The sequence below is a fragment of the Cervus elaphus genome, chromosome 33, assembly GCF_910594005.1.
Source record: "Cervus elaphus chromosome 33, mCerEla1.1, whole genome shotgun sequence".
NCBI lineage: Eukaryota > Metazoa > Chordata > Mammalia > Artiodactyla > Cervidae > Cervus > Cervus elaphus.
The window spans coordinates 38,121,981-38,194,069 of NC_057847.1; the positions used below are offsets into that span (position 1 = coordinate 38,121,981).

Sequence of the window (72,089 nt, forward strand, 5' to 3'; positions counted from 1 at the left end):
CTGTATAAATAAACCATTTAGATTCTCACAGATCTGAAGGGGAAAGAGGGCACCATTCCCAGAAGTGCTTTCTTTCTACTTGCTAAACCATAGTTCACACCTTTGGAGAACCAAATACTCATTTAAAGCCAAATACCATAGCCTGTGTTATCCTTTCTTGTCTTTACAGACATACATAGTTTTGGTATACTATTAACCATGGACATGGTTCATATGATTTTTTATTTTACTATGTTACTGACGCTCAGTGTTTTGTTTTTCTTCCAAGGGGAGGGTTGGGTTGGTGGGCACAATCAATATATAACAGCCGTTGCAAAATATATACGTGTTTTCAGATGACTGACTGAAGTTCCTAACACAAATTATGGCTGAGTGAACAAAAGAAAAATTTGTGATTTATTTACTGTGTTTAGTACCCAAACACAAAGCTAAGTACAATCAGTCATCTATAGCACTCACGGCTTTAATATTAATTGCACTTGGAAAAGCAGCAGAAAGGCAACCTCAGGGTGGAATAGAGAAGCTGGGAGGCTTATTTTCAGAACACAAAGCCACTGGTTACCCTTGGTGCTTATAGAGATGGATTTGAGAAACAGCAACTCATCCCAGGAAAAGAATGCACTCCACTCACCAGCCAAGGTTACAAAGCCAGGAGTCCTCCTAGAAGAGGCTACCTCTGGGGCAATTTGGTTTAACAAACTGTTATTTCCTCATGCAAAGTACATTGTCTTCCTGCCAAACCTCATGAGCATGTAAAGAAAAATAACCACTTGCACAGTTACTTTGGGCACCAATGTTATTGTGGGCAGTGAATGATGGGTTGCAGTGGAGTCCTGTGGCATCCCCCCACCTCCACCCCAGGGTAATAGAATGCAAAGATCTGTATTCTACTAAATTCCATCAAAACTAGTGTGCGTCTTCAACTCAGTGGCCAGCTTCCCCATTGAGGGGAGACTTACAGAGAAGGGATCAAATATTTCTACTTGATGTAGAACTGACGGTTGGAAGTTTTGACATTAAATCTTATTGTCACAATTAATTCCTCTTTACTCTGTGTTCCTGTAGCACAGTAATCTGTTTTTAGTGGAACATGCCCTCCATCCAGCCTGAATTGAGAGTCCCTGGGGGCTGGAGACCATCCTGGTTCATCTTTATATTCTCTGTGGGGGCTGGAGACCATCCTGGTTCATCTGAATATTCTCTGTGTTCTTGATAAGTGCAGAGTGAACATCTGTTCAGTTGAAGGGAGAGAGAATTAAGTTATTTTCACAGACTTTACAGTCCCCCTGCTGATCATGCATTTTCTGTTTAATTAATGGGGACTTTCATGAATGTCTACCCTGGCCACCTCTAGTAGCCCTGAGCCTCCTGGGTCTTGGTCTCTTTCTGTAGGGAATAATCACACCTTCTCTAGTTAACAGGAATTTTTTGGTAACATCAAGTATGAGAACATGTAGAATTCTGAAGATTTGGGGAAGGACTTTGAGCATCTGTACGTAGTCTTAAGTTTCCCGCAAGCAGAAAGTCCCTTACATCACTTTTATCTAGTAGTCAATGGGCTTCTCCTGTGGGGCTGCTAGTGATCCCAGTGGCCAAGATGTTCCAAAGCCATAAAGTTAGGTCTGCAAAAAATATGACTTTTTTTTGCTTGTTTCTCATTGATTGAACAGGAGTGTTTCTCTTAAGTGACCGTTCTATTTCGTGAAAGAAAAGTTAACCTAGTTAATTCCAGGGTCTTAGTCATTCCAGGTTTTAAACTCACCATTTCAGACAAATTCACCTCTCTGGTGGCAAACTTTAATGCTATAGTATTAAGGCATCTTGGAAATGTCTGTTTCTGGAGGATGTACTGTGTTGGTGTCCACTGCAATATGCAACCCTGCCTGTTTTCTTGGCACAGCCTCTTTTCACATGTACCCACCACAATATCCGAGTCCCCTTAATCTCAGGTCATCAACCTGGACCAGCAGTTCTCAAACTTTTTGGTCTCAAAAGTCATTTGCACTTAAAAATTATTGCAACTGCCAATAATTTTGTTTTTGTGAGTTATATCTATCAATATTTATATTGGTGATTAAAACAGAAAATTTGGAGGTGTTTGTTTTTTTCATTTAAAAACTAAAAGCCATTCCACATGAACCTAAATAACATGTTGTTTATGAAAATAACCACATTTTGCAAAATAAAAAAATAGTGATAAAAGTAGCTTTAAAAACATTTCTGTAAATCTTAATATCTGACTCCATAGAAAAAAGCTGGATTTTCATCTCTTACTGCATTCAATCTGTTGTGATATGCTATTTTGGTTGAATCACGTAAAGACAATCTGGCCTTATGCAGACATGTGGTTGGCAAAGAGAGGAATATCTAATAGCTCTTTCGGATAACTGTACATATTCTTCTTTAGTACTATACCAAAAGTCAACCGGTGGTCATTTCTCAAAGGTTAGTTGCAATGTGGAATCTGAAACCATAGTAAAAAGCTTTTCATATTTTGTCACATTGAAATCCTCTGTTCTATCTTGCACTCTGAATCTTCTACCTGTGCAGGATTTTATAACATCATGCATTGGTCATTTGGAAAACTGATCCACTGAGTTAATCGAATCTTCTAAATGTTGATACATTTTAACATACAACAGCAAAAAAGATTCATTGACAGCCTGTCTTATTTAATAAGAAAACTCTAATTCATAGGAAGCTGTCAAGATCACAGAGGTAGATACAAGTTTTCCAAAATTCTATTTTGTTTTCTTGAAAGCTTGAATTGTATGAGGGGCAGTACAGTCTGCTCATTTTTTGTTTTGAAGTTCAGGTTCATTTGGTTCATTTCCTAGCAAATACTCAGACCTGTTAAATGCTCAAGTTCGAGTAGTCATAATTTATCTTTCAGTCCTTCAAGGAAATAAAAGTGGTGTTCCATGAAAAGGGCATCTAGTTCAGTTGGCAACTCAATTGTACCTTGGCCGTTCCTGACACAACCACTGTGCTTTAAAATGCAGCAGCGGGGCTTTATGCATACTTTCCATTTCATTACATGGGATATTAAAATGCTTATACTCAAACGACTGGATTTCATAAGATTAACAACTTGTGCTGTCTCATCAAGGACATTCTTAAGTGCAATTGGCATTAAAATGTATAAGTGTGCAGCGATGAAGAATATAAAGACAGCTAGTACAGTTTGCTGCTACCGACTTAACTCGTGTTAAGGCACCAGCAGTTTAACTAACTAATGCTTTTACATTTTTAGTCCTAATACCAAAACAATTAAAATGGCAAACAATATCTTAGTACTATGAAAATAGATTTAACTCACGGATGCCCTGAAAGGGTCTCAGTGATCTCCGGGAATCTGTGGACTACTGACCTAGATACAGAGTTCTTTTTATTCTAACTGGGGCTCTCATAGGTTTTCCAGCCTCTCTGAGCTGTGGGGGAAGGTGTTGGTTTGTGCCTAAGGTTTGGATGGGGATAGTAGGAATCTGGAAGGCTGTCTTGGGCCCCTCCTGGTTCAATCTCTGTCCCCTTGTTGCTGTTCTAGTGCAGGGACTCTGTGAAGATAGGTCATCAAAAGGCAGGCCTATCCACTCTCACATCTCCAGGTTGTGTATGAGTGTGTTTGGTTTTATCAGTTTCAGAACTTGGTGGACATCACACCTTCTCAGGGACACTCATCCACGTTCTAATACTGAGCCCAAATCTACTACTATATTCACACATGGGTATCAATCCTATCTTTTGGATTTACAAAGAACAATCCTGTTCTCTTTTTCTATAGGACAGTCCTTTTGATTTTTTTCAAAAAGTGTATCAAAACCTGTTACTTCTATTCTTCAAAAAATAATAGGATAGGAAAGAGACAGACTTGAGGATAAGTGCTTGCATTGCCACTTACATAGTGTGACCTTGGGCAAGTCACTTCATTTCTTTGATTTCAGGTCCATCATCTGTAAAATAAAGATAATAATTCTAACCTTGGGCTTTCTCAATGGCTCAGTGGTAAAGAAAGTGCTGCAATGCAGGAGACACAGGAAACTTGGGTTTGATCCCTGGGTCAGGAAGATCCCCTGGAGAGAGAAATGACAACCTGCTCCATTATTCTTGCCTGGAGAATCCCATGGACAGAGGAGCCTGGCAGGCTACAGTCCAGAGGGTCGCAAAGAGTGAGTGACTGAGCACACATGCACAAAATCTTACCTTATAAAGTATTTGGGGGATTTAATGACATATGTTTAAGGAATCAAATTAAGTACATAGTGGGCATACAGGAAGTGTTATCTCTTTCCCCTTTTTGGAAAATGTCACAATTGCTCATAATTTCTCCTAGACCATAAATGTGTTATGAAAATGTGATCATAATAAGGTATTATTAGTCATAATGGCACCATGACATCAGTAATTTTATTAAGAATCATTGCTGGACTTCCACCTTGGTTTTTAAAGTCTATAAACTTGATCCTAAACAATTTGTAGCTGTGGAACACGGCACTGTGGTGATATCTGTAACAATAACTGCCAGTTCAGGGCTTTTTTTTTTCTCCTTGGAAGAGAGAGTAAGGGCTTGTAGAAATAAATGTTCCAGAGCCTGAGATGGAAAATTTGACAACTACTCGTATAGTAGAAATTTCTATAAGCAAAGGCAGGAAGGATGCCTCATATTTCAAGAAGAAATCAAAGTTAAGGGGCAGATGTGGAAGGAAAAACTCTTTATAATATCACTAAAAAGAATAAAATGGATCCAGTGGCTTTCTATTTTTCTAAAAAACAGTGGACCAGTGACATGAAAGCTAGGATTGCAAGAATACAGAACAATGATCTAGTTACTAACCTCTTGTCAACTTAAAGTTCATAAGACAAAACTGAGAGATGAAGAAGTGTATCTCTAAAGGATATCATGGAGTCTTAGGAGATGCAAAGATCATTCATCTCTTCCAAGGCCAGTCTTGCTTGTAATAGGGTAGTGATTGGCAAAGGCCTCTTATAGCTTTATGAATTTCAGGACACTCCATTTATCTGGAATTATGTTTCACAGGAATAAGCTGTTTCACAGAAATAAAAATTTTCAAATAATTAAATTATACCTCACCTGGAAGTCAGACTATTTTTTACTTAAAGTAGTTGTTTGTAACCCAGGGTTCATGAATCAGTTCTAGGGAGTTTTTGAACTACCTCAAATTATATGGAAGATTCTGTAAGTTTTTTCCTCACATGCATTTTTCTGAAGAGAGAATCCATAATTTTTACAAGTCCTTCAAAATGGACCATAATAAAAAAAAAAAAAACAAAAAAACAAAAACACTACTGTTTTAAGCAATTCTTGAAGTAAATGTTTAGAAATTGATCTAACTTTCCCATTTCATTTTTCCTATTGGTGAAGTGACACTTTTAGAGATATTGTTTTCCTATTAATTTATTCTTGGCTTGTACTCGTATTTCTGTCTCCTTCTCTGATGCATCAGTTACCTTTTCCTTGTTACCAGAAAGTTGGCTTCCTGTAATTTCTCCCTGCCCACTGCAAAGTGGCTGAGAAATTAGATAACAGAGTTTGTTAGAATAACACTAAAAAGGCTTTCAGTGAGTCTCTCCTATGAATAAAGTGTGCAGATGTTAGCACATAGGCTATGGGGCATCTTTTTTGGTAAGTCAAGGACCCAGCTTTGCATTTTTGCCATTCTTCACTCACGATCTAGGTGACCAAATTGACTAGTTACATGATTATCTGATACTTGAGGGGTAGGTAAATATACTGTTTATACGGTATAGAGTCCATGAGGATATTATTAGACTTTGTATTAGTCAACTGTTGTCACAACAATGCTTATAACAAACCATCCCACAACTAAATGACATACAACAATAAGCATTTGTGTGTTTTTGTTTGTGTGTTTGCAGGTCAGCTGGAGGTGTGCTAATCCAGGTGGGTTATTTGGGCTTAGCTCAATACTCTAGATTGGATACAGGATTGCCCTAAGATGTGTTCTTGGTCCTGGAGCTATTTGAACTCAAAGATAAGGAGACAAGAGGGATGAACATAGACTCAGGATGCCTCTTAAGGCTTAGGCTTGGACCTCAGATATTCTTACTTCCACCCACCTTCCATGGCTATAGCAAATCACATGGTCAAGGTCAACAACAAGGAAGGGAAGTAAATATATCTATCCTCCCAAAGAAAGCAAGTACTTGCTTAATGATTATTTACTTGACCCCAATTAAGTAAGCTGCCCCTTCTTTATAAGTGAATTAATATTTTTTTTAAAAAAGAAAAATAGCTACAGAGCACCTTGGTATGTTTTTAAAAAGCAGATTAAGCATTCTAGTAAGATTCTAAAACTTCCAGAAGGAAGAATTCTATGTTGATGTTCATCCTGAGTGTAGATAGTAGACCAAAAAAATACCCCAAACCAAACCAAACAACCACAAAAACAAAACAAAAAGTAAAACAAAAGAAAAAAACCTCAGTTTAATAACTGAAGGAAAAAATATTGCCAATATTCCCTCAGCCGTGAAACTTCAAATCCAATTCTGAATCACAGTTTATGGCTATTGTTGTCTAACAGCTTTCATGAGCTTCCATGATGCTACAATCCCACAAGGGGCAGTTTGTTTGTCATCCCAGATCTCGCCATCTGCTCTTAGCAAAGTCAATCTGAAGTCCTCTTCTTTCTCACCATGACAGCATCTTTGTGTAAGTGGAGAAAGTTCACCTTCATAACTTATTCACAGCTGGGATAAGGATACAACCTTGGTGAGAAATCACTGCAGAGCAGCATTACCAGTCCTTTTCTCTTCCTTAGAGACAGCTGTCGTTCATTCTTCCCAAGGCTCAGTGAGAGTAGCTTTCCTTAATTTAGAACATCTGATTAGATTTAGTGAAGAAATGCTGACATTTGTATGTACTTTTTGGCTTTTGATTCTTTCTTGATGTACTTTTCTCTTTTAAAATGAGGACAACATGGCCTGTGTCTTTAAGATTTAATGAACAACAAGCCAAGGGCAGGATGTGGAGCAATCTTGATGAGAAAGCACACAGAGCTTGGGCTAAGTTGGCCAAAGTTTGAATTCAGATGCCAATAGCTAGCTGTGTGTCCTTGGAAAAGCAACACCACTTCTCTGAGCCAAACTGCTAAACAGAATATACTATTACCTCTCCCACGGCATTGTCATTAGTTTCACACAGATTAGTTCTCAGGTACCTGCAAAATGGAGGGTATTCATTAGTTTACATAAGTAGGAGAAACAAAAAGAACTTTGACTCTAAAGAGTTTGAAATCTGTGGCAGAATCACCTGAATAAAATGAAGAGCATCCTTTGATTCTAATCTTGGATGACATCTGTACAAAATTAGAAGAGCGGAGAGGAGTGGATTTGCAAACACCCGGATATTATAGTAATTGTTCACAGTCATTGGATTTTCACCCTTAAGTCTTATAAGTTTCAAATAGGTTAATTCAGGCAACTTATTATCCCTTCTAGCGATATTAGATGGATGGGAGGGATGGGAGATGGGGAAATAAAGTAGCAAAGAAAGACAAATTTGCCACTCTTTTCAAGTTTCTAAATACTAGCTTTTAATGGAGAGACTGTTTATCCTTGTCATGGCAACTATTTCACTTCTGTACGACAATGAAGAGATAATCTGTAGACAAAACACTAGTTCTATTCTTCTTTGACATTTAAAATGATTTTTGTTTACAATGGATAATTCTGTAATAGTACTAGTAATGACTATTTTTAAGGCTTATCATGTAAGGAACTATTCAAAATGCTTCATGAATTATCTCTTAGACTTGCATGAGGATAAATATTAGATACTGATTTAAAATTGAAGCATTCAACACTAAGAGTATAGTGTTGAATACTCAAATACTCACCTTCTAAAAGCAAAATTGTTTACTTTGTGTAGTTGTCCTAGATAGGAAAAATACTATGAAACAGTCAAAATAAGTGGAAATGGAAATACATATACAACTCAATGGTGAAATAACAAGGAAAGAACTGTGGTCATCAGGATCTTAGCCTTAGTTCCATGAAAATATTTTTTATTGGCTTAGAAAAGAATAGATCTTGTGAGCATATTTAACAATCAGAGACATTTTGAATTATCAAAGAGAACTTTACAGAACACTGAACCATACCAAACATAGGCTGGAAGGAAGTTGAAAGGAAAGCAACATCTAACTGATGGTTAAATTACACAATGCTGTCACTTCCTCGGCAACTGAACCACGTTTCTCCTTTGCGTCAAGAAACCTGTGCAGTTTGCAACAACCAATTTGTTGGTTGAATGTGTAGCTGAAAACTTTCACTAGGGGGCAGCCTCTCACTGAAATGCGAGAGCCTACTTTCTGCATCATCTGATTTCAATAAGAAACTGGCCCAGGAAGGCGCACATTCTCGGCACAGCCTCTGAAGGGAAACTTATGCGTCTATAAAATGTTGAATCAGCACAGTCGGTGGCGAGTAAAGGAAGGCGGAAGTCTTGCATAACATTAAAAGCCCAGCATCAATAGATGCTTCGCCTTATGGATGGTGTGGACTTTGAACACAAAACCTTTGCTGCGTTGGCTGCTGTCAGGATTTTTAAGAGAGTCTGTTTAGTTTCTTTTATAGACACTCACACAGAGAATGGAAAGCCACCACGCAAGTCAACATTTTAAAGTTGGGAAGGAATAGAAACAAGTAGAGATTGATTATTTCTTCTCCTTTTAAACCCTAGGTTTAAACTGAGCAGAACGCTGTGTGGCCAGGCTGTTCCTCCACCACTTTGTGACTTTTATATGACCCTTTCTACCCACCTATTGTTTTTCCTCTTTGCCACTCTTTCTCTTTCGTTTTATATTCCTCAAGTGATCTCACCTAACAAAATCAACAGCTCCTGTCCCGAGGAGAGTCCTGACTATGTTTTTTCTTTTTTTTTTTTTAACGGGGCTCTGAATGGCTGCAACATTATGCAGAGGCAATACTTGAAATGTGATATTGCTCAGTTTCCTGCCAGCCAGTATGACTGCAGGTCCTATTGTATCTGTGATTGTAAAGGCATCTGAGAGCCCCAACACCCCTGAGCAGCTGGTGTAACCCTTGTGTGGTCTGGGAACCAGGGCAGAGCTGGGATGCTGGGAACACTGTCACCCAGGACTCTCAGGCAGCCTGCGCTGGCCATAGGGACATTTGTGGAACCTGGGCAGGGGCACTCCAGGAAGCCTTTGGTGGAAATTGGAGCTTTAAAATGATGAAAAGAAAAAAATCCATTAGACGAGAGGTGAAACCAAAGCTCATGGAATCAGTGATTGTTCAGTAAGCTGGAGGCTAGAACTTGTGGCGATGAGAAATCATGGCTGGGTGTGGACTCTGTAGCCAGATTTGAGCTTGAATCCTAGCTCTTTCTACTACTGTCTGGTTGACTTTGAGAAGCTGACTTTGTGACTCACGTTCTTTTCCTATAAAATGAGTGCTTAGAGTAGTGCCTGGCGTGTAATGTGTTCAATGAAAATTAGCTATTTTTATTATTGTTATTCTTATTATTGTCATTAGGATGCAGAGGTAAAGGAAGAGGACTTCATGAAAAGTCTCAGTTTCCTTATTTGTAAAATGGGGGTAATAGTGGAACTCACTTACAGAGTTGTAAGATTTAAATTAGCTACTATATATGTAGTGTTTAGAATACTACTTGGCAAATAGTAAGTGCTCAATAAATTATTGTTTTGTTATTGTTATTAGAGACCTAGATAGAAATAACACTACTTTCCACCCTAAAGAGCTAGAGAGTTGTGTGAGGAATGCGTGTGTGTTCACTGTATTATCATCACCCAGGTTGCTCAATAAATGTTTATTCATTTTATTACATAGCCTATTAATCCTGTTGCTTTGGTTGCTTAGTATCCATACATGTCAGAGGGAAAATTAATTTCAATAATGGGGACCTAGGGTTTACATATAATACCTCAGTCCTATAAAGCAGTGAGTCAACCATTTTAGTCCTGGAGCCTCTTTGATAATTTGGAGGTATTTATGGATTTTTACCCCAGAAAAAAGCACACAACTGCACACCATTTAGCATACACATTCAAAGGCTTTTAAGCCTGTCTTGAAGCCCATCCAAGGAAATTAGAAATCCATGAGCCGGCAGTGGAGTGGGGGGTGTGGGGAGGTGGTGGGTGCTAAGAATTCCTGTAATATACAGAAGAATGTAACTGTAAGGGAGGGATTCTTAAGATAAATTTCATCAATAAGAATAGAGTTAGGAAAATGCAAAAGAATCAGTACATACCCTTAATTAGTGGTCCTCAAATTGCTGGTGGTGAGGCATAACAATAACCTGGATACTTACTAAAGTTAAGATTCTTGGTCTGTTCCACCAGGTATTTTAGGTTAGAAAGTCTTAGGCTTGGTGCAGCTCAGAAAACTTAATTTTAACATTTATCCAGTTGATCTTGATGTAGGAGGTTCTTAAAGCACACTTTGAAAACTATTTCCTGGCTTTTCCTCATGAACATGTATCAGGTCTGAAAGACATTGAATCCTGAATAGAGTAGAATTATTTAAAAAAAAAAAGAAGAAATCATATTTATCTTAAAAGTTCAGTATACCATTTATCTAAAATAAGCCTTCCAGCCAACAAGAAGAGGAATAAAACTGCTGCTCTCTAGAGAGGCTTTGTAGGAGGGGTTTTGCTTGAGAGACACAACTTGTATCACCAAATAATTAGTTGACGGGCATTTTTGGTGATCTCAATCCTATTCTCATTAGTAATGTGGTTGCCTACCTTGATTCCAGTGAAGCCAGTATGTACTGTGTTATTTTGTGCTTTGGGGCATGAACTTGCTAATTTCCTTCAACCATGTTATCTGATTATGACTGCTTTTCTAAGACAAATGGCAAGTCTGATGTCAGGAACTATATTTGATTATTTATCTGTATTCCTCTACACAGATACCTGGTAGGGTGCTCGGTCAGTACAATCTCATAGGCTCACTAACTGCCAAATTAACTTACAATATAATATGGTTGAAAGGCAATAACATGGACTTCATGACTGTAATTAACATGCTTCTAGGCATGGCCATGGAGAGGGGCTTCATGGTAGACTGAACTCAAAATCATTTTGTTCATATGCTTCTGCTAGACATACAATACAGAGGATGAAAATGAACTCCTTTAGGCTGCATCTTTGGACATTCTAATAGTGTTGGGAAACATTCTATATGGACCTAGCTCTTGTGGGCTCACTTTGTCTGGATTATTTCTGACTTCTTAGGGGTTCCTAAGAGCTGGGGTGGTGCTTCTTACTTCTCTTTTGTTATGCTGCTGGCACTGTTAATGGTGAACTCAAGATAGAGCGAGGGTTGCGTAAGTGTTGTCTGCTGACCTTCTGAGGCAGGCGGGGCTCAACAGACTCCATGGTTGCTGCAGAAACCCAAAAAATACCTGCTGACTCAAACCATCAGCCTCCAAAAATCTGGCTTTTGCCAACCCAGAGCTGAGAACAGCTACTCACCACAATGACACCACTGTGTGTGGCTCTGATTACAATTGCTATTGTAGCGATAATCTATAGCTTAAATTATTTTTATTTTTAGAGTCACTGTCAAATGAGTCCCCACCCACCCTTTTTCACCCACATTCCTCCTTATCCAGTACATTCCTATGATGGATGCCTCTTTGTAGAAAAATTCTTGAGTTACCTGCAGCACCCACCACCATAGTCCCTACCTGGGCGGATGTCTCCTAGGCCAGCACCGTGATGCTGAGCTAAGGCTCCAAGCTCCTCCTTTGCTTTCTTTCTTTCTTCTTTTTTTTCTCTTTAAAGAAATTGACTTTATTTAAAACAAAAACACCAAAACCCAAAGCACTTCACCCATTTCTATTTAAACTATTTTAATACAATGAGAAGGACTTAAGGGCATCTATACAAAGAAATTCTTGAGCATGTAGTACTGGGCTATGTTTGAACTTCCTATAAATCTTGTTACTTTTGAACCTCAAATGAAATTCTTTGCTCCTACCTGAATGCAATGGCCTGAGGACTTGAAAAAAAAAATTTTTTTTTTAGATCTTTTTTTTGGTTGGTGACTATTTTTAAAATGGTCTTTAAAAAGTCTGGAGTCCTAAGAATTCTGCACAGAAATGTAGGCAAACAGAAAGGCAAAGTAACATAAGGCAGTGTTTCAGGCAAATTTATGATAACATAAGGATAGCTTAAAAATGAACATTGGTGCTACCTAGCAGTGCACATCCTGTGTTTTTTTAAACCTCAAACATCTGAAAAACAATTTTTTGGCACTTATTGCTTTTAACTCCCAGAAGACTCTGCCTTTCCAGAGAAAGGCTCTTAGAATTGTCACTTAGAAGTGACAGACAGCATCGTCCACAGGTTTGTAGGATCTGCTATGAGCATTCAGGATCTGGAAAGGGAAGGGTGAGATGATGCAAATAATCAAGCAACTCAAACCATTTTGAAAAATGTGCAGAGATCAGGTGAACTACTTTTACTGCCAAGAATTAAAGAATCTTTTTGAAAATATGGTTCTGTATCAATAATCTTCTCAAGGGAATCCAAAGTGTTTTTAAACAAGTAAAATCTGACACAGATAACACACAACACATGGCCAAACAAGCCTCCCTAGATATACACTCCCTTTTTTTTTAATGACACCACTGAACCATCAAAGATGTTTGAAACAGCCTTATTGAGTTGGACGGAAGTGAGCCACAGTGGCTCAGCTCTTTTCTGAGCAGGTCATTTGCAGGAGCAAGGAGAGGAGCAGCTTCAGACACTTGTTTCCGGTGAAGTCTAATCATCAACATACAAAACAATCTCCAGGAGGAAGCTTCTGTTGTTCCACTGGAGCTTATGATCTTTCTGAAATGGGCAAAAGTCAATGAATCAATGGATGGGCAAAACATAACTGAAAATTTCTATTGTTGCCCTTCTCAACCCTTACAATCTCCTTTCAATACTACAAGTTTTAGCAGAGGGGTCGTTCAGTGGAAGACACACTAGAGTAAGAAATGGAATCACCTAAGCAATATATCTTTTAATCACACAGTTTTTCAGTCGAGGGGAGGTGACTATTGTGTCAGTCAGACACAAGAAACAGAAGGCGCCATCAGCTGGGAACAGGATTATGAGTCTGAGGAGAGCCGCAGGCATGAAAGAGGGGCTGCCATGAAAGCAGCACTGCCAGAACCTTGCGTGCAGAGAGGGCAGGGGAGTAGACATCAGTCTTGCCCTGCCCTTTGACCTCAGCTGGTGACTCCTAACGGGTCAGAACCACCTGGAAGCCAGAGGGCCAGGCAGCTGATGATGCAGTCAATCCAAGTCAGCTTCCCAGGGCAGAGGGCAAGGCAGAGAATAGGGTAGAATTGTCGTGCATGGCTCAGTCATGTCCAGCTCTTTGCGACCCCATGAATGTAGCCCACCAGGCTCCTCTGTCCATGGGGATTCTCCAGGCAAGGATACTGGAGTGGGTTGTCATGCCCTCCTCTGGGGGATCTTCCCAACTCAGGGATCAAACCTGTGTCTCCCACATTGCAGGAGGATTCTTTGCCATCTGGGCCACCAGGAAGCCCAAGAATACTGGAGTGGGTAGCCTATCCCTTCTCCAGGGGATCTTCCTGACCCAGGATTTGAACTGGGGTCTCCTGTGTTGCAGGTGGATTCTTTACCAGCTGAGCTACCAGGGATGCCCGAGGGTAGAACAGGGATGAAGAAAAACCAACCAGCACAACTACACTTCAGAACAACAACTGTACTGGCTATGGAATTCTCCAGGCCAGAATACTGGAGTGGGGAGCCTTTCCCTTCTCCAGGGCATCTTCCCAACACAGGTATCAAACCCAGGTCTCCCAAATTGCAGGCGGATTCTTTACCAGCTGAGCCACAAGGGAAGCTCCAGAACAACAGAGCACAGTGTGTACGTGACATATATTTTAAACAAGTTAAATCGGGTATTTATTTCCTTTCTTCACTATAAATCCTCACAGTGCATCTTCACTAACAACCCTGCTGAAGAATCCTAAAGCATGCAGCATAATACTTATCTTTTCCAGTTGCTTTTTGTATTTTCTGCCACACATGAGTAGAGCATGACACAGAAGAACATATTTTCAGGCCTCTCTGTCTACCTGTTAGTCTCTGTTGATACGAATTCACAGCTAGAAAACAGTACAAAGCTGCACATTCTGGTCTTCGCTAGGAAATTAGCATATTCTCCATAATCACTGCTAATGATGTTAAAACTTACTCATTAGTTCTTTATGTTAATATCTCAGAAAGGCTGATAGTCTTGGACTTTGTGTAGGAAATTTTAGTTGACTCTAAGTTTCTATGATGACGGGACAGGTTAAAGTGACCCTTGAGTCATCACTAGTGGGAGCTATAAAATGGGGTCATAAAGTATTTCAGTGCAAGAATAGCATTTAAAAAATATAGCTCATTGGAAAAATATATAGCAATATTTTCCATATCTGGTAAAATCAGGCAACTCCATTTCTGAAGAATTTTAATTCCAATCTCAAGCCAGGGAGCTATTTATTGGGATATTTAAAACAATATGATCAAATCTGGGAGTTTAAGCAGCTTCCATAGTGATGAGCATGGACGTGACTGCCCCACACTGTCTCATTTCCTAACAATGATATCATAGATCAGGTACGAGTATATCACGATAAACCAGAATCCAGCTCATTCCAACAGACCCAGTTAGTCAAATATGTGGGACAGAGACTCTTTGTAACATTCCTCTAAGAATAAGTCTCAATAATGCTGCCTTAGGGAGACATGCTGCATGCGTGCTAAGTCGCTTCAGTCATGTCTGACTCCTTGAGACCCTGTGGACCATAGCCCATCAGTTTTCTCCATCCATGGGATTCTCTGGGCAAGAATACTGGAGTGGATTGCCATTTCCCCCTCCAGGGGATCTTTCCGACCCAGGGATTGAACCTATGTCTCTTCCATCTCTTGCATTGGCAGGTGGGTTCTTTACCACTAGTGCCATGTGGGAAGCTTAGGGAGACAATGAATATGTAGTTGGTATATCATGTTAGAATTTTTATCTGTTTATATGTGTTCTGTGAAAAGTTGCTGACCATGACTGGGAAGATGATCGATTTTGGTTAATTCTCAATCTATCATGAATGGATTTGAAAAATTGTGAGGTCTATAACATTTAGAAAACAAAATCTACATGAATACATTGTTTGATTTCATTTTAATCCTTAACTTTGTAAATAACACAGAGCAGTTATTTTCATCCCTGTTTTATAGATGAGGTAAAAGAATTCCATATGGCATAAGTGACTTGGCCAAATTGCACAAGTGAATGGTGCAGGAACTTGAACTTTGTTCTGACTCCAAGGCTCTCGTGTTCTTCCCCTTGTATACTATTGAATAAAGATGGAATTTCTGATCCACCAGAAAAAAGGTGTGACTGCTGAGCTGTTTCTCCAGAGGTTGTGTATGTGTCGGTATACAGTCCCACACTCTCCTGGGGCTCTTGGTAAACAATGGCCCACAAGGGTGAGGGCACTGACTAGGTTAGACTGTGGTCTGAAGTAAAGAGGGCTTCCCAGGTGGCACTAATGGTAAAGAACCCGCCTGCCAATGCAGGGGGTGTAAGAGACACGGGCTCGATCCCTGGGTCAGGAAGATCCCCTGGAGGAGAGCATGACAACCCACTCCAGTATTCTTACCTGGAGAATCCTATGGACAGAGGAGCCAGGCGGGCTACTGTCCATAGGGTCACAAAGAATCAGACACAACTGAAGCGACTTAGCATACACTTCAGTTTGAAATAAACGTTGAAGTAAAGAAACAGAAGAAGACTGGTGCTCAAACAAGGAAGCACATGAGCAAAAATCATGCTGGAGAAAGTTGTGATCCAGTTGAACAATTCAACACTTTGAGAGCATGTGCTCTGTGCTAGGACCACCGCCAGGAGCTATTTCTGGCACAATCTCTGCTCTTGAGAATCTCACAGTTTAGAAGGGAGATAATTAGAAAGTAGTGTGACAAATACAGTATGCAAAGGGTGTTGTGGAAGCCCATGATTAGAAATCCATACTCCAACTACAGTAAAGGAATAAGACTGGGGAAGGGAATTAGGAAATGCTTCCTGCAGAAGGTAAATCAAGGAGCAGAATCCAAGAGTTAGTCAAGCAAGAGAAAGTGAAAGAAAGGACATGTCATGTAAAAAGACAAGGAGGTGAGTGAGAGTGTGGAAGAGTCAAGTAATTAGTACGTCTCTGGTGAGACTGGGATGTGGAAGAAGATGAGCTTGGAGAGAGACAGGGCCAGATGATGAAAAGGAGTGAATGCCAGATTAAGTGAGGGGTTTGTGCTTTATTCTGCAGACAACACGAGAGAAAGCTGCTTCAGGTTTTGTTTGTTGTTCTTCTTGAGCTGTTTATTCAAAGAGGCTGTAAATATACACTTTTGTGTAAACACTGTGCTGTTGTTTAGTAGCTAAGTCGTGTCCAACTCTTTTGCTACCCCATGGACTGTAGCCCACCGGGATCCTCCATCCATGGGATTTCCAGGCAAGAATACTGGAGGGGGTTGCCATTTCCTACTCCAGGGGATCTCCCTGACCCAGGGATAAACTCGCATCTCCTGTGGCAGGTGGATTCTTTACCACTGAGCCACCAGGGAAGCCCCGGGTTTTCTTTTTAATTGAGACAAAATTCACACGACATAAAACAAACTATTTATTTATCTATTATAATGTGTCTTTTTCTTTCTTCTTTTTAAAATATTTGTTTATTTGTCTGTGTTGGATCTTAGCTGTGGCCTGTGGGATCTTCACTGATACATGTAGGTTCTGGAACACGTGGGTTCAGTAATTGTGGCACACAGGCTTAGTTGCCCTGTGGCATGTGGGACTTTAGTTTCCCAAATATCGATTGAACTCAGGTCCCCTGCATTGAAATGTGGATTCTTAACCACTGGACCATCACCACCAGGGAAGTACTAAAGCAAACCATTTTAAAGTTTTGTACATACAATTCAGTGGCGTTTAGTACATTTACAATGTTGCACACCATCATCACTATTTAATTCCAGAACTTATCATCATCCAAAAAAGAAACCCTGTACCCATGAAGCAATCACTGTCTACTCCACTTTCTCCCAAACCCCTGGCAACCAGTATTTTCTGTTTCTGTTGATTTACCTTTTCTGGATATTTCATTTAAATGAAATCATATATTATGTGACCTTATGTGTCCAGGTTCTTCCACTTAGTATAATGTCTTTGAGATCCATCCATGTTGTAGTATATATCAGTACCACTTTCCTTTGCATGAAAGTGAAAGTGAAGTCACTCAGTTATGTCTGACTCTTTGTGACTCTATGGGCTATAGCCCTGTAGTCCACCAGGCTCCTCTGTCCATGGGATTTTCCAGGCAAGAATACTGGAGTGGGTTGCCATTTTCTTCTCCAGTGTCTTCCCGAACCAGGGATTGAACTCAGGTCTTCCACATTTCAGGCAGACTCTTTACCCTTTGAACCACAGGGGAATCCCCACTTCACATGGATGGATACTATTCCACTGTACAGATATATCACAACATATTTATCTATTCAAGTCTTAATGGAAGTTTGGATTATTTCCATTTTTTTGCTATTGTGAATGGTGCTGCACTGAACATTTATGTACATATTTTTTTTTGAATACCTGTTTTCAATTCTCTGATTATATAATTAAGAGTGGAATTGCTGGGCCATACAGTATTTCTATTCTTAACTTTTTGAGGAACTGACCATTGTTTTCCACCATGATTGTACTAATTGACATTCCATTGGCAATGTAAGTAGGTTCCAATTTCTCCACAGCCACTCCAACACTTGTTATTTTCCATTTTAAAAAAATTATAACCATCCCACTGGGTGTGAAGTGATGTCTTATTATCGTTTTGATTTGTATTTCCCTTATCGCAGAAAGTGAAGAGGAACTAAAAAGCCTCTTGATGAACATGAAAGAGGAGAGTGAAAAAGTTGGCTTAAAGCTCAACATTCAGAAAACTAAGATCATGGCATCTGGTCCCATCACTTCATGGGAAATAGATGGGGAAACAGTGGAAACAGTGTCAGACTATTTTGGGGGGCTCCAAAATCACTGCAGATGTTGATTGCAGCCTTGAAATTAAAAGATGCTTACTCCTTGGAAGGAAAGTTATGATCAACCTAGATAGCATATTGAAAAGCAGAGACATTACTTTGCCAACAAAGGTCCATCTAGTCAAGGCTATGGTTTTTCCAGTGGTCATGTATGGGTGTGAGAGTTGGACTGTGAAGAAAGCTGAGTGCCAAAAAATTGATGCTTTTTTTTTTTTCCCATTTATTTTTACTATTTGGAGGCTAATTACTTTACAATATTGTAGTGGTTTTTGCCATACATTGACATGAATCAGCCATGGATTTACATGTGTTCCCCATCGCGATCCCCCCTCCCACCTCCCTCCCCATTCCATTCTTCTGGGTCTTTCCAGTGCACCAGCCCTGAGCATTTGTCTCATGGATCCAACCTCGGCTGGCAATCTGTTTCACCCTTGATAGTATACTGGTTTCAATGCTATTCTCTCAGAAAATTCCACACTCTCCTTCTCTCACAGTCCAAAAGTCTGTTCTGTACATCTGTGTCTCTTTTTCTGTTTTGCATATAGGGTTATCATTACCATCTTTCTAAATTCCATATATATGCGTTAGTATACTATATTGGTCTTTATCTTTCTGGCTTACTTCACTCTGTATAATGGGCTCCAGTTTCATCCATCTCATTAGAACTGATTCAAATGAATTCTTTTTAACGGCTGAGTAATATTCCATTGTGTATATGTAACATAGCTTCCCTATCCATTCATCTGCTGATGGGCATCTAGGTTGCTTCCATGTCCTGGCAATTATAAACAGTACTTCGATGAACACTGGGGTGCATGTGTCTCTTTCAGATCTTGTTTCCTCAGTGTGTATGCCCAGAAGTGGGATTGCTGGGTCATATGGCAGTTCTATTTCCAGTTTTTTAAGAAATGTCCACACTGTTCTCCATAGTGGCTGTACTAGTTTGCATTCCCACCAACAGTGTAAGAGGGTTCCCTTTTCTCAACACCCTTTCCAGCATTTCTTGCTTGTAGACTTTTGGATAGTGGCCATCTTGACACGTGTAATGGTACCTCACTGTGGTTTTGATTTGCATTTCTCTGATAATGAGTGATGTTGAACATCTTTTCATGTGTTTGTTAGCCATCTGTATGTCTTCTTTGGAGAAATGCCTGTTTAGTTCTTTGGCCCATTTTTTGATTGGGTCATTTATTTTTCTGGAATTGAGCTGCAGGGGTTGCTTGTATATTTTTGAGATTAATCCTTTGTCTGTTGCTTTGTTTGCTATTATTTTCTCCCAATCTGAGGGCTGTCTTTTCACCTTGCTTATAGTTTCCTTTGTTGTGCAAAAGCTTTTAAGTTTCATTAGGTCCCATTTGTTTAGTTTTGCTTTTATTTCCAATATTCTGAGAGGCGGGTCATAGAGGATCCTGCTGTGATTCATGTCGGAGAGTGTTTTGCCTATGTTCCCCTCTAGGAGTTTTATAGTTTCTGGTCTTACATTTAGATCTTTAATCCATTTTTAATTTATTTTTGTGTATGGTGTTAGAAAGTGTTCTAGTTTCATTCTTTTACAAGTGGTTGACCAGTTTTCCCAGCACCACTTGTTAAAGAGGTTGTCTTTTTTCCATTGTATATTCTTGCCTCCTTTGTCGAAGATAAGGTGTCCATAGGTTCATGGATTTATCTCTGGGCTTTCTATTCTGTTCCATTGATCTATATTTCTGTCTTTGTGCCAGTACCATACTGTCTTGATGACTGTGGCTTTGTAGTAGAGCCTGAAGTCAGGCAGGTTGATTCCTCCAGTTCCATTCTTCTTTCTCAAGATTGCTTTGGCTATTCGAGGTTTTTTGTATTTCCATACAAATTGTGAAATTATTTGTTCTAGTTCTGTGAAAAATACCATTGGTAGCTTGATAGGGATCACATTGAATCTATAAATTGCTTTGGGTAGTATAGTCATTTTCACAATATTGATTCTTCCAATCCATGAACATGGTATATTTCTCCATCTCTTTGTGTCCTCTTTGATTTCTTTCATCAGTGTTTTATAGTTTTCTATGTATAGGTCTTTTGTTTCTTTAGGTAGATATACTCCTAAGTATTTTATTCTTTTTGTTGCAATGGTGAATGGTATTGTTTCCTTAATTTCTCTTTCTGTTTTCTCATTGTGGGTGTATAGGAATACAAGGGATTTCTGTGTGTTAATATTATATCCTGCAACTTTACTATATTCATTGATTAGCTCTAGTAATTTTCTGGTAGAGTCTTTAGGGTTTTCTATGTAGAGGATCATGTCATCTGCAAACAGTGAGAGTTTTACTTCTTCTTTTCCTATCTGGATTCCTTTTATTTCTTTTTCTGCTCTGATTGCTGTGGCCAACACTTCCAAAACTATGTTGAATAGTAGTGGTGAGAGTGGACACCCTTGTCTTGTTCCTGACTTTAAGGGAAATGCTTTCAATTTTTCACCATTGAGGGTAATACTTGCTGTGGGTTTGTCATATATAGCTTTTATTATGTTGAGGTATGTTCCTTCTATTCCTGCTTTCTGGAGAGGTTTTTTTTTTTTTTTTATCATAAATGGATATTGAATTTTGTCAAAGGCTTTTTCTGCATCTATTGAGATAATCATATGATTTTTATCTTTCAATTTATTAATGTGGTGTATTACATTGATTGATTTGCAGGTATTAAAGAATCCTTGTATTTCTGGGATAAAGCCCACTTGGTCATGATGCATGATCTTTTTAATATGTTGTTGGATTCTGTTTGCTAGAATTTTGTTAAGGATTTTTGCATCTATGTTCATCAGTGATATTGGCCTGTAGTTTTCTTTTTTTGTGGCATCTTTGTCTGGTTTTGGAATTAGGGTGATGATGGCCTCATAGAATGAGTTTGGAAGTTTGCCTTCTTCTGCAATTTTCTGGAAGAGTTTGAGTAAGATAGGTGTTAGCTCTTCTCTAAATTTTTGGTAGAATTCAGCTGTGAAGCCATTTGGTCCTGGGCTTTTGTTTGCTGGAAGATTTCTGATTACAGTTTCGATTTCCTTGCTTGTGATGGGTCTGTTAAGATCTTCTATTTCTTCCTGGTTCAGTTTTGGATAGTTATACTTTTCTAAGAATTTGTCCATTTCTTCCAAGTTGTCCATTTTATTGGCATATAGCTGCTGGTAGTAGTCTCTTGTGATCCTTTGTATTTGAGAGTTGTCTGTTGTGATCTCTCTATTTTCATTTCTAATTTTGTTGATTTGGTTCTTCTCCCTTTGTTTCTTGATGAGTCTGGCTAATGGTTTATCAATTTTATTTACTTTTTCAAAAAACCAGCTTTTAGCTTTGTTGATTTTTGCTATGGTCTCTTTTGTTTCTTTTGCATTTATTTCTGCCCTAATTTTTAAGATTTCTTTCCTTCTACTAACCCTGGGGTTCTTCATTTCTTCCTTCTCTAGTTGCTTTAGGTGTAGAGTTAGGTTATTTATTTGACTTTTTTCTTGTTTCTTGAGGTAAGCTGTATTGCTATGAACCTTCCCCTAGCACTGCTTTTACAGTGTCCCATAGGTTTTGGGTTGTTGTGTTTTCATTTTCATTCGTTTCTATGCATATTTTGATTTTGTTTGTGATTTCTTCTATGATTTGTTGGTTACTCAGAAGCGTGTTATTTAGCCTCCATATGTTGGAATTTTTAATAGTTTTTTTCCCTGTAATTGAGATCTAATCTTACTGCATTGTGGTCAGAAAAGATGACTGGAATGATTTCAATTTTTTTGAATTTACCAAGGCTAGATTTATGGCCCAGGATGTGATCTATTCTGGAGAAGGTTCTGTGTGCACTTGAGAAAAAGGTGAAATTGATTGTTTTGGGGTGAAATGTCCTACAGATATCAATTAGGTCTAGCTGGACCATTGTGTTATTTAAAGTTTGTGTTTCCTTGTTAATTTTCTGTTTAGTTGATCTGTCCATAGGTGTGAGTATGTGGGGTATTAAAGTCTCCCACTATTATTGTATTATTATTAATTTCCCCCTTCATTCTTGTTAGCATTTGCCTTACATATTGTGGTGCTCCTATGTTGGGTGCATATATATTTATAATTGTTATATCTTCTTCTTGGATTGATCCTTTGATCATTATGTAGTGTCCTTGTTTGTCTCTTTTCACAGCCTTTATTTTGAAATCTATTTTATCTGATATAAGTATTGCGACTCCTGCTTTCTTTTGGTCTCCGTTTGTGTGAAATATTTTTTTCCAGCCCTTCACTTTCAGTCTGTATGTGTCCCTTGCTTTGAGGTGGGTCTCTGGTAGACAGCATATATAGGGGCCTTGTTTTTGTATCCATTCAGCCAGTCTTTGTCTTTTGGTTGGGGAATTCAACCCATTTACATTTAAGTTAATTATTGATAAGAATGGTCCCGTTGCCATTTGGTTTGTTGTTTTGGGTTCACGTTCATACAACCTTTCTGTGTTTCCTGTCTAGAGAAGATCCTTTAGCATTTGTTGAAGAGCTGGTTTGGTGGTGCTGAATTCTCTCAGCTTTTGCTTGTCTGTGAAGCTTTTGAATTCTCCTTCATATCTGAATGAGATCCTTGCTGGGTACAGTAATCTGGGTTGTAGGTTATTCTCTTTCATTACTTTAAGTATGTCCTGCCATTCCCTTCTGGCCTGAAGAGTTTTTATTGAAAGATCAGCTGTTATCCTTATGGGAATCCCCTTGTGTGTTATTTGTTGTTTCTCCCTTGCTGCTTTTAATATTTGTTCTTTGTGTTTGATCTTTGTTAATTTGACTGATACATGTCTTGGGGTGTTTCGCCTTGGGTTTATTCTGTTTAGGACTCTCTGGGCTTCTTGGACTTGGGTGGCTATTTCCTTCCCCATTTGGGGGAAGTTTTCAGCTATTATCTCCTCGAGTATCTTCTCATGGCCCTTCTTTTTGTCTTCTTCTTCTGGAACTCCCATGATTTGAATGTTGGGGTGTTTTACATTGTCCCAGAGGTCCCTGAGGTTGTCCCCATTTCTTTTAATTATTTTTTCCTCTCTGCTTCATTTATTTCCACCATTTTATCTTCTACCTCACTTATCCTATCTTCTGCCTCTGTTATTCTACTATTGGTTGCCTCCAGAGTGTTGATCTCATTTATTGCATTATTCATTTTTAAGTGACTCTTTTTTATTTCTTCTAGGTCCTTGTTAAACATTTCTTGCATCTTCTCAATCCTTGTCTCAAGGTTATTTATCTGTAACTCTATTTTGTTTTCAAGATTTTGGATAATTTTTATTATCATTATTCTAAATTCTTCTTCAGGTAGATTCCCTATCTCCTCCTCTTTTGTTTGGCTTGGTGGGCATTTTTCATGTTGCTTTACCTGCTGAGTATTTCTCTGCCTTTTCTTCTTATTTAGATTGCTGTGTTTGGGGTGTCCTTTCTGTATTCTGGTAGTCTGTGGTTCCTTTTTATTGTGGAGGTTTCTCCCAGTGGGTGGGACTGGATGTTTGGCTTGTCGAGGTTTGCTAGTTAGGGAAGCTTGCGTCGGTGTTCTGGTGGGTGGAGCTGAATTTCTTCTCTCTGGAGTGCAATGGAGTGTCCAGTAGTGAGTTTTGAGATGGGTCTATGGGGCTTGGTGTGACTTTGGGCAGCCTGTATATTGATGCTCAGGGCTATGTTTCTGCGTTGCTGGAGAAATTGCGTGGTATGTCTTGCTCTGGACCTTATTGGCTCTTGGGTGGTGGTTGGTTTCAGTGTAGGTATGGAGGCTTTTGGATGATCTCTTATTAATTAATGTTCCCTGTAGTCAGGAGTTCTCTGGTGTTCTCAGGTTTTGGGCTTAAGCCTCTTGCCTCTGGATTTCAGTCATTCTTTCAGTAGCCTCAAGACTTCTCCATCCATACAGCACTGATAATAAAACTTCTAGGTTAATGGTGAAAGGATTCTCCACAGTGAGGGACACCCAGAGAGGTTCACAGAGTTACATGAAGAAGAGGAGAGGGAGGAAGGGGATAGAGGTGAGCAGGAGGAGAAAAAGGGGGATTCAAGAGAAGAGAGACAGATCTAGGCAGTACTCTGTTCCCTAAGTGTTCTCCGCAGCCCAGAACACCCACAGAGATTCACAGAATTGGATTGAGAAGAGAAGAGGGAGGGAGGAAATAGAGGTGATCTGGGGGGAGAAAAAGGCGAGTCAAAAGGGGGAGAGAGTGATCAAACCAGTAATCACACTCCTGAGTAAAAATGGGTACTGAAGGTTGGATTCTTAAATGTCCAAACTTGATATCAAATACTAAAAAACAAATGTTAAAAATCTGGAGTAGAGGTTAGACTCTTAAAAATACAATATTAAAAAACAACAAAAACAAAAAATTTAAGAAATATATATGAAGTTTGCTTTAAAAATAGGGTTCTTTTTTTTGGGCCAGGTTATAGTGGGTTATAAAAATGAAAATTAAGGAATAATAGAGGAGTAATGGAGAACTTTAAAAAAATGAGAGAAAAAAAGTTTTTTTAATTAAAAAAATAATAATAGTAAAAATATATCTAGGAATTTCTCTGGATCTGTTGCGGGCAGTGTGGGTTTGGTTTAATTTCAGATAGCTCCTTGTTCCAGCTTACACTTCTCAATATCTATAGGCCCCTTCCAGTGTAGTTGGTGTTAACTACAGGGATTTTAATCTGTTGCACCTGTCACTTCTACAGCAGTTCCCTTTGTTTATTTGGCTTCTGTTTGCAGGTCTCTTCAGTGTCTAATTTCCGCCCTGTCACAAGTGGGCAGAAGTGGTCTCCTGTTTAGGTTCACTTGTTCAGTCATGCTGTGGGGAGGGAGGGGCGCTGCAGACAAATGTCACCGGCCTGTGTGGGGAGCACTCGCAGTGTTCCGGCCACACTGTGTTTGCCCCTGCTCGCGGCGTGTGTGCTTCCCCGTCTACACTGCTCCAGCTCCAGGCTGCTCTACAGGGAGCGGGCCCTGAGTTGCGTGTACTTTCCAGGCCTAAGCCGCTCAGGTTCAGGTTTTCGGGTACTCCACAAAGATGCAGACTCGGTTGGGCCTGCGTTTTGTGCCTTCCTGGGTCGGAGCAGGTCAGGCAGCCGGGAGCTTGACGAGTGCACTCTCCCCGGTGCAGTGAGCCTAATCCCCTCCACAGTCCCAGCCTCAGTTTCCGGGCGCGCTGGTCGGGTGCGCCTTGTGTCCCTTCTGGGAAGCTGATTTCTGCCTGCGACCCCCTGGAGGGTGTCAACCATCCAGAATCTCAGGAAGTCTTTGGTTAGAAGCTGGAAGCCTGTTGGCAGTTTGGTAGGGGACGCCGTCTCTGGGGCGTAGTTTGCCCCTTTCCTCTCCCCACTGCCTCCTGCCTCCAGCAGGGCATGGGCCGGTCCGCAGCCGCCTGCTCTTCTCTGGTATTCGCTCAGTCCTTTGTTCTGGGACCGGCAGGCAGTGCCTAAATTTAGGGCTTTTCCCAGGTTAATTCTCTCTCTCTTGCTATCCCACAGTTTAAGTTGCTATCTCTCATTACTCCCTCAGATTGCCCTCAGGTCTTTCAGGCCCGGTCCTTACCCTAAGCAATATCGCCCACTCCTCTCCGTTCAGCCCCCACTTGCTGGTGGCGGATGCGAGCGTCTGGGGTACTTTTCTGCTGGGGGTTGTTTTTAGGCATGTAATCTGTGGGTTTTATTTATTTTTCCTCCCAGTTAGGTTGCCCTCTGAGATTCAAAAACTTTCCCCAGACCCACCGGTGAGAGGGTTTCCTGGTGTTTGGAAACTTGCTCTATTAAGACTTCCTTCCCGGGATGGATCTCCGTCCCTAACTCGATTGTCTCTCTTTTTATCTTTTATATTTTGTCCTACCTCCTTTCGAAGACAATGGGCTGCTTTTCTGGGTGTCTGATGTCCTTTGCTAGCAATCAGAAGTTGTTTTGTGGAGTTTGCTCAGTGTTCAAATGATCTTTCGATGAATTTGTGGGGGAGAAAGTGGTCTCCCTATCCTATTCCTCCGCCATCTTAGCTCCCTCCAAACTGATGCTTTTGAACTGTGGTGTTGGAGAAGACTCTTGAGAGTTCCTTGGACTGCAAGAAGATCCAACCAGTCCATCCTGAAGGAGATCAGTCCTGGGTGTTCACTGGAAGGACTGATGCTGAAGCTGAAGCTCCAATACTTTGGCCACCTCATGTGAAAAGTTGACTCATTGGAAAAGACCCTGATGCTGGGAGGGACTGGGGGCAGGAGGAGAAGGGGACGACAGAGGATGAGATGGCTGGATGGCATCACCGACTCAATGGACATGAGTTTGAGTAAACTTTGGGAGTTGGTGATGAACAGGGAGGGCTGGCGTGCTGCGATTCATGGGGTTGCAAAGAGTTGGACATGACTGAGCGACTGAACTGAACTGAATGATTGGTGATCTAGTTGAGTATCTTTTCATGTCCTTGTTGACCATTTGTATATCTTCTTTGGCGTATTGTCTATTCAAGTCCTCTACCTATATATTAATTGAATTGTCTTCTTGTTGTTGAGTTGTCAGAACGTTTTATGTATTTTTATGATAGACTCTTATTAAAGATAGGATTTGCAAATATTTCCTCCCATTTCTGTGGGTTATCTTTTCACTCTCTTGATATCTTCACTATATTGATAGTGTCTTTTGAGGCACAAACACTAACTTTTAATAAAGTCAAATTAATTTTGTTACTGTTGTTGTCCTTTGTGTGTTTTTTTTTTTTTTTGGTGTCATATCTAAGATCCATTGCCAAATCCAAGGTTGTTAAGATTTTTCCCTAAGGTTTCTTCTGAGAATTTATAGTTTTAGCTCTTACATTTAGATCTTTGATCCATTTTAATTTTTGCATATGGTGTGATGGTGTTCATCTTTGTAAGAAATCAATTCACTGTACATTAATCCATTTATACTTCACTCTCAGTTCTAGTCTGTTGATCATATGGCTATGCTTATATCATTACCACACAATTTCAATTGCTGCTGCCTTTGTGGCAGTTTTGAGAGTGGGAAATGTGAGTCATCCACCTTTACTTTCATTTTTTCAGATGATTTTGGCTATTGCAATTCTATATACATTTTAAGGTCAACTTTTTTATGTTTGCAAAAAAATGCTATTGGGATTTTGATAAGGATTGCATTGAATCTGTACATTAATTTTGTGGAAATTTGTTCTCCAAGTTTCCTTTAATTCTTTGTCCATGATATCCTTAATCTCTTTCAGCATATTAAATGTAGTTTATTGAAAGTCTTTGTCTAGTAAGTCCAATGCTTGTGATTCCATGGGGACAGCATCTATTAATTTGTACCCCCACCCCAGTGAGTGGCCATGCTTTCTCATTTCTTTTTTTTTTAATTAATTAATTATTTTTTAAATTGAAGAATAATTGTTTTACAGAATTTTCCTGTTTTCTGTCAAACCTCAACAGGAATCAGCCATGGTTATACATGTATCCCCTCCCTTTTGAACCTCCCTCCCATCTCCCACCCCATCCCACCCCTCTAGGTTGATACAGAGCCCCTGTTTGTGTAACCTAGGCCATACAATAAATTCCCATTGGCTATCTATTTTACATATGGTAATGTAAGTTTTCATGTTACTCTGTTCATACATCTCACCCTTTCTTCCCCTTTCCCCATGTCCATAAGTCTGTTCTCTATGTATGTTTCTCCATTGTGACCCTGTAAATAAATTCTTCAGTACCATTTTCTAGATTCCATATATTTGTGTTAGAATATGATATTTATCTTTCTCTTTCTGACTTACTTCACTCTGTATAGTAGGCTCTAGGTTCATTCACCTGATCAGAACTGACTCAAATGTGTTCCGTTTTATGGCTGAGTAATATTCCATTCTTTATATGTACCACAACTTCATTATCCATTCATCTGTCAATGGACATCTAGCTTGCTTCCATGTTCTAGCTATTGTAAATGGTGCTGCAGTGAACAATGGGATACATATGCCTCTTTCAGTTTTGGTTTCCTCAAGGTATATGCCTAGGAGTGGGATTGCTGGGTCATATGGTGGTTTTATTCCTAATTTTTTTAAGGAATCTCCATACCGTCTTCCACAGTGGCTGTATCAATTTACATTCCCACCAACGGTGCAAGAGTGTTCCCCTTTCTCCACACCCTCGCCAGCATTTATTGTTTGTAGACTTTTTGATGAGGGCCCTTCTGACTGATGTGAGGTGATATCTCATTGTAGTTTTGATTTGCATTTCTCTAATAATGAGCGATGTTGAACATCTTTTCATATGTTTGTTAGCCATCTGTATGTCTTCTTTGGAGAAATGTCTGTTTAGGTCTTTTCCCCACTTTTTGACTGGGTTGTTTGTTATTCTGGTATTGAGTTGTATGAGCTGCTTGTATATTTTGGAAATTAATCCTTAATCCTTTGTTTCATTTGCTATTATTTTCTTCCATTCTGAGGGTTGTTTTCACCTTGTTTAGAGTTTCCTTTGCTGTGCAAAAGCTTTTAAGTTTAATCAGGTCCCATTTGTTTACTTTTGTTTTTATTTCCATTACTCTAGGAGGTGGGTCATAGAGGATCTTGCTTTGATTTATGTCATTGAGTGTTCTGTCTATGTTTTCCCCTAAGAGGTTTATAGTTTCTGGCCTTACATTTAGGTCTTAATCCATTTTGGGTTTATCTTTGTGTATGGTGTTAGGAGGTATTCTAATTTCATTCTTTTACATATAGCTTTCCAGTTTTCCCAGCACCATTTATTGAAGAGGCCGTCTTTGTCCCATTGTATATTCCTGCCTCCTTTGTTAAAAATAAGGTACCCATGTGTGCCTGGGTTTATTTCTGGACTTTCTATCTTGTTCCATCGGTCTATATTTCTGTTTTTGTCAGTATGGTACTGTCTTGATGACTGTAGCTTTGTAGTATAATCTGAAGTCAGGAAGATTGATTTCTCCAGCTCCATTCTTCTTTCTCAAGACTTCTTTGGCTATTCAGGGTCTTTTGTGTTTCCATATGAATTGTGAAATTTTTTTTCTAGTTTTGTGAAAAACACCATTGGTAATTTGATTGGGATCACGTTGAATCTGTAGATTGCATTTGGTAGTATATTCCTTTTCACAATATTGATTCTTCCTACTCAGGAACATGGAATATCTCTCCATCTGTTTATGTCATCTTTGATTTCTTTCATTAGTGTCATAATGTTCTGTGTACAGTTCTCTTGTCTCCTTAGGTAAGTTTATTCCTAGATATTTAATTCTTTTTGTTGCAATGGTGAATGGGATTGATTCCTTAATTTCTCTTTCTGATTTTTCATTGTTAGTATATAGAAAAGCAAGTGACTTGTGTATTTATTTTGTATCCTGCAACTTTGCTAAATTCACTGATTAGCTCTCATAATTTTCCAATACTATCTTTAGTGTTTTCTATGTACAGTATCATGTCATCTGCAAACAGTGAGAGTTTTACTTCTTCTGTGATCTGGGTTCCTTTTATTTCTTTTTCTTCTCTGATTGCTGTAGCTAAGAGTTCCAACTATGTTGAATAATAGTGGTGAAAGTGGACACCCTTGTCTTGGTCCTGATCTTAGGGGGAATGCTTACAGTTTTTCACCTTTGAGAATAATGTTTGCTGTAGGTTTACCATATATGGCCTTTACTATGTTGAGGCAGGTTCCTACTATGCCCATTTTTTGAAGAGCTTTAATCATAAATGCATGCTGGATTTTGTCAAAGGCTTTTTCTGCATTTTTTGAGATTATCATAGGGTTTTTATCTTTCAATTTGTTAATATGGTGTATCACATTGATATGTATATTGAAGAATCCTTGCATCCCCAGAATAAACCCAACTTGATCATGGTGTATGAGCTTTGTGATGTGCTGAATTGTTTGCTAAAATTTTGTTGAGGATTTGCATCTATGTTCATCTGTGATATTGGCCTGTAGTTTTCTTTTTTGTGTGTTGTCTTTGTCTGGTTTTGGTATCAGGGTGATGATGGCCTCATGGAATGAGTTTGGAAGTGCTCCTTCCCCTGCAATTTTTTGAAGGAGTTTTAGAAGGATAGGCATTAGCTCTTCTCTAAATGTTTAATAGAATTCTCCTGTGAAACCATCTGGTCCTGGGCTTTTTTTGGGGGGGAGGGCAGATTTTGATCACAGCTTCAATTTCAGTGCTTATAATTGGGTTGTTCATAATTTCTATTTCTTCCTGGTTCAGTCTTGGAAAATTGAACTTTTCTAAGAATGTGTTCATTTCTTCCAGGTTATCCACTTTATTGCCATATAGTTGTTCATAATAGTCTCTTATAATCCTTTTTATTTCTGCATTGTTTGTTGTAACCTCTCCTTTTTCATTTCTAATTTTGTTGATTTGATTCTTCTCTCTTTTTTTCCTTGATGAGTCTGGCTAAAGGTTTGTCAATTTTGTTTGTCTTCTCAAAAAAAAAAAGCTTTCAGTTTTATTAATCTTTACTATTGTTTCATTTCTTTTTCACTTATTTCTGCTCTGATGTTTATGATTTCTTTCCTTCTACTAATTTTGGTTTTTGTTTTTGTTGTTTTTATTCTTCTTTTTCCAGTTGTTTTAGGTGTAAAGTTAGGTTGTCTATTCTATTTTTTCTTATTTCTTTGGGTAGTACTGTATTGCTATAAACTTCCCTCTTAGAACTGCTTTTGCTGTGTCCCATAGGTTTTGAGCTGTCGTGCTTTCATTGTCATTTGTTTCTAGAAATTTTTTGATTTCCCTTTTGATTTCTTCAGTAACCTGTTGGTTATTTAGAAATGTGTTGTTTAATCTCCATGTGTTTGTGTTTCTTACACTTTTTTTCTTGTAATTGATATCTAGTCTCACAGCATCATGGTGAGAAGATGCCTGATACAATTTCAATTTTCTTAAATTTACTGAGGCTTGACTTGTGACCCAAGATGTGGTCTATCCTGGAGAATGTTCCCTGTGCACTTGAGAAGAAGGTGTATTCTTCTGCATTTGGATGGGAAGTCCTAAAGATATCAGTGAGATCCATATCATTTAAAACTTGTGTTTCCTTATTAATTTTCTGTTTTGATGATCTGTCCATTGGTGTGAGTGGAGTGTTAAAGTCTCCTATGCTTATTGTGTTACTGTCAATTTCTCCTTTTATGTCAGTTAGTGTCTGTCTTATGTATTGAGGTGTTCCTATGTTGGGTGCATAGATATTCACAATTGTTATGTCTTCCTCTTGGATTGATCCCTTGATCATTATGAAGTGTCCTTCCTTATCTCTTGTAATCTTCTTTATTTTAGGGTCTACCTTGTCTGATATGAGGATTGCTACTCCAGCTTTCTTTTGCTTCCCATTTGCATAAAATATATTTTTCCATCCTCTCACTTTCAGTCTATATGTGTCTTGAGGTCTGAAGTCGATTTCCTGTAGACAGCATAAATTTGGGTCTTGTTTTTGTATCCATTCAGCCAGTCAGTGTCTTTTGGTTGGAGCATTTAATCCATTTACATTTAAAGTAATTATTCATAAATATTTTCCTACTGCCATTTTCTTAATTGTTTGTGGTTGATTTTGTAGATCTTTTCTTCTCTTGTATTTCTTGACTATATAAGTCCCTTTAACCTTTGTTGTAAAGCTGGGTTTGGTGGTAATGAATTCTCTTAACTCTTGCTTGTCTGAAAAGCTTTATATTTCTCCATCAATTTTGAATTGGATTCTTGCTGGGTACAGTAATCCTGGTTGTAGAATTTTCCCTTTCAGTACTTTAAATATATCCTGCCATTCCCCGCTGGCCTGAAGAGTTTCAGCTGTTAAGCATATGGGATTTCCCTTGTATTTTGCTTGTTGCTTTTCCCTTGCTGCCTTTAAAATATTCTTTCTTTGTGTTTAGTCTTTGTTAGTTTGATTAGTATGTGTCTTGTAGTGTTTTTCCTTAGTTTATCCTGTAGGGTACTCTTTGTGCCTCTTGGACTTGATTGACTATTTCCTTTTCCATGTTGGGGAAAGTTTTAACTATTATCTCTTCAAAAATTTTCTCGTATCCTTTCTTTTTCTCTTCTTCTGGGACCCCTATAATTCGAATGTTGGGTGTTTGATATGGTTCCAGAGGTCTCTGAGACTGTCCTCAGTTCTTTTAATTCTTTTTACTTTATTCTGCTCTTCATAAGTTATTTGCACCATTTTGTCTTGCAGCTCACTGATTCATTCTTCTGCTTCAGATATTCTCCTATTGATTCTTTCTAGAGTATTTTTAATTTCAATAATTGTGTTATTTGTCTCTGTATGTTTATTCTTTAATTCTTCTAGGTCTCTGGGAAATGCTTCTTGAATTTTCTCCATTTTGTTTTCAAAGTTTTTGATCATCTTTACTGTCCTTATTCTGAATTTTTTGCCTATTTCCTCTTCACTTATTGGACTTCTATGTTTCTAGTTTATTCCTTCACCTGTGTAGTATTTCTTTGCCTTTTCATTATTTTTTTTAAACTTATTGCGTTTGAGGTCTCCTTTTCCCAGGTTTCAACACCGAATTCTTTCTTCCTTTTGGTTTCTGCCCTCTAAAGTTTGGTAGAGTGGTTTGTGTAAGCTTTCTATAGGGTGAGGTTTGTCCTGAGGTTTTTTTTTTCCCCCTCTGATGGACGAGGCTGAGTGAGGTGGTAATCCTGTCTGATGATGATTTGGTTTGTATTTTTGTTCTCTTCGTTGTTTAGATGAGGCATCCTGCACAGGGTTGGTTGGGTGATGCCTGGTCTTGTATTCAAGTGGTTTCCTTGTGTGACTTCTCGCTATTTGATACTCCCTAGTGTTAGTTCTCTGGTAGTCTAAGGTCTTGGAGTCAGTGATCCCACTCCAAAAGCTCAGGGCTTGATCTCTGTTTAGGAACAAAGATTCCAGAAGTGGTTTGTTATGGCATTAAGTGAGATAAAAGCAAATTTCCAACAACGAGAAACTAAAGATGAACCCCAGACAAATGGCAGTTACAAAACCAGGCATATAATAATTAAAATAATGGAATATACATATATTCTCCCATAAGCAAAATCAAAACAGACCAGCAAAAATAAAGTACAGTAGACTGACCCAGTGAGCAAATGAAATAAAAAAGTCTATCTACCAGTTAAGAATAGCACTAACTAAAGCACAAACTGGAAAACAAAACTAAAGCAAGGTGCCAAATGGGGAATAAAGCAATGAAAACAAAACTAAGAAATATGTTGAGAGGAAAGGAAAGAAAGAAAAGAAAGAATAGATATGCAAGGTTAAATAGAGGTAGATAAAGAAGATTTACATTCATTAATGTTTAACCGCAAGGGGAAAAGAACAGTAGGAAAAGCAAACAAGGGAGTAAATGTAGAAAAGAATAATAATAGGTTTAAAAAATTAAAAATAATAAGAGAAAAAAAAAAGGAAGAAGAAAGAAAAAAAACAACAACCAAAACTTCACAGAACAGCAAAAGCCCAATGTAGAGGCAGAGTTTTATAACAACAATAAAAAAATGTGACTGGGGAAAAAACTCAAAAGCTTAATTAGATTTCATAGTGCCAATAAAATCAACAACTACCAAGGGCGGGGAGGGAGGGAAAGGGAAAAAGAAAAAAGTTAAAAAAAAATCCAAAGGAGTCTACAGAAGAAGTTACAACAGAAGAATAATAAATGTTTTCCTTGAGTCACTGCTGTCAGAGTCCTCTCCCTCACTGGGAGTCACAGTCCACCCCAACTCCCTAGGATGCCCTCAAACACTGTGCTGGTCTCTGAACCTGCTGTGGGGGCAGCTCGGATTCTAATCTGGTCCTACTCCTATGTGTTCTTGCCTCCAATGTCCACAGTTATCACAACTAGTGCGTTTTCATTCGTGGGAGCTCTCAGTGTCCTTTTACGTATTCCATAGACAGAGTCTGCCCAGTTGATCGTGTGGATTTAATCTGCAGCTTGTTCAGCTGGTGGGAAGGTTTTGGGTCTTCTTCCTTAGCCACACTGCCCCTAGGTTTCCATTGTGGTTTTATTTCACCTCTGCATGTGGGTCGTCCCCTGGGGTTTGCTCCTGAGGCTGCCCTGGAGGACTTGGGTTTGCTCCTGTGAGGCTCAGGTGTGGAGGCGCTGCAGCTGCTTGGGTTGCAGGGTTTCCGGCAGCACCAGGTACTCAGGGGGGTTGGCGGCTAGGGCAGCAGGAAATATGGTGCTCTTGGTACGGTAACCAGTATTGGCCAATAAGCTCCAGTATTCTCTCCTGGAGAACTCCTCTCTGACAGAGATACCTGGCAGGCCACAGTCTACAGGGTCACAAAGAGCTGGACACCGCCGAAGTGACCCTGTCCGCATAGATGCAAGACATTTTTTGCTTATGGCAGCTCTGCCCCAGTGAAGGTTGAGTGTGAAGGTGGTGCAGCTGCTTGGCTTGTGGGGACCCTGGTGGCAGCAAGAGTGCAGGGACACGGACTGTCTCTTCCGTAGGAGTTACGGCCCTAGCAGAGTTTTTTTTTCAAGCCTCTTGTAGCTGGCAGTTGTTCTGCCCGTAGTCCGAGTCCCTGGTCGGGAAAGAAGACTCCTCGAAACAATGCAACTCGCAATAGGGGAATTTATTACTGACTCAAGCCAGGGCCTCCCGCCCTCACCAGGTGGTGAGGACGAAAGGCCCCGAGCCCCAGTTCTCTCGGGTATTTATTAGGTCAAAATAAGCAGCAGGTAGTTGGCGCAATCGTATTGGTTACACAGTGGGTAGTTGGCGCAATCGGATTGGTTACACAGTTGCAAGGTAATTTTTGTTGACCCAACGTGGGGCTTTCAGCTTTCCCCTGATAGGTTTCCTTTTTTCTGGCTAGGCATATGTTGATTGGCTGGCTCCAGGAGGCCTGATAATTATGTTACCCCGGGAAACCAGGCCTACTCCTAATCTAGGCTGCCTGTCATGGTGTTAGCCATGACAGCCTCACAGCAATCAGAAGCTCTCTTTGGCTTTCTCCATAGCTCCACCCATTCAGGCACTTAGAGGGCTTCCTTACCTGGGGTCCTTCTCTGCTGTTCCATGCATCAGGCACATAGAGGAGCCCCTCGGCTAGGGTCCTACTCTGTAGAATATGCATCAGGTACTTAAATGTGCAGCCTGAATGGGATCCTACTCTGTAGTTTGGGGCATCAGTCACTTAAAGGAGCACCCTGGCTGGGGTTCTACTCTGTAATTCAGTGCGTCAGGCCAGCCTTTCTGTTGTTCAATTGCTGGTGCTGGCATGCAGGAAGAGAGAGGCTATGGTGATGGCTCCATCACCTACGTGTGACTCAGCAGTAATGCCTTGCTTCCATGGCTGCCTGGCTTTCCTCCGCCAGCATTTCCCACCACAGTCTCCTCCCTCATTCCCTTCGATCCATCTCTCTGCGGTCAACAGCAGCCCTAACCCTGGGATTGCTCCACAATCTCTAAACTCCAGATGCCAGCCGCTGTGCCTTCTAGGGGACCTGCATCTCTGTCTGGGGTATGTATGACTGCAGCAAGGACTGTTTGATTCTCATTCCATTTAGGCTGCCACAGATCAGCTGTTTCACGCTCAGCCTTAAATGTTTCTCCTCTGACTCAGACAATTGCCCCAATGTGGGGATCGGATAACTGCTTCAGTTTCCTCTCCCACTGAGGGCAGGTCTAGTCCTACTAACACCCCTGTTTTTTCCCCTAGTTCCTTCATCCTACCAAGTTTTGCCTGGTTCTATATATTCTTTTCCTCTGGTCAGGCACTCCTGTCCACTTTCAGCAGGTGTTCTGCATGCACTTCTGTGTCTGAAAGTATATTCCTGATGTATCCGTGGGGAGAGATACACTCCACATCCACCTACTCCTCCACCATCTTGTTGTCTCTTACTTTCTTGCTTCTCTGTATGCCTCATATTTTTTTTAGCTGAAAACTGGACATTTCAAATATTATAGTATGGCAACTCTGAAAATCAGATTCTCTCTCTCCTCTGTGCTTTGTTGATACTGCTTCTTTGGGGCTGTTGTTTGCTTATTTAGTGACTTTTCTCAACTATTTTTATAAAGTCTGTATTCTTTGTCATGCATAGCTACTGAAATCTGTGTTTTATTAGCTTGGTATTCACTCAGTGCTTTGACAGACTTTCCTTAAATGCCTGGAGGCAAAGGAAAAAAAAAAAAAAAAAGCTCAAAACTTTTCCAGTCTTTATTGATTGGTGATTGGTTCTGGTTTGGGATACGTCTTAAAGAATTAGACACATCATTTATAGCTCTGCCTTTCCCTGCTTGCTATGAGTTTGAAGGTGAGTCAGAGGTGAAAGCTTAAGGTCTTCTCAGGACTTTTTGAGCATTCATTCAGCTTTGGGAATGTGTGTGGTCTTTTCAGTTCCCAATATATGTGCATGCCTCAGTCATGTTCGACTCTTTGCAACCCTGTGAGATATAGAGGAGGATAGGGAATTTAGAAGCTCCAGTAGGAGTTTCTAAATTCCCTATCCTCCTCTGTATCTCCTTTCCTTGTCTCTTCCTTCCTCGGGCTTTTCAAGCTGTCTGTTGTTTGTCCTGATTGCTATCCCTTGCCTCAAGCTCCTGTGATCAATTCTTTTGCTTTTAAATGCTTTTGGCAAATGCCATCTGGGGAAGTCACTCCAGCCCTGGGCATGCTCTGAGTAGAGCAAAACAAAGGCATGCTGTTGCACTGGTCCTTTCAGTTCAGTTGAGTTCAATTCAGTCGCTCAGTCATGTCCGATTCCGTGCGACCCCATGAATTGCAGCATGCCAGGCCTCCCTGTTCATCACCAACTCCTGGAGTTTACTCAAACCCATGCCCATCGAGTCGGTGATGCCATCCAGCCATCTCATCTCATCCTCTGTCGTCCCCTCCTCCTCCTGCCCCCAATCCCTCCCAGCATCAGGGTCTTTTCTAATGAGTCAACACTTCGCATGAGGTGGCCAAGGTACTGGAGTTTCAGCTTCAGCATCAGTCCTTCCAATGAACACCCAGGACTGATCTCCTTTAGGATGGACTGGTTGGGTCTCCTTGCTGTGCAAGGGATTCTCAAGAGTCTTCTCCAACACCACAGTTCAAAAGCATTAATTTTTCAGTGCTCAGCTTTCTTCACACTCTAACTCTCATATCCCTACATGACCACTGGAAAAACCATAGCCTTGACTAGACGGACCTTTGTTGGCAAAGTAATGTCTCTGCTTTTTAATATGCTGTCTAGGTTGGTCATAACTTTTCTTCCAAGGAGTAAGCATCTTTTAATTTCATGGCTGCAATCACCATCTGCAGTGATTTTGGACCCCCCAAAAATAAAGTCTGACACTGTTTCCACTGTCTCCCCATCTATTTCCCATGAGGTGATGGGACCAGATGCCATGATCTTAGTTTTCTGAATGTTAAGCTTTAAGCCAACTTTTTCACTCTCCTCTTTCACTTTCATCAAGAGGCTTTTTAGTTCCTCTTCACTCTCTGCCATAAGGGTGGTGTCATCTGCATACCTGAGGTTATTGATATTTCTCCCAGCCATCTTGATTCCAGTTTGTGCTTCTTCCAGCCCAGCGTTTCTCATGATGTACTCTGCATATAAGTTAAATAAGCAGAGTGACAATATACAGCCTTGACGTATTCCTTTTCCTATATGGAACCAGTCTGTTAAGGAGCCACTAAAGATGTTGATACACACAACCACAATTCTTCCAGACTGATGTCTATATTGCTTCCTCTGCCAGTAGCAACGTATATCAGAAGTGCATGCTACCATCTTCATGGCTGTTGCTGCTCTGAGGAATGAGGGATGGTAGACAGGTGATACAAAATGACACAATTGTTGTGACCATTTATTTGACTAGACCCAATGTTTTGCAAAACTTGAGTCTGACAGTTTGTGCCAATGTCTTAGCTGCTTCTTTTTGTCTCATGTATTAAAATTTTGTTTCCATTTTGGACCCGCTTACACTGTTGGTGGGAATGCAAACTAGTACAGCCACTATGGAAAACAGTGTGGAGATTTCTTAAAAAACTGGAAATAGAACTGCCATATGACCCAGCAATCCCACTTCTGGGCATACACACTGAGGAAACCAGATCTGAAAGAGACACGTGCACCCCAATGTTCATCGCAGCACTGTTTATAATAGCCAGGACATGGAAGCAACCTAGATGCCCATCAGCAGATGAATGGATAAGAAGCTGTGGTACATATACACCATGGAATATTACTCAGCCGTTAAAAAGAATTCATTTGAATCAGTTCTAATGAGATGGATGAAACTGGAGCCCATTATACAGAGTGAAGTAAGCCAGGAAGATAAAGAACATTACAGCATACTAACACATATATATGGAATTTAGAAAGATGGTAATGATAACCCTATATGCAAAACAGAAAAAGAGACACAGAAGTACAGAACAGACTTTTGAACTCTGTGGGAGAAGGTGAGGGTGGGATGTTTCGAAAGAACAGCATGTATATTATCTGTAGTGAAACAGATCACCAGCCCAGGTGGGATGCATGAGACAAGTGCTCGGGCCTGGTGCACTGGGAAGACCCAGAGGAATCGGGTGGAGAGGGAGGTGGGAGGGGGGATCGGGATGGGGAATACGTGTAACTCTATGGTTGATTTATATCACTGTATGACAAAACCCACTGAAATGTAGTGAAGTAATTAGCCTCCAACTAATAAAAAAATAAAATAAAATAAAATAAATAAAATTTTGTTTCCATTTTGGTAAAACGTATGTAAATAAAGCTTGATATTTAAACCAGTGTTTAGTGTACAATTGGCAGTTAGTGTTTAGTGGCATTAATTACATTCACATTGTTGTGCAACCATCACTATCTGTGAGTTGCTTTTATGATGGGTGAAGCTCTGGAATTTTCCACTCTGCCATTTTCAGGGATGGTATTTTCTACTTCAGGTTCATGAGGAGGGAAATAGTGTGGCATGAAATGTGTTAGAAAAGTTAGAGGGTTAGTGACTAAAATTTTATTGATGATAAAAAGTATTTGTTAAAGTATAGGGTACACTAGATCTCTCAGTACTACTTTTTTTCTACATCTAATGAATCTGTAATTATTTTAACGTAAAAAGTTAAATGGTAAAGAATCTGTCTACAATGCAGGAGACTCACGTTTGATCCAAAGATCCCCTGGAGAAGGCAATGACAACCCACTCCAGTATTCTTGCCTGGAAAATTCCATGGACAGAGGAGCCTGGTGGGGTATAGTCCACAGCATTACAAGAGTCAAACATGACTTAGCAACTAAACCACCACCATCATGTATATTTTAATTCAGGTATTGAAGGGTAAAAGCTTAAATTCAAAATAGCAGATCAAACTAGAGGCAAAGAAATAGAAAGAGAAACAATATACATTGTTTCCAAGAAAACCCTGTATCATATTTGTCCTTGTGCAAATGAGGAGGTAGGATACAATCACACTGAGAAATGAACAAGTCTGAAAGAACATTTGGCTTGATTTGAAGGAAAAAAAGTTGAACTGGAATGGGTATTAAAACAAGCTGTCACAGGACCAGGTGTGGCATTATGTAAACAAAATATAATTGAACAACAATAACAAATTAGCAAGATCTAGGGAAGAAGAAACTAGACCTCAAAAGAAATATGTGCTAGAGGAAAGGGATCTAAATCTACTCTAGGTGTCATAGTATAAAAGCTTTTCCCTCTACCCTCTTATGTTCAGGAACTGAGCTCTTGCAAATTAAACTGACAAAAGACAGATTAACAAGAGAAAAGGCATGCACTATTTACTTAATGTTAATATTTTAATTTTTAAGTGTGCATGAGGGTCTCTCACAGAAAAGGAAGTGAAAACTCAAAGACAAATTTCGGTTTGAGAGCTTATATATATATATACCATTTTAATAAAAAGTGATACATTGGTAGACAAATGATGAGATAAAGGAGAAGTGGACTTCTAGGAGTGATAAATTGTGGGAAAGTGAATACTTGGCGTGTGGGGTGGGGGGTAGCTAATGGAAGATAAGGAATTTTTAATCAACTTTATGCAGATTCAAGTCAGTGTTGTTTCCAGTATGAGTTGCTTCCTCTTCCAGGTATTGAGGAGGAGGAGGGAATACCTCCACAAAGGGAAATTTATACCCTATCTTTAGGCATAAAGGGGAGAGAGTAGAGTTTTTTCTGTGTCTGCTATTTCCCAATTGCCTTCAGTTCAAAATAATCCTTACACCAAAGTAACACATTTTGTGGTGGAATCTTCTGACCCCCCTTCAGTATTTTAAAGAAAAGAGAATTTGATACAGAGAACTAACAGACTGGTTCCAAATCAGGAAAGGAGTACATCAAGGCTGTATATTGTCACCCTGCTTATTTAACTTCTATGGAGAGTACATCATGCAAAATGCCAAGCTGGATGAAGCACAAGCTGGAATCAAGATTGCCAGGAGAAATATCAATAACCTCAGATACACATATGACACCACCCTTATGCAGAAAGTGAAGAACTAAAGAGCCTCTTGATGAAAATGAAAGTGGAGAATGAAAAAGTTGGCTTAAAACTCAACATTCAGAAAGCTAAGATCATGGCATCCGGTCCCATCACTTCATAGCAAATAGATGGGGAACCAATGGAAATAGTGAGAGACTTTATTTTCTTGGGTTCCAAAATCACTGCAGATGGTGACTGCAGCCATGAAATTAAAAGACACTTGCTCCTTGAAAGAAAAGTTATGATCAACCAAGACAGCATATTAAAAAGCAGAGACATTACTTTGCCAACAAAGGTCCATCTAGTCAAGGCTATGGTTTTTCCAGTAGTCATGTATGGGTGTGAGATGGACTATAAAGACAGCTGAGCACCAAAGAATTGATGCTTTTGAACTGTGATGTTGGAGAAGACTCTTGAGAGTCCCTTGGACTGCAAGGAGATCAAACCAGTCAATCCTGAAGGAAATCAGAACTGAATATTCATTGGAAGGACTGACGCTAAAGCTGTAACTCCAATACTTCGGCCACCTGATGTGAAGAACTGACTCATTGGAAAAGACCCTGAAGCTGGGAAAGATAGAAGTCAGGAGGAGAAGGGGATGACATAAGATGAGATGGTTGGATGGCATCACTGACTCAATGGACATGATTCTGAACAAGCTCTGGGAGTTAGTGATGGACAGGGAAGCCTGGGTGCTGCAGTCCATGGGGTTGCAAAGAGCGACTGAACTGAACTGACCTGAACTGAATATAGAGAACTGTGCATGTTTAGTCTCTAAGTCATGTCCTACTTTTTGTGACCCCATGGACTGTATTCCACCAGGCTCCTCTGTCCATGGGATTTCACAGGCAAGAATACTGGAGTGGAGTGCCATTTCCTTCTCCAAAAGATCTTCCTGACCCAAGGATTAAACCCAAGTCTCCTGCATTGGCAAGCAGATTCTTTACCACTGAGCCAGGGAATGCAGAGAACTAGATGCTCACAAAACCATTAGAGGAACAAAAGAGTAGGCTCTAGAGGTAGATAAGCAATTACTTCCACAGATAGGACCCTTGCAAATTGCTGGATTCACAATAAAAAAATATAAAATAGGGGTTAAGAAAGCCAGGCATGGGAAGACACAAAAACTGCTTCCACAAATGTTTCTCGACAACTTCCAACGAAATATAGTGATTAGGCCTGGAACACCAAGTGTGACATTTCCCACTCTTATACCTCCTCCTGCCCCCTGAAGCTGGAGAATGGACACTGACATTTCCTTGACATTGTTTCCCACCAGCCAACAAAAAGCACTGAAGGTATTTCTGTTTCATTTCTATCTTTTAAATATCATGCAAGTGCATCTAGGGGTGGAACCTTATTCACATCGAGGACTCTAGCTGTGAGACCGAGGAATGTACTTTTCAGCTTTGCAGCCTCTGAAGCACAGAAACACACATAGGAAGGAAGTGGGAAGAATGTGAAGAGCTAATTGAGTACATTCAGTGTTGGTAGTTGAGATATTCCCTCTATTTTTATCTGTTCTGTTGATTGGCAGTTCTATTACATCAAAATCAGAATGAGAAAAAAAAGACAACTTAGAGGTTATTTTGTTCTAAAGTATAATTTTGCAGATGAGGAAATGGAGACCCAGAACATTTAAATGACCTGCTCCAGGTCCTGCAGCTGATTATTGGTAAATCTTATTTCCTGATCGAGGCTCCTTTCCAGACATGTAATTTCCTTATGTATACCTTTGTTTGTCCCAAATAGAATTTAAAATGGCTTACTGATATTAAAAACATTGGTAGAATGAAATTCTTAAAAATAAATATTAAGTAGGAGACACACATGGAGGAGGGCATGGCAACCCACTCCAGCATTCTTGCCTGGAGAATCCCCACGGACAGAGGAGCCTGGCGGGCTATCGTCCATGGGGTTGCACAGAATCGGATATGACCGAGTGATGAAGCACAGTACGGCACAGAAGACACATGGGAAGTGAGGGAGATCACGCCAAGGAGCTGGGACTATGGCAGGTAGGAGTAGGTAATTTAGAGCTCTGAAGAGCCCGCAAAGACTCAGTTTGTGATTGGATCTAATTTTGAGGTATTTGATGAAAAAATTTGACCTTAAGTTTGGTATGTTTAAAAAAGTTCCTTCAATGTAAATTGGTGCAGCGATGGAAAGCAATATAAAGTTTTCTTAAAAAAACTAAAAATATAGTCTAGCAATCCCACTCTTTGGCATATACTTGGAGAAAACTCTAATTTGAAAACATAAATGCACCCCAGTGTTCATAGTAACACTATTAACAATACAAGCCAAGACATGGAAGCAACCTGTGTCCACCAACAGATGAGCGGATAAAGAAGACGTGGTACACACACACACCACACTCAAGAATATTACTCAGCCGTAATAAAAAATGAAATAATGCCATTTGCAGCCACATGGATGGACCTAGCTGTTGTCATATGACGTGAAGTAAGACAAAGAAAGACAAGTATCACATAATATCACACATATGAAATCTTAAATATGTTACAAATGAAGTTATTTACAAAACAGAAACAGATTCACAGACACAGAAAACAAACTTATGGCTCAGTTCAGTTCAGTCACTCAGTCGTGTCCAACTCTTTGTGACCCCATGGACTGCAGCACCCTAGGCTTCCCTGTCCATCACCAACTCCCAGAGCCTGCTCAAATTCATGTCCATCAAGTCCGTGATGCCATCCAACCACTTCATCCTCTGTCGTCCCCTTCTCCTCCTGCCTTCAATCTTGCCCATCATCAGGGTTTTTTCCATTGAGCTAATTCTTAACAGGTGGCCAGAGTATTGGAGCTTCAACTTCAGCATCAGTCCTTCCAATGAATATTCAGTACTGATTTCCTTTAGGCTGGACTTGTTTGATCTCCTTGCAGTCCAAGGGACTCTCAAGAGTCTTCTCCAACACCACAGTTTAAAAGCATCAATTCAGGTGGTGGGGGAGAGATAAACAGGATTGGCAGATGCAAGCTTACTATGTATAAAATAGATAAGCAATAACACTGTATAGCGTAGGGAACTATATTCAATATATTATAATAAACCATAATGGAAAATAATATGAAAAAGAATATATCTATTCAGTTATATATATGTAAATATATATATACACACATATATATTTTTGTATACCAAAATTAACACATTATAAATTAACTATACTTCAATTAAAAAACATTAAAAAGAGTTTCTTTATATTTTACCACACACACAAAGTTCTTTAGGCAAGATGCCTTAAAAAGAACTGTGAGTTTTTAAAAGCTATTTCTTCAAAACACAGGAAGCTCAAAAGGCTGAAGGGACCCCCGTGGGAAGTTTAGTTGGTCCAGACAGCACTGATCTGCTTTGCCAAAGGGGTAGGTAACTCAACCCCTAAAGGGATGGAGTAAAGATGTATCTCAGGTTAAGGTAGGTCAGCATTTCATGGCTGGGACTATATGCACATGTCAGAACTGTCAGCCAGTGGATGCAGGGATAATTTAGGGAGCCAGTGGACATGCTATGCAGCAGTTTGATTTTGTGATTAATTTAGAGAGTGGTAAATAAAATTGCCTGTCAAGAGCCAAATAGCAAAAGCAGAATGAACACCAAGTATAAGTTATTAGCTTTGTGTTTCTGTAAAATGTATTTTGGAAATTATTAAATTTTTTTCCCCTTCTTACCATCTAACTTCCTTTCTCTATAGTAATAAAAAAAAAAAAAAAATCCAGATCCCAATTTGATGTTCTCTCTAACCTGTTCGTCTAATTGCAATTAAACCCTGGGAGAGTAATCTTTTCAAATGCCAGAAAATAAGTTAGTGCCCAAGGGAATGGCAAAGCTGGAAATGTGATGTGAGTAATCACCAGACCAGCTTTTTCTGCTCCAGTACAAAAGAAGGGCTGGGAAGAGGGGATCACCCACGATTCCCAAACAGGAAGGCCTGGTGTTCATTTCCCTAAGAATATAATTGTCTTGCATTCTTGGATCATCTGACAAACTGCTACCCACTGTATTGATCTACCGCCACACAGAAAAAGTAATAATTTAATAACCAGCTCTGTTGAGAGAGCAGGGAAAAGTAGTGTTAGCTTAAGGAACCACATAAGACTCGAAAAAGGGAATTAAGTTTTTGAAAGGAAAATATAACGCATTTGGGAGGATCTTTAGGGGGCACCAAAAGAAGACCATAAAATTATTAATGGAGAGAAACTTACATCTGATTAATCCTAAGCCAGTCCTATTTGGCATAGGTTATTGTTGCAGACAGGAAGCTCAGAGTTCAGGGCAATACTGGAGCAGTGGTCCATGAACCAGACAAGACAATTAGATGTGGGTGCCTGGGTGGAAATGTTGCATTCATGTAAGACCTGACGGCATAAAGAAAGAAGTAGCTTTGGTATCAGAGAGACCTGAATCTGAATCCCAGTGGTGACTTACTAGCTGAGTTTGCTTGGGAAAATTACTTAAACTCCTGACCCTCAGTTTTCTCATTTGTGAAACTGGAATAACAGTATTTTTTCCTACAATGTTTGTAAGGGGATAAGATATAATGTCTCAAAAGTGGTTGGTAAATAGTTAATAAATAGTAGTTGATAAATAGTAGCTATTATCATTAACTACAAAACTTTTGGAGTCATGGAGGATAAATAAGGAAGGAAAAATATCAGGAAGCTGGTTAAGAAAAATTTTAGGAGATGGAATAGTTTGTAAATAACAGAGAAGCCAACAAGTTAAGAAAAGCACATGATAAGTAGTTACAGTCACTGGAGGGAAGTAAATGATTTATTTGAGGAAAATGGTGTCCAATTTATCAGTAGAATGCTATTTGACATTTGTGGGAAATGAGAGAAAAGTCAGGTCAAAAAATAAAAATGCGGAAACCATTAACTAGATAAAATGGAATGCTTGGTGGTATGTGAGGGAGGGTCGGTGTGAAATAAGTGGTCTTGATATAATTGGAGAAAGATGGGTAACAAATGATACATCTAGGCTAGAGTTCAAGGAGTTGTATCATTCTTTGTGAGGGAAAATACCATTAAAAATGATGTCAGAATTTTTTCTAAGCCAGTATCCCTCTAAAATCTCTGCCAGCATAAATTCCATAATTATTGAAAAAAATTTAAAGCAATATAAATAGAAAAAAGTGCTTGACCAGAGTATTGAAAATCAGTTTCCCAATGAAACTGAGGAAGCTGGAAAGGTAGGTCAGGTAAGAAATTAAAAACTTCAATTATCTACCCGTCAGTTGTCAGGCTATCTAATTCAGACTGAAATGCAGAGATGAGATTTTAGGATGAGACAAATGACTAATTCTAACAAAGTAAAATAACCCTGCATAACATGGAGTGTTTGCGTAATGAGCATGAACTGGTTTAGTCAGGTGGTTATGAGTGATTTTTCATGAAATAATAGCAGGATCAATTCAATATTTTAGCAAGTAGATTAAAGTAAAAATCACCCTTTTAGAAAAAAAAATTTAAGCACTAGTCAGAAAACTTGGCTGTAACAGATTTTAAAGTAACATTAAAAGAAAAAACCCTAAAGGCTGACTAAAAGCATTATTATGAATTTATGAAAATTATTTGTCAAGGATAAAATGTCAAGGTATGAACTAGGATGAACAAGGATGAACTAAATGAATTAAATGAATAAATAATTCTAGGAGCACATGGCAAACTTTTCTGAAATTAATAATAACATGATTGTTTTCAGATACATCAAATCAGCAAGCTACAAGGCTAAGAAAAAGTAATGTGCATAGTTGGAAAATAAATGATGTAATCCAGTTAATTCATTTATTCTTTCCTTTTTCTTGACTAGAAATATAAACAGCACCTAAAAAGGAAAAAAAAGTTCAGAAAATGCAGATCTTATCTCTTTTGCTTTTTATTACATGAAAAAAATTAGAAACACTGCAAATTTTTACTTAAGCCCAAAAGTTTCAAAACAGTTTTTTTGGTAAAATATCAAAGGAAGATGGTATGGAAAGATTTTGAGGCTACATCCTGCTTCCAAGCTAACTTTGGAAGCAGTTGTGAGCTACTAAGAAAAGTCAGGATGAAGCAACTCATTGGGAGTGACTGATTCCCACCTAAGATCTTTGAATGGACTTTAGGTATATTCAATATATATTCCCAACTGTTCATTGAGCCACAGTGCCAATGGCTGCGGGTTTGCCACGTGATTCTAAGTGCTCTGGGCCATGGTTGATCTCCCTGGCAAGCCTGCGAAATCTGTCAAGAAAGGCAGGAAGAACCATATCCTTCTTGGGGAGAAAGGCAAGGATGTTAATGTAAAGATGTAATGTTAATGTAAAGTTACATCTGGGATGTAACTGCGAGTTGTTTCTTGAAATAGTTTTATTGGACTTTTTCAGTCATGAAAGTAATATACTCTCATTGAAAAAACCTGAAAAAAAACAGAAAAATATAAAGAAGAAAAGAAAAATCGATTATCATCCCACTATGCAGCAATAACCACAGTAAAATCTTAAGGTATATTCTTATAGATTTTCCCCCATATATATGTTTTCTGTCTTTCAGTACATTTTGTATAAAAATGAGACAATATAATTTTGTAGTCTGCATTTTTCACTTAGAAATGTACGAAATGCAAATTAATCCATGTCAGTAAAAGTAGATACAATATCAGTTTTTAGTGTTTGGACATTATGTAGTTTAATTTATCTTTTTGATAATTGGATTATGTTTGGTCACATAATTCAAATAAATATTTGATTTACTTTTAAAAATCAGTTCAATATTTTGCTCTCAGTAGGCTCTTTATATATATTAATCTGTTTAGATTTAAGAATCATACTCTCAGACTACAATATTATGTTCTGTGCAGCATCTAGCACACCCGAGATGATAGAATATTTTTTTCAGTTTTACTGAGAAACACACATCACTGTATAAGTTTAAGGCATGCAGCATAATTTGATTTACATATATTGAGAAGTGATTACCATAATATGTTCAGTTAACATCCACTTTCTCATATATCAATAGATATAATGAAAAGAAAGAAGAAAAAAGGACAAACATTTTCTCCTTGTGATGAGAACTCTTAGGATTTACTTAGGATAAACCATATAGCAGTGTTAGCTGTAGTCATCCTCATATATTATACACGTAGTACTTACTTATTTATAATTGGAAGTCTGTACCTTTTGACTACCTTCCTTTAATTCCTCTTGCCCCTCCCCTCCACAGGTCTGTTAACCACAAGCCTGATCTCTTTTTTCATGTGATTTTTTTTTTTTTTAGATTACACATATAAAAGATTATACACTATTTGTCTTTGACTTATTTCACTTAGCGTAGTACCTTCAGTTCAGTTCAGTCGCTCAGCTGTGTCTGACTCTGTGACCCCATGGACTGCAGCACGCCAGGCCTTCCTGTCCTTCAAGGTCCATCCATTTTATTGAAAATGGCAGGATGTTCTCAGTTTTTAAATGACTGACTAATATCCCATTGCATATATACAATGAACAGAGGAGCCTGGCGGGCTACAGTCCATGGGGTCACAAAGAGTCAGACACGACTTAGTGACTGAGCACACATGTGCATATTCAATACCACACCTTTATCCATTCTTCTATCAATGGACACTTGTTTTCCTGTCTTGGCTATTGTAAATAATGCTGCTATGAACATGAGGGGTACAAATGGTGAGTGTTTCTGTTTCCTCTGAATATATTCCCAGAAGTGGAACTGCTGGGTCATAAGGTAGTTCTAGTTTTGATTTTTTGAAGAACCTCCATATTGTCTTCCACAGTGGCTGTCCCAATTCACAATCCCACCAACAGTGAATTATAGAGTGTTTATCTCTATTCACTGGAACTGATTTTAGAACTTTGGCATTCAATATTATAGCATTAAAACAATGGTAAGCAGAATATCCTTGCTTGATTACTTCTTGCGGTGAATTCCTAGAAGTTGAATTTCCATCCCAGAGACAATGGACATTTTTAAGCCTTTTGATGCAGACTGCTAAACAGGTCTCTTGAAAGGTGAATCAGTTTACCTCCATGCCCTATCTCCCCACACTTTTCTCAATGTAGTATAACATTGTTCTATTAACCTTCACAAAGCTAATAGGTTAAAAAAGGCATTGTACCCTAATTTGCAGTTCTTAAATTACTAATAAAGTTGAATATCTTCTTATAGCTATATGCCTGTCTGTCTTTCCCCCTCCCTCAAGGAATTGTTTGACATAAATTATCTGAAAAATATTGAATATAGTTCCCTGTGCTACATAGTAAATCCTTATTGCTTATTTATTTTATGTGTAGACTTTTCTATCTGTTAATCTCATACTTCTGATATGTCCTTCCCCACCTCCCTCTCCCGTTTGGTCCTGACTGTGAGTCCGTTTCTGTTTTGCACACAGATTCTTTTGTATCATTTTTTAGATTCTACATGTAAATGATATCATATAGTATTTGTCCGAGTTACTTCACTGAATATAATTCTCTTTAGGTCCATCCACATCGCTGCAAATGGCAATATTTTATTCCGTTTTATGGCCAAGTAATATTTCATTGTATATGCACACACACATTACACCTTCTTAAACCAATCTGCTGATAGGCACTTGGGTTGTTTGCATGTCTTGGCTATTGCAAATAGTGCTGCTATAAACACTGTGGGGCATGTATTATTTTGAATTAGAGTTTTTGTTTCTTTTCAGATATATACCCGGGAGAAGGATTGCTGGATCATATGGTAGCTTTATTTTTTGTATTTTAAGGAACCTCTATATTTTCTATAGTGGCTGCACACTTTTGCTAAAAGTTTAGAAAGAAAAAAATCCATTTCCCCCCCAGATTTGTTAAAAATTAATATAGCACACAGTGAAACTGACTTTTTTTGGCTGCGTATTTCAATTTTAACACATGGGTAGATCTGTGTAACCACCACCATGATCAAGGTGGGGAACAGTTACATTTCCCATAAACTCCCTTTTGTTATTCCTTTGAACTCACCTCTCTTTCCACCTCTCATCCTTGGCCACCACTGATCTGTTTTCTATCACTTTAGTTTTGTTTTTTTTTGAGAGTATCATATGAACGCAATCATGTGACGGTAGGAAAATTTTGAGACTGGTTTTTTTCACTCTGCATAATGCTTTTGAGATTCATCCAAGTTGTGTGTTTGGTCCTTTATATTTTTGAGTAATATTCCATTGTATGGATGTACCACTGTTTATTTTTCTACTCACTTACTAAAAGATGTTTGAATTGTTTCTATTTTTTGGTGTTTATGAGTAGAATTGCTAGAAACACTTTCGTACTGGTTTTTGTGCAAGTATAAGTATTTCTCTAGGGTAAGTATGTAAAATTGGGATTGCTGAGTCATGTGGAAAGTTTATGTTTAACTTCATAAGAAACTGCTGAAAATGTTTTCCAGAGTGTCTGCTTTATTTTTATATTTCTCCTAACAATATATATGATCCAGTTCCTTCACATCCTTATCAGCACTTGATATTGCCAGTGTTTTTTATTCTAGCCATTGTAATAGGTATATGATGGTATCTCATCATAGGTATAATTTGAATTTCCTTTAATGACTAATAATGTTGAACATCTTTTCATTTGCTTTCTGCCATCCATATCTCCTCTCTGGTTAAGTATATGTTCAAGCCTTTTTCCCACTTAAAAACTGAGTTGTTTTCTTACTTTTGAGAATCCTTCATATAATCTGGATACAAGTACATTGTCAGATATGTGATTTGTGAGTATTTTCTCCCAGTTTGTAGATTATCTTTTCATTCTCTTAACAGTGTCTTTCACAGAGCAAAAGTTTTAAAATACAGGGAAGTCTCAGGCTTGGTCTTGAATACTTATGTGGAAACTGGTTGATACTCAATTTCCCAGTCTCCCCCTCATCTCATCCCTATATATTTGATCTCCATACCCAATTGCCAGTACTTTGCTCTCACATCACTTGCTCAAAAGTTAATTCAAAGTGTTTATTATGTATTATAAATAAATACTTGAGTTGCTTTGAAGATTGATTCAGCATTTGGCATGTTTATTATGCACTTTTATCCATACACATTTCTGAGTCATTCTACCTTGAAGGTAGACACGTGGTCTTTTTCACCTTGTTCCGAGCCACACCTAATGGATCAGAAGACCAGAGTATCATCACTGGAAGGAGTTTAGAGCCCTGACTGTAAACATGTGGTCTGTGGATCAGCAGCGTCAGCTTTACCTGGGAGCCTGTAAGAAATTCTGACTTTCAGGCCCTCCCTCGGACCTACCAGTTAGAATCTATATTTTAATGAGATCCCCAGGTGTACATTAGCATTTTCAAGTACAGCTGTACAGCTCATCTGGTTCTCACTCATTTTCCAAACAAGAAACTGAGGACCGGAGAGACCAAGGCTGGCTCAAAGGCCAGCAGCAGCCGGTGCTCGAGCCAGGATGAGAACCTGGCCCCCTGAGTCCAAAGCCAGTGTGTTCTGTACTGCTCCATCTGCCTCTGTCGTTTTGGATGACGACGTTGGTCTAAGCTTCTCCCATCTCATCCTCAGCCGTGCATGGAGCATCAGCATTTGTCTTGATGTGGTCTTTCTCCAAAAAGACTCCCTTCATTTCTTATTCCCAATATCCCCTAGGGATATCCAACTTTCAAATTGCAGACTTTCAAATTTTCCTAATGAAATGAACTGAACACTCTTTGGGGGAATAAAGTGATTTCTCCCCTTGCATTTGTTTACTTCTTTGTAAGCTCCTGAGATGGCTAACATGGTAGTTGTTAATCACACCATCTGTTCAAACAGCATTTTGAAATCATTTGATTCATACTTTTCTTTTTAAGGAACTTTTTTTTTTCAGAACAATATGTTTGTGTCTGTGTTACTCCCATCATTTGGCAATGCAGTATGAGCTATTTAAACTTTCCTATTTATTGTAAATGGCTTTTCAATCAGCAAATATTTTTAAAATGTGCATACACCACAAAAAAGCTGTGTCTACTGACTTTTCAAACATTGGAAAGAGTAGGAAAATCTGTTCCAGTCTATCTGCTGTCAAATTTTTAACCATCTGATTATATTTAAATCAAGTGTTTAGGAGGATGATTTATCTAACTGACCCTGAGAGATTTTCCCAACTGGCCCTGAAGATGGCAGTGCCGTGCAATTTAGTACAACCCTTCACTCCCCCACCCCTCAAGAGGAATTTCTGGAATGAAACAGACTAGGGGAGGATTCACTAAATCTGAACCTCCTAACACTCAGCATAAACCTCTTCTGAACTCTGGGACAATTTGATTTGTCTTTTGGTCCTTTTGTTTTTGTTTAAAGCTGTACCCCATGCGTTTCCTGTTTCCAGCCGGGATCAGAAATGAAAATAGTTTAAAGGTTATTCCCATATCATGGGTAACCAGGAAGTGCCTATGTAGTTTACTGAAAAGCTGGTTTTCACAAGACCACTTAGCCTTTTTTTTTTTTCCCTTAATCCTAACAAAGGTTCAACTCAAGATAAGTGGGAGCTGAGAATACAGGGAGGTTTTGAATTCCTGCTGGAACCACAACTCTGGGAGCTTGCTTCTCAACAACAGAAGCCTCAGGTCTGACAGTCTTTAAATTTCATTGGCAGAGTCTGGAAAATGGGTTTGGAGGGGACACATGCTTAAGGTCCGGGCAGTATACATTTCTGGGTCCTGTCATTGTTAAGGTGTGGGCATGAAAATAGAGAGGGATGGAAGTATATTCAAACTTACTTTTGAGACTTTCGAAATTTGGTGACATTTCAACTAGCCAGAAAACATTTGTTGAAGACTTGAAAGTGAAAGTGAAGTTGCTCAGTCGTGTCCGACTCTGCGACCCCATGGACTGTAGCCTACCATGCTCCTCCGTCCTTGGGATTTTCCAGGCAAGAGTACTTAATTATGTGAAAAAAGTGAAAGTGTTAGTCGCTCAGTCGTGTCTGACTCTTTGCAACCCCATGAACTGCAGCTCTTCAGGGTCTCTGTCCATAGAATTCTCCAGGCAAGAATACTAGAGTGGGTTGCTATTACCTTCTCCAGGGGATCTTCCTGACTCAGGATCAAACCCGGGGTCTCCTGCATTGCAGGCAGATTGTCTACCATCTGAGCCACACAAAAGCATTATACTAAGTACTATTTAAAAAAAACGGTGGTGTGTGTGCTCAGTCATGTCCAACTCTTTGCTACCCTATGGACTGTAGCCCACCAGGCTCTTCTGTCCATGGAATTTTCCAGGCAAGAAAACTGGAATGAATTGCCATTTCCTTCTCCGGGGGATCTTCCCTTACCTAGGGATCAAGCTGGTGTCTCCCACATCTCTTGAATTAGCAGGCAGATTCTTTACCACTGAGCCACCTGGAAAGCATTATAAAGAATAGCCAGGAATATTTATGTGCCGTGAGCCAGTCCCTTGCCAAATGCTTTAGCAATTTTTCATTTAGTCTTCACCAGAATTGTATGAGGCAGGTACTATATCCTTTTTTTTTTTTTTCTTTTACATAAGGAAAATGAGGGACAGAGAGGTAAGGAAATGTGGCTCAGTTGATGCAATTTGTAAGCATAATTGCTAAAATTCAAGGTCAAGTTTCTTAATCCCAGAAACTGTGCTATCAGTTGTTACTATGTATTGTGATTCATAGATGATGACATAGCATAGGTATCAGGCTTTCAAGTTAGAATCAGACATATTTGGTACTCATTTAAGAATATCAGAGAAAGGGAGACTTAAATCCCATTAGTATATTCCTTCCGCTAAACTCAACATAGTTGTAAAGAAACCAGGCCCTCAGGGAACATTTATGTCATTTGGATGGGGGGAGTACCCCGTGGAAATCCTTCCCCAAGGTTAGACATCACACCTAAATGACGCAAGATGTCTTTTCCTGGTGTGATCTAGTCAAAGAATCTCCAGGGCAAAGAATTGTTAGTGAAACTAGGGAGACCAAGGGCACTCAGTTGGGACTGTATTTTTTGATACCCAGGGATAAAACACACTATCATTTCAAACTGTTTTTTTCCCAGTATTCTTTTACCATCATGCAAGCCCTCAGAGGACATCTCAAGCTGGTTCTGTTTAACCTCCTCCCAGTTCAAATGTGAGGACCTACCTTCTCTTTTGTTTTTGTCATTAAAATATAGATGCAAAGCATCCCATTTCCCTTCTCTTTGTTATGAATGTCTTACAAGGTTGCCTAGGGCAGGTATTCTCAAAGTGTCAGCCCCAAACATGCAGCATTAGCATGCCTACCTTGAGAGCTCGTCAGAAATGCACCCTCTCAGGCCCTGCCCCAGACCGAATGCATCAGAAACTCTGGGTGGAACCTGACCATTTGTATAAAACAAGCCTTCCAAGTGACTCTGATGCACTTGAATGTTTGAAAACCACTAGACTATGTAGACATTTACATGAAATTTGGGAAAAAGAGATGAGTTCAAGGGAGTCAATGGCCAAAGTGCTGAATGCTGTGGAAGAGAAGCCTCCCTAGTTGCCAGGACTCACTAGGGACAGGGAGCACAGTCCTTAGGCTGGGGTGGCTGTTGAATTTGGCCAGCTCTTGTTCTTCAGGTCTCATTGGGTCCAAGGCCTTCTTCCAGGACCTTTTTCTCACATCACTTCCCTCCCATCTGTTACCCCACCCTTTCTCCAAACTTGGGGAATTCTTTCTTAGCTTTGAGAGAGGATGGAGAGATGGGAGGTAAAGGTATGGATGAGGACAACTTCCCAAGAGTCATCCTATTTTCTTCCAAATGTTTCATCTAGGATTTTAAAAGTCAAAAAAGAGAAGAAGGCTCCTTTTTCCCCTACTTTTCTGTGATCGTATTCCCTTTCTCAAGCAATGAGCTTAGAACAGCTGGGATGGAAGGCAAAGAGAGGTATAAGTAGGAAGAGAAATATATTGGTAAGTGTCTCAAAATTACAGCCAGCAACACAGTGTAATGCAAACTTCTAGGTTATTCATATTTCTTCCTTAAATTGCCTTGAGCAGAGATCTGATCACATAGAAATGAGAGATACCTCTGGGTTGCTGAAAGTTATTTGAGAAGTTCCACCTATGTCCTTAGTAGGACAATGTCTCGTCCAGCAAGAATCAAGTGTAACTTAAATTTCTTCTTAGATGTTTATTTTTATGAGTAAAACTCAGCTCTACTTGGGCATTCTTCCCCTAGAATATAAACTTCCTGGAGAACATGCCTTAGTTTACCAGACCCTTGCCAGGAACATCTTACCTTTCTTTCCATCTCTCCTCTCTCTATTCCCCCTAAAGGGTCTTAAGTCTAAATTATTAATACTTTCGATTATTCACTGATCAGTCCAGCCAATATGAATCCCCCCCCTTTCTTACCACCCCAGTACTTACACATTTAATAATTTGTTCACTTTCAGTTTAGAAATCTTTCACAATAAATCAGATTGCTTCATGTGTAGACGTTTTTTGTCTCCTCTAAAACGTTAAAATCTTAGAGGAAATGGGAACCATTTTAGTTTGTGAAGAAATTACTTCCTCTATATTACTTTCCTAGAAGTAAATGTTAGGTTCTTATTTTATATTAATATGTTGTTATTTTATGGGAAAGACATATATTTGGGAGGTCACATCCATATCTGGGATCCAACTGCAGCTAAAAAATAAGGTTTAGTCTAATATCTGTCACTTGGGGAAGGAACCTATATATTAGATCAGCACTGATGGTGTAGCAGAGAGGAGTGCAGTATTGCTTTGGTCTTGACTTTGAAGGAGGGGTTGGAATGTGTTTGTGTTGTGAACATGAAGTGTGTTAAAGATAGTACCTGCCACGTAGAGGTCTATTCTTACGGTTGTTTTCGAAAGATGCTCAGAGATGCTCTAGGGATCCACAGAAGAGCCTCCTGGATCTCCTTGGGGGTGTAGATCAGTAGTGAGTAAGAGCCTGGAGGAGTGTTTCTCCCCTGCACTTAACAGAGCAGCGCTGGGGTTTTCTGTTTTGTCTGTTAGGTCTTTGGGTAAGATTCTGTTTGAGGTACAGGTTTTCCTGCTGAAAAAAATGTTTGAGGAGATAACCAATTTCCCTTGTAGTTAGATTATCTTGAATATTGCATTCTCAGTTTTTCTTTCATTTGTTAATTCTTGGAATTTTGGAAACGTTTGTTGGAAGTCTCTCAGCTGGGTATGGGAATAGTTTTTGCTCACAATGAGATCACTCCCAGAGATGACCATGAAGGTGATGTAGAAAAGCAGAGGGCAAGGCTTTCACTGTGAACGTAAAACCTGGGAGGGAGCCAGAAATAAGGTCACAAATCTCCTCTCCACTCTTCTCTGCACCCTCATTTCTTATTCCAGTGCTATGGAGTTTATTATGAAGATGCTTTGTTTATTTTTAAAAGTATGTTCTCTTCTCCAAATATCTAGTACAGTACTGGGCACTCAATAGGTGCTCAATAAATACTCCTTGAATGGAATTAAATGAAGAATGCTGATGCTGTTAAGGGCTTCCCAGGTTGTGCTAGGGGTAAAGAACCTACCCACCAATTCAGGAGACATAAGAGACTCAGGTTCAACCCCTGGGTCAGGAAGATCCCCTGGAGGAGGGGATGGCAATCCATGCCGGTATTCTGGAGTGGAGAATTTCATGGACAGAGGAGTCTGGTGGGCTACCGTCCAAGGGGTCTGAAAGAGCTGGGCATGACTGAAGCGATTTAGCGTGCTTGCAGGCACGGTGCTGCTAAAGAAAAGAGAAGCTGAAAGTCAAGAGGAGAATACAAAAAAAAAAAAAGAAAGAAAGAAAGAAAGATCACTGAAGATGAACTTGTCTCTCTTTACAGATGGTTTCAAGGAAAATACCAAGGTCAGAAATGAAAAGGTACCTTCCATTCCAGCTGGATATGGCATTTGGCTTATCTTATTAAGGGTGATATTTTCAAGGATCACGACACAAAACTGACAAAACAATGCCAAACTGGGTCCCAGGATTTTGATTTTTGGCATATTTGCAGGGAGTCAATGGGTGTATGTGATTTCATTTCAGATTCTACCTCTCAGACTGCTTCAGAAAATAGCCTTTAGGCTGTAATTTTATTTTATTTTTTTAATGCTTTAGGAAAATCTCTTCTGGCTTTGCTCAATAAAGAAATAAAAAATGGAAAGGCATTCTGCAGCAGTTGCAGCGGCGGTGGTGGCAGCCACCACTGCCCCAGCTGCCGCCATGCTTCATAAAACTATCCCAAATGGGATGAGCACATTTAGCAGAATGATCAATCCGCTGCTGCCATATCACTTCTATTTTTAATCTTGGCAGAGTTACAAATTTCAAGGGTTTTTGGAGACAGAGGAAGTCTGCCACACGAAGTGATTTTAGCTCTCATCTTTTCAGAGTTTAAATTCACGGGAGTGGAATATTCCAGCCTCTAAAGGAATTGATGTTCCTGAAATCCCAACTAGCTTTCTGCTGCTGCTCGCAGATGATGACTTTTAATCCAGGCAAGGAAAAGGCTTGAAAGGGTCTCTTTTTCTAAGATACCTTTTTATTTTTTAAGGCGTTTATAAGGTAGAGGTATATTTCATGTATTAAAAAAAATATTTATTCACAAATAATAACCTTAAATCACCTAAGGGTTTATCTCACACATCTCTCTCTGCCTTGCCTCAGATTATTCATTTCCAACACTGGCCTCTCTGTTAATTAAATGGTATGTCTATGGGGGCAATTCCACTTGAATGATAATTAATGTGTTTTTTCCCAATCCAGCTGCCCATGAACTCTTGGTAGATAAATTGTTTTGTAGCACATATTTGTGGCTGGGCTTGGATAATTATTTTCTGCACAACTGAAAAAAAAAAAGGTAAACATCATCCAAAGCACAAGATCTCTTCTCTTCTTTTTTACACCTGGGGAATGTGGGTGGAGGAAGAGTACCGATTCTGTAATGAAGACACCTAAGTACCATCGTGGAAACTAGATTGACCTTCTGGCTAATTTTCATAATTATTTGATATTCCTACCTGCTGGTGGTTTATAAGACATATGGTTTCTGAGTTATATATAAATTAAGAAAGGGTTATTTATTTTGGGTTCCAAAGGTATGTTAAAATGTGACAAACTTGCTTTTTAACACACACAGTCTTCTTTTTCACTTTAATATGCTAATACTTTTTGTGAGAGGCAGAATATGTCATTACGGTTAAAAGCTTAGCCTCTGAAATATGTGCTGCATTCAAATCCTGGTTTCATCACTTGACGACTATAAAAACTTGACAAGTTTTTCACCTCTTTATCCCTTACATTTCTCATCTATGAAGTGAAAATCATGACAATTAACATCTTCCTTATAGGGTTATTGTGAGGATTTAATAGCATTATTATGTAAAACAAAATATTAATGTTTTGGTGGCTGGCATACATTAATCATTACAGTAACTATTAACCTGGATTTTTAAAAGAGAATATTTTAGCATTAAAGCAGATTTCCTGAAAAAATGGCAAAAACTTCTCTAGTTTTACACCACATTATTGATTAATTGATAAAAATTCTCTGAAAGTGCAATTTTAGGTCCAGAATACTAAAACTTCAACAGATGGATAGTGGGCCTGAAAATCATAGTTTTAATGGACATGAACCTCAAAGAGAGGAGGTATATATGTAAATAGCAAGACAAGGGAGAATTGCCCACCAAGATATGTGAGTGTCTAAAAATGAGCTTTAAGCTCGCAGCAGAGGAAGAAATGCCTTGGGATGAAACTCCCATCTGAGTACCTTGCTTGCTGTGCTGTGCTTAGTCACTTACTTGTGTCCGACTCTTTGAGACACCATGGACTGTATCCTGCAGCCTCCTCTGTCCATGAGGATTCTCCAGGCACAAATACTGGAGTGGTTGCCATGCCCTCTTTTGGGGGATCTTCCCAATCCAGGGATCAAACCCAGGTCTCCTGCGTTAAAAGTGGATTCTTTACCATCTGAGCCACAAGGACAGCCCACCTTGCTTACATGAATCCTATTATTTCATTTACTCAGTTCAGACTTGGCCTCCCCTTACCCTGAGCAAATGTGTTACAAAAAAATCATGTAGTTAGGAAAAAAGATAATTTAAAAATCTTTGGCCTTACAATATCTTCTCTTGATTCAGAGAAAAATTCAGGCAAGTGACATATAAAACTCAGTTACCCAATGTTTATTGCACTACTTAAAATAGTCAGGACATGGAAGCAACCTAGATGGATAAAGAAAATGTGGTATATATACACAATGGAATATAACTCAGCCATAAAACAGAATGAAGTTGAGTCAGTTGTAGTGGTGTGGAAGAATCTGTCATACAGGCTGAATTTAGTCAGAAAGAGAAAAGTATCATATATTAACACACACATATATGGAATCTAGAAAAATAGTACTGATGAACCTATTTGCAGGGAAGGAATGGAGAAGAAGATGTAGAGAATGAACTTGTAGACACAGCAGGGGAAAGAGAGGGTAGGTCAAATTGAGAAAGTAGCTTTGACATATATACACTAACACATGGATAAGATGGACAGAGGATAAGATGGTTGGATGGCATCCCCGACTTGATGGACGTGAGTTTGAACAAGCTCTGGGAGTTGGTGATGGACAGGGAGGCCTGGCGTGCTGCACTTCATGGGGTTGCAGAGTCAGGTATGACTGAGCGACTGAACTGAATGGAACTGAAACTAACGTGTAGAGTGGATAGCCATTGGGAAGCTGCCATATAACACAAGGAGCACAGCCTGACCCTCTGTGATGACCCAGAGGGGTGGAATAAGAGGAAAGGGCGGGCTCAAGAGGGAGAGGATATATATACAGTATATATATATATATAAAATGAAGGCTGGTTCACATTGTTATATGGCAGAAACCAACACAACATTGTAAAGTAATTACCCTCCAATTAAAAAAAATATCAACTTGGTTACTTCACTATCTGATGCCAATTATGTTTAGAAAATTTTAATCTGGCTTGGTTCTTGATAATGAGATCTGAGTCAGGGCATTTCCAAACCAAAATGTTAGCATAGTTGCATAATAAATATCTAGAAAGGAAGTCAAGTCATCATATTTAGGGAAACCTTTCTGATTTAGAGAAGCAGGTCAACTAGAATTTCTTTTGGAAAAAATTGTCTTCTCTGCTTTAGAAAGGCTATCAGATGGTCACTTTTTTAATGCTCCCAAATTTGCCTGAATTATGAACCTCAGGTGACCTAGTTAATGTATATGATATACTTCTGGTACTTCTGTTGGGCACTGTGTTAAGCACTTTACATGTGCTTAACATATATGTGCTTTGTGTGACCCTCTTTGCAGCTTTAATATTTTCCTATTTTGAATCAGGAAGCTGAAATTCAGATGCACACCTGGTAAATGGGATTCAAACCCAGGTAGTCCAACTTCAGTCTGTGTGCTCTTGGTTTTAACCACTGTATTCTCTTCTGTGATTTCACATGAAGTGTTAAAAATGTAAAAGTTGATAAGTATCTATATGACTTCAGTATATACATTCTAAGATCTAAAAAGTTCTACTGTGAGATTTCCATAGATATTTGCAACAACGCTGACAATTAAACTGTCAAAAAGCAAATATTGCAATACTGGAAAATAATAGTCTCCTCCCCCAATTACTGAGATCAGTTTTTTTTTCCTATTGAAGAAGTGAACAAATCTCGTAGATAAAGCTAGTCTTAAAGGGAGGCGTTTCATTAATATTAAGGCTCAACAGTGGCATGTGGAGAAATATCACAGTAAAACCATTGCTGATGCTGGGCACTGCACTGACCTGATATTTGAAACAGTGAGCTTCACAATCTGCCTAATAATTAAAGCAATTTATCTTCAGGCGGATCTAGGCCATTTCGTTATTTCAACATGAAACTCTTGGGGAATAGAGATGAATGTAGTGACTGTCTGTTGTGTAAACACTAATACCAAAAGTAAGTAAAAAAAAAAGTAAGTAGGTCTCTCGTTGAGATGCCATCAACTGCTTGACCATCAGAACTTTGGCTGCTAAAGTGATGCCATACCTCTATATGGCAGCAAGGTAATTGAACCTTTGCCACCACCTTGCAGAACCTAGAATGCAGACAAAATGATGATGCTTATACAAATCTTTACCTTGTCTGAAATATCAAGAAACAAATGTGATACAATAGGGTCTGTGAAGGAGGAATTCTGAAATTATATGGTATGATATTTGAGTACAGATTTGCTCTGTCCAATTCAATAGACATTAGCATGTGGTTACAGAGCAATTGAAAGATGGCTTCTTGAAATTGAGATGTGTTACGATTACAAATATAAACCAGATTTAAAGACTTAGTGTAGAAAAAAGAATTTAAAATAGTTCAATAATTTTTTAATATTGATTATGTGTTGGAAGAATATTTTTGATACACTGCCTTAAATAAAATATGTTGTTAAAGTTAAATTCATCTGTCTCCCCTTACTTTTAGAATATGACCACCATAAAATTTAAATTGTATACGTGGCTCACCCTGTATTTCTGATGGGTAGTGCTGGTAGATAATCCACACCAGAGGCAACTGAAGAGTGAGACAGCTTTGTCCTTTATCATGGACTCTCAGGGATCATTTAGGAGCCAGATGAAATATTTTGATGGCCTCACCATCTTTATTTGTTTGGTTTTCAATTTCATTAATTTTTGCTTTTATCTTCATTATATCCTTTCTTCTACTGTATTTATTCTTATGCTTTTAACCCCGTAATTGTCAATGTCATCTCTAGCTCATTTACTTTCAGTCTTTTATGTTAAGTAAATTCATTTAAGGCTAAAGTATTGCTTTAGAAATATCCCCCCAATTTTGGCATATAGCACTTTTATTGTCGTATAGTTTGAATTTATAAAATAGTATTCTCATGTGGTTTCCTCTTTGACTACTAGGTTATTTTACGATACAGAGATGTGATATAGGTTCTTTGTTATTTCTTGAAATTTCCTTTTTGACCTGCTATGTGGTCAGTTCTTTTAACAGTTCCATTTGTGCTTGAAAAGAATGTGTATTTTCTATTTTCTAATTACTATATGTAGGTTTCTACATATAATTAAGTCTTTTAGGTTAACTGGGTTGTTCAAATATCTTGTAAATCCTTAATACCTTTTTTTTTTTTTTTTGTCTGCCTGATGTGTCAGTTTCTGAGAAAGGTACATGAAAATTTCCCCCTACGATTGTAGATTTGTCAATTCCTCCTTATATTTTTTACTTTATGTATTTCAAGGCTATGTTGCTAACTATATACAATTTCATGACTTGTTTTCTTGTTGAGTTGTTCTTTTTACCTTATGAAACTATATTTCTATCAATACCTCTTGACTTAAAACTCTATATTGTTTGATTTGAAAATTGCAACCCTGGCTATCTTTTTAAAGGTTATGTTTATGATTTATGATTATTGTTTGGTTATATCATGTGTTGTACAATATATCCTTGTAACTTACTTATTTTATTCACAATAGTTTATACCTCTAATCCCACACCCCTATCTTGCCCCTTCCCTCATCCTTCTCTCCATGGTAACCATTAGCTTGTTCTCTATATCTATGAGTCTGTTTTGGTTTTGATACATTCATTCATTTGTTTTATTTTTTAGGAGTCCACATTTCAGTGATATCATGCAGAATTTGTTTTTCTCTGACTTATTTTACTAAACATAAAACCCTCCAAGTTCATCTATGTTGTCACAAATGGCAGCATTTCTTTCTTTTTTACAGCTGAGTAGTATTCCATTGTGCATGTGTGGTGTGTGTTGATGGAAACTTATGTTGCCCCCGTAGCTTGGCTATTGTAAATAATACTGCTATGAACATGTGGGTATATATATCTTCTTGAATTAATACTTTCATTTTCATTGGATATGTACCCTGAGTGGAATTCTGGATCATATGGTAGTTCTATTTTTACTTTTGTGAGGAAATTTTATACTGTTTTCAGAACGATTATACAAATTTACATACCTACCAACAGTGTACAAGTGTTCTCATTTCTCCACCTCCTTGCCAACATTTGTTATTTGCCTTTTTTTTTTTTTTTGGTGATAGCCCTTCTGATAGGTGTGAGGTGCTATCTTTTTGTCGTTTTGATGTGTATTTCCCTGATGATTAATGATGTTGAGCATCCTTTCGTGTGCCTGTTGGTCATCTCCAGGTCTTATTTTGAAAAATATTTATTTAGGTCTTCAGGCTGTTTGTTTTGTTTTTGATGTTGAATTGTAAGAGCCATTTATGTATTTTGGATGTTGACACTCAACATTTGCAAATCTTTTCTTTCATTCAGTAGGTTATCTTTTGTTTTGCTGATGGTTTCCCTTGTTGTGCAACAGCTTTTGAGTCTTTAAAAATAAAAATTACTTAGTCTGGGTCTTTGTTGCAGCTCTCAGGATTTTCTTTGTTATGGCAAGCAGACTTTTAGTTGCAGCATGCATGCAAGATCTAGTTCCCTGACCACGGATGGAACCTATGCACCCAACAATGAAAGTGCAGAGTTGTAACCACTGAACTGCCAGGGAATTCCCAACACTACTGATCTTCTGATCAATGTTTACTGGTAAGCATTTGTTCATCTATCTCTGTGTCATTGCATTTTGTGTATACTTCTTAAAATAAATAAAATTGCTAGATGTTATTTCCTTTTTATAAAATCCATTTTAAGATGATTTTAATCTTTGTGTGTCTATTGTGATTATTAATGTATTAGTGCCTAATGCACTATCTGATTTTATGTTTTCATGCTTTTTCTCTTTTCTTAATCTTTTTAATTGACCAAATCTTCTTTTACTTCTTTTTACTTATTTTACTTCCTCTCAACTCTTTTGGTAATTACACAAGTGACTTTTATTCTTTTTGGTAGTTTTTCTTAAGTTTCTAACATGTATATCTGACTTAACAAAATATGTTGTTGTTCATTCTCCCAGTCGTGTCTGACTCTTTGTGACCCCATGGACTGCAGCACAGCAGGTCTCCCTGTTCCTCACTATCTCCCGAAGTTTGCCTAAGTTCATGTCCATTGCATTAGTGATGCCATCCAGCTATCTCATCCTCTGATGCCCTCTTCTTCTGCCCTCAATCTTTCCCAGCATCAAGGACTTTTCCAATGAGCTGGCTGTTCACATCAGGCGCTCAAAATACTGGAGCTTCAGCTTCAGCATTAGTCCTTTCAATGAGTGTTCGGGGTTTTTCCCTTAAGATTGACTGGTTTGATCTCCTTGCTGTCCAAAGAGCTCTCAGAATCTTCTCCAGCACCACACTTTGAAGACATGAATTCTTCAGTCCTCTGCCTTCTTTACAGTACAGCTCTAACAACTGTACATGACCACTAGGAAGACCATAGCCTTGACTATTCGGACCTTTGTCAGCAGAGTAATGTCTCACCTTTTCAACACACTGTCTAGGTTTGACACAGTTTTCCTGCCAAGAAGCAATCATCTTCTGATTTCATGGCTGCAGTCATCATTTGCAATGATTTTAGAGCCCAAGAAGAGGAAATCTGTCACCACTTCCACCTTTTTTCCTTCTATTTGCCATGAAGTAATGGGGCCAGATGGATGGCATGATCAGAACAAAATATAAAGTTTTCCAAATCCTCTATCTTCCTGTTGAACAATATATTCCAATTAATCATCTAGCATTTTAGTTTTATCTTGCACTGAAGCAAGATAAATTAGTAAATGTTATCTTTGTTTTATATCTGAAGTTAATTTAGATTTACAAACATGCTTACCAGCTTCATTTCCTTATCATTATTTCATGCGTCCACTCTTTTCTTCTAGTTACTGTTATTCTTGCTGAATGTTATTTAGTAATTTTTTAAGTAAACTCCTATGGATAGTAAACTCTTTCTTTAGATTTATTTATCTTCACTTGACAGAGTTTAAGTGGTCAAAAGTAACCTCCTTTTACCAATCTTACAATATTACTTCACTGCATTCCAGCATTTTTGTCACCACTGGACATCTTCTGTCAGTCTATATTAGCTCTATGCACTCATGGAATGACATTTTGAACCCTTGTGCTAGTGATGGTTCTATAGCCACAGTTCTTAGTAAGTTCTATATCCATTAAGGGTATGGAACTTAATAGCTGCTTTGATTTAAGATCCTATTCTGTTCTCTGACTTTGGCTCCTCTTTTCATACTCAGAGATTTCACACTCCAAATTTGAAATTTGGTTGTGTATCCAAATTTTGTTTTTTGGTTCATTTTTCCACAAGGGAGGATCCTTCTCTGTCACTTCAGTTTCTGCCATATTGACTTGACAATCTCAATGACGTCATTACTGCTACATTTCATAGTCTGTGGAGGCACCAACTTGACAGGATGATCTTGGCTCTAATATCTGCAAGTTAGAGTCTTGGAGAATTAATGTTAAAGATCTAAGACTCGGGGTGCATATGCTTGCCAAAAACACTTATAATTAACCCATCCCCCTCCATAGCATTTTCTGCACTCAGACTCTTCATTCTGTATTACCTTCACCTTGGTAGTCTGCTCTCCTAACCAGAATTTCATTTACATGCTCTGGTCCTGGCAGTCCTATCATAGGCTCTACGCTGGGTTCCTGGGTCATGCCGTTTGACTCAGTGCTGAGGAGAAGTGTGTATGCATTCCAGCTGCAGCCCTCTCTGGGCTGCCATGGGCTGCTTAAAGTTTATCAGATGAGTCTGGTTCCAGTCTGCCAAGCCCTCTCTATTCAAGGAACTTACATCTCTGAGAGCTCCTGTTGAAGCCCCTAGCTCTAGTCCTGGAGAGAAGAGTCAGCAACCCCTTCATCTGGAGAAAGAGGGATGATGAGAACTCACAGCTCAGGTTCTGTTAGAGAAAACCTCCATACAAAATTCCCTGTCTGTACTCTGCCCTTTCATCATCTTCCTATAGTCCATTAATTGAAACTTTGCTCAGCACCTACTTTAAATTTTCACATGATTTCATTTCTTCATTCCCTCTCTCTATTTTTTTTTTTTTAAATTTGCTTGTTTATTTGGCTGCACTGGGTTTTAGTTGCAGTGTGTAGGCTCTTTGATCTTTCTTGAAGCATGCAGGATCTAATTCCCTGAACAGGATTGAACCCGGCCCCCCAGCATTGGGAACACAGAGTCATAGCATCCAGGGAACACTGCATCACCAAGGGTGCCCCTCATTTCTTCATTCTCTTAATTCTCACCTCTTTGCTCATGCTAACCAATACTCTCATATTTTATATTTGGGTTCAGATATCTATTAGATTTCAATTCCTGTTTAGCAATAGTAGCTAGTGAGTTAGTAAGGATTTCTAAAAATTTTAAATCATTTTTATAAGATTTTGATCTTTGTTATTATTTCCCTCTTCAGAAAAGTAGAACTATATATGATTCATGGTCACCTGTGTGAAACATGTTAAAAAAAACTTTGAATGGAGATTTTTTGGGGGGACAGAAATGACTTTTGTACTGGTCATAAATGTTAATCTTCACTTTGATAAATTATCTTTCACATGGTAGGTACTAGGTAAATATTATTGAATAAATGAATGAGAGAAAAAGCAGCTCTAAACTTGTAACACCTGCTCTTGGATTATAGAAGTCCTGGAGAGTGTTGAAAGGATTGTTACTTCTCGAATTTCAAAGAGGAACAAGACCATTTTGGTGTACTTTTTCTGAGTTCTAAGTGCATTCTTTTTGGTGTTCTTAAAGCATTCTACCTGTTGGTGCTATGGTGATTTGTCTGCCATTAATCTTCCTCAACTTGTAACATTATCTCACTTTAAAATGCTTTTCAAGGATGCTTGCAGATTATTCTGATGTGGTGGGACTGGATGAAATTTAAGTTCTCTTACAACCTAGAGATTCTGTGATTTCTTTCAGAATTCTGGCATCACTTATCCTCTTCTCACTAGTGTTCCAGCAGCAGTGAGTTCTGAGGGCAGAGCTCGCAAGCCTGTGGAGTGATTACTTACCCGAATGTCTTTGCTGGCACTGGTATACTGCCACATGGCTAAGCATAGCATGCAGGTGTCACAAAGGAAAACTTCCAGGAGCTTTTATGGCTTCACAAAGCCTGTTCCCAACTTGGGAAAACTGTGTACTTTATAAGGAAAGTTAGATTTTGGTCTAGAAGTGTCTTAAGGAACATGAATTATTTAGGATGATATGAGATATATCTACAAGAAAGAATATTTTGTTTCTTCTTAGCATTAAGGACAATGGTGTATCAAAGAAAATATCAGGTGTAGGCTTTTTCATTTTTAAAATTACAGTTGTGTCTCTCTATAGCCATGGGGGATTGGTTCTAGGACCTCCTGGGGATGCTCAAGTTCCTTGTAAAAAATGACAAAATATTTGCATATACCTACATGCATCCTCCCATACACTAGAACTCATCTCTAGATTACTTATAATACCCAATATGGCGTAAATGCTATGTAAATCATTGTAAATATGATGTAAATGCTATGTAAATAGTTTCTGATGCAGCAAAAGTTTTGCTTTCTGGAACTTTCTGGGATTATTTTTCACGTGAATATTTTCTATCCTTTGTTGGTCAAATCTGTGGAACCTGAGGGTATAGAGGGCTGACTGTATTCTCCCTGAGAGTTGACTTTTTTTTTTTTTTTTGGCCGTGCAGCTTGTAGGAACTTAGTTTCTCTACCAGGGATGGAACCTGCACCCTCTGCATTGGAAGCACTGGACCACCAGGGAAGTCCCCAAGAGCTGACATTTTTTTTTTTTTTTTTTTTTTTTTTTTTTTTGAGCTGACATTTTTTTAAACATTTTTTCTTTTACTGTGGTAAAAGCCACGTAATATAAATCATACTATTTTAAACATATTTAATTGTGCGGTTCAGTGGCACTAAGTACATTGACATTGTTGTGCAATGCTCCTCCATCTCCTGAATTTTTCACCTTCCTAAATGGAAACTACCCATGCTTGCTAAGTCACTTCAGTCGTGTCTGACTCTTTGTGACCCTATGGGCCATAGCCCACCAGGTTCCTCTGTCCATGGGATTCTCCAGGCAAGAATACTGGAGTGGGTTGCCATTTCCTCCACCAGGGGATCTTCCTGACTCAGGGATTAAACTGGCATCTCTTATGTCTCCTGCATTGGTAGACATGTTGCAGGAAGGGGGACCCCTTCCAGGGCCCGAAACTGGGCTCTTGTCTAACACTTGGAAATGAATTGTCTGAGGAGACACATGTGCTGACAAAGCAAGAGATTTTATTGGGAAAGGGCACCCGGGTGGCGAGCAGGAGGGTGAGGGAACCCAGGAGAACTGCTCTGCCCTGTGGTTCGCAGTCTTGGGTTTTATGGTGATGGGATTAGTTTCCAGGTGGTCCCTGGACAATCAATCTAATTCAGAGTCTTTCCTGGTGGCACACGCATTGCTCAGCCAAGATGGATGCTAGCAAGAGGGATTCTGGGAAGTGGATGGACACGTGGTGTCTCCTTTCGACCTTTCCTGAACTCTTCCGGTTGGTGGCGGCTTATTAGTTCCGTATTCCTTATCATGATCACCTGTCATAAAACAACTCATGCAAATGGTTACTATGGTGCCTGGCCAGGGTGGGCGGTTTCAATCAGTGTGCTTCCCCCAACAGACAGGTTCTTTACCACTACTAGCACTGCACCTGGGAAGCCCAAACTGAAACTCCGTCCACATTAAACATGAAGTTCCCATTCTCTCTCCCTACCCCACCTGCCATCTTTGGCCCCTGGCATCTACTGATGGACTTTCTGAGAAAGCTGACATTTTTGACCCAAGTTTGCTACAACTTTCCTTCTGTTTGCATAGGAAAAAAAACATATGAGAGTAGTAGGACTTTTGAGTTCCATTTGTTAACTAACCAACAACTATGTAGTGACTTGTTTGAGTTCTTTGTGACTAATTTTCTTTATTATGAAGAGGGTTATTTCTGTTCCACAATACTCTAAGCATTATTTAGTGACAAAATGGCTTTTAGAAGGACAGTGTGCTTCTAAAGATAATACTAAGAGGTATTCCCTTTTCCCTTAGCTTTGATACATGCTTAAATACTTGTGATTGAATTCAGTAAATAGGAAACAGAAATCTGTACACCCACATTCTAAATGATTGAGAAAGAATTTGCTAAGTAAGACCATATTTAGCAAAACACTTTAATTTGAAGAAGAAACTGAGCAAAGGAAATAAAAAGAACATCAATAGTGCTGAACTTCAGTGAACTTTATTTGTTAGCATCTATATTGTTCTCCTGGTTAATACAGAGATAATATCTTGTATTGTACAGAATAGCTGTTATCTATGTTTCTATTTATGAATACATTCTACTAATATCATTCTGAGTTCCTCAAAGCAGAAAGGATTGGTGGCCAGATGACTGAGGGCACTAACCTTATCAGATCTATATGTTTGCATATACATGGATAAATATATTTGGAGCTGACACCTCTGAGACTTTTTGACTGCTGGGATTCAACAAAATGAGTTGTAATGTGGACACATTTGAACGTAACTAGTAGAAATAGGGATCGAACTGGGGTCTCCTGCATTGCAGACAGATTCTTACCATCTGAGCCACCAGGGAAACCCATAGTAGAAATAAGATGGACTGAAGGGAAAACTATTAAGAAGAAAGTGTCCTGGAATGAATTGTGCCATGTAGTCTGGTAGAAACAATTGAATAGATTGTAGCTTCTGAGAACTATACAACAGAACCCTATGAGGAAATCCTCCCAAGAGCATTCTAGTGACCTAGGGCATGGAAGAGTTTGCTACGGAGAGAACTGCCAAGAAGCCTCTTCAACTCATTGTTCACATTTTCATAAGAAAGAGCCAGCCAGCTAGTGAAAAAAGGGTGGCAATAATTGTATTCTGTGTCAATAGGAAAAAATGAACATGAAAAATAGGGTAACTTAAGTAAGAAAGGCAAAGCTTGCTTTGCACCATCTGAAACCTCTTAGTCTGAGACAAAATTTAAAAATCTAAAACATCTCATTTCCTTTGGAAGCAACAAACAAGTTTTCCCCCTTTTATAGTAGAGCATTATCTCCTTGAAAGAAAAATAAAGCAATGCTGTTGACGTGTTTAATGCTTTAAAAATAAAGGCTGACAGTCGCCAGAATGATGGGACAATGAATGAAGAGCAGACCCAAAGATTTCCTTCCTGCCTCCAGGTCTCCACCCATCAGTTTCCCCAGGGAAAATGTAGATGTCAGGGATCAGAACTGGGAGGGTGGGGCTCTGGAAAGCCATCTCCTGTTCTCTCAGAGTTTGGATCCCAGGAGGTTGACTGGCAGCCCCCCTCTGGCCCTCTGGCTATTTCTGGAAAGACTCCTTAAGTTCCTAAAGGAACCTCTTTAAGTTGTATTATTCTCCTGCCAGAGATCTTGACAAGAAATCTTTCCTTGACCTGGGGACAGGGTGTAGAACCAGGAGTGAATCTGAAGGAACACAGACATTTCTGCCTGCCCCCTGCACCCCTGAGAGGGATGTAGCTTGGAATCCCAGCCACATTTTGGGGCCAAGCCCTAGTGATTCTACCTGCTACCTCCATGGAAGAACGCAGTCCTGTCTCCTCTCTGCATGGCCTGTTCATTCCAAAAGGAGACATCATGTATTCCTGGTTCAGTCAACCTTTCCTTCCAAATCTATAAATCTGTCCTGCTTGGAGGAAGGCATTATAGGCAGGGCACGGACAAGAAAAATCACTGAGATGCTTGCTTCTCCACAGGAAGCTAAGTCTTCAACTGACAGCCAGAGAAAACCACTCCTGGCCTGGAGGGTTTTATTCCAGTTGATTGTCAGATGTTGTTATTCAGTGGCTAAGTTGCGTCTGACTCTTTGCGATCCCATGGACTGCAGTATGCCAGGCTCCTCCGTCTATCTCCTTGAGTTTGCTCACATTCATGTCCATTCAGTCAGTGATGCTATTTAACCATCTCATCCTCTGTCGTCCCCTTCTCCTCCTGCCTTCAATCTTTCCCAGCATCAGGGTCTTTTCCAGTGAGTTGGCTCTGCATAAGGTGGCCAAAGTATTGGAGTTTCAGCTGCAGCATCAGTCCTTTCAATGAATATTCAGGATTGATTTCCTTTAGGATTAACTGGTTTGATCTCTTTGGTGTCCAAGGGACTCTCAAGAGTCTTCTCCAGCACTACGATTAGAAAGCGTCAGTTCTTCAGCACTCAGCCTTCTTTACAGGAGAAGGCAATGGCAACCCACTCCAGTACTCTTCTTGCCTGGAAAATCCCATGGACGGAGGAGCCTGGTGGACTGCAGTCCGTGGGGTCGCTGAGTCAGACATGACTGAAGGACTTCACTTTCACCTTTCACTTGCATGCATTGGAGAAGAAAATGGCAACCCACCCCAGTGTTCTTGCCTGGAGAATCCCAGGGACAGCGGAGCCTGGTGGGCTGCCGTCTATGGGGTCACACAGAGTCGGACATGACTGAAGTGACTTAGCAGCAGCAGCCTTCTTTACGGTCCAACTCTCATATCCGTACACGACTACTGGAAAAACCATAGCTTTGACTTTACAGACCAGATTGTCAAATATATGGGTGAAAATAAAGTCATCTTACACGGATTTTAAACTGCAATAAAGTTTGTTATTTAAATATTAGTGATGTTACTTCATTGCTATCTAAATAAAGTGACCGTAATTGTTAGCTGTCCTCATAAATACAGAGTTTAAGTATCCATCTTGTATGAGGAAGAAAGGGGAGCTTTTATTTCCTGGAGGGAAGAGGGGGTTGCAGTGAGGGGCACTATGAGCAATGCTGGCCTTGGAGATTGATTGATTTGGGTTTCGGAACAGACCCAGCCATACCTGGGCTGTTTAGCTTTGGCCAATTTACTTTCTGTGTCAACTTCCTGAACTCTGTCCCTTCCTCTGTAAAATGGAGATGATAATACATCCATCAGAGGGTTGCTATGAAGTTGACATAAATAATTTCCCTACATAAAAACTGGTCAAGAGATTGTAACTATATACTATTTAGAAGGAAGACATAAAAGTGTTAAATATTCAAGGACTTAAAGGTGTTATTAAGGCGTTGAGATTATGAGAAACTTTCTCTTTCATTCTTCTCTTTATTAAAAAACAAATAAGATCAATGAGGTTTATGATACCGATTTTCTACATGTAGTATATCTGCATTTCTCTATGTCTATCCCTCAGTCTCTCTACTATGCATATATAGATTTGAATGCATGCATTATTTGGGCTGAAATGAGTGCTTCTCTGGAAATCTAACTGGATCTAACTGGAGCATCAGCAATGACACTCCAACCTGGGGAGGGAACACTGGTGTGGGTTTCAGGAATCTTGAGGCTATTTGGGGTATTCCCTCAAAGTTAGCTGAGGAAATTTTGGTTCAATTTTTTCCTTCATAAAACACTGTGATTGGAGGGCATGCTTCCGAAAGTCTATGCTCTGAAATGATGTGCTTCTATGTCAGTCACAGAGAGAACAAACAATTGCTTCTACTCTTTCAATTCTGCTCACGAGTCCCTGGATGGAGGGAGGATGTATACTTTGGACTGGATTTCACATAGAGAGAATTATTCCTTGCAAATTTCCTGTCTCCAGGCTGACGGGAAAGGATGAGGAAGATCTTGTTGTGTTACCCTGACATTTCTGATTCTAAGGGTCATTCATCATCACAGCTGTAACT

At 39.1% G+C, this 72,089-nt stretch overlaps 2 long non-coding RNA genes across 2 annotated transcripts; one reads left to right on the plus strand and one right to left on the minus strand.

Annotated features, from left to right (window-relative positions):
* Positions 1-23,365: 23,365 nt before the first annotated feature.
* LOC122688600 lies at positions 23,366-32,540 on the minus strand. Its single transcript, XR_006339518.1, has 3 exons — positions 32,434-32,540; positions 32,174-32,179; positions 23,366-23,413 (listed from the first exon to the last, which is right to left on the minus strand). It is a non-coding gene; the product is annotated as an uncharacterized LOC122688600 (long non-coding RNA).
* A 2,893-nt stretch (positions 32,541-35,433) lies between these two features.
* LOC122688599 lies at positions 35,434-56,444 on the plus strand. The gene is made up of 3 exons (XR_006339517.1): positions 35,434-35,491; positions 51,951-52,051; positions 56,271-56,444. It is a non-coding gene; the product is annotated as an uncharacterized LOC122688599 (long non-coding RNA).
* Positions 56,445-72,089: the final 15,645 nt, after the last annotated feature.